Genomic DNA, 72,089 nt, shown 5'->3' with positions numbered 1-72,089 from the left:
ACCGACATTAATCGCACGGTTTTCCTTGATCCTTTAGGTCGGTGGAGCATGATCCGCGAGATTGGCTGTGATTGGCCCCGAGGCTAGGGCGGGCACCCAAGGGGGGAGGGCGGGCGCCCTGCCCCCGAGCCCGTCCGGTCTCCCGTTCGTTCCCATGGCTTCTGGACTCTTCTAGATGTAGGATAATTGCGCGGCACGTTAATATCTCTATGTAAACCCGACGTGTGGGCCTTTCTTCCATAATTCTTGATAACCCCCTACAGAAATAGACAAACACCAAAACTCGTGGAATTCTGTCAGATAAAACCCTAAGTCTAGATGTTGGTTGCATTTGGATCCTTTTCTTTATTTATTTGCTGATTATATTTGATACTTAAGGACCGTCAACAATGTTGTCTCTCATTATCAGCGGGCTTTTCAAAGATAGCCGTCATCGGATCAAGAGCCAATTGAGCTATTTGGCCGGGAAAATCCAACTCCTCATCATCACTGAAGGGCGCAAGGAATTCCATCGGCAACATAAACACCATATTAACATCTGCCGATGGACTTTTTCCTTCTGGCTGCTGTTGATCTCTAGACTTGGCAGAATTATCTTCTCTACTCAGCTCTTCTCATTGCTCCCACTGTAGCCTTCTTTTTTGTGTCCTAGTTAACCCCTCTGGACACCATGGAGGGAGTTGTGGTTGTCTAACCGACTGGCGACGATTTTCCCTTGATTCCACTCGATAAGTATTAGCATCTCTGCAAAATATGAACTCATCGGGAACTCGTGCATCCGCCATCTCCTCAAGCTCCTCTTGGTTTTTGGGTAAATACCCGACGCACTCACCCAGCCTGTCATGCAAACTGAGTCTGCCCCCTATCCAATCATGAACTAAGGCCCTTCCCCTAATCGGTCCATCAAAACGTCGATCATTGTTCTGATACTGTCGATTTGGTCTATCATATCGATCATAACCATTACACTCAGGGCAGTCTCTAACAGTGGGTAGCTTGATATTTTGCTCCCAACAGTGGATGAAGAACAAGCAGTTCCAGTGATCTTTGTGCCAATTCAACTCTTGTCGGCGTCTTTCTTCTTCCCGACGACGAGCCTCCTGTTGGCGCCGATACCGATCTTCATGCTGCTGCCAGGTTTCCTGATGCCTTCTATGACTGATCACAATGCTAGATCGAGGAGGCCTTCCTGAGCTAGTTCCCTCCTGGATCAAGCCCTTGCCTTTGGCGTCATCGGCGGTAATCTGATGCTGAGGATATACCGATGCACTTCTTTCAGCTACCTCTGATGTTAAGACTTTTGTCTTTCTCTTAGCATCCAACATATTTGTAGGGAAAGCATGTTGGTAAATCTTCATCGGCTTTTGAGCTTTGGAGCTATCGAACTTAATTCTACCAGACTCTATAGCCGATTGCAGCTGCTGCCTGAAAACCTTGCACTCATTTGTACTGTGAGATGTTGCATTATGCCACTTGCAGTACTTAATCTTCTTTAATTCCTCTGCCGATGGAATCACATGATTGGGTGACAACTTAATTTGCCCTTCCTGAAGTAGAAAGTCAAATATCCTATCGGCTTTGGTGATATCAAATGCAAACTTCTCTGCCAAGCCATCGGCAAGACATCGGCTTCTTATTCTTCACCCATTCTGCCAAGCCGATGACTGGTTCTTCATCAGAATCTGAACTTTTTGCCTCATCGAAAAATGACACCTTTTTGTTCCATGCTCTCTTAGGTTCAAAAGCTTTGATATCTTGGTCAGAAATCCTCTGCACTAAATGACTCAGACTTTCGAACTCCTGAGAAGCATACTTGTCTCTGATATGTGGCAACAATCCTTGGAAAGCCAAATCGGCTAGCTGCCGATCGTCTAGAACCAGACTATAACATTTATTCTTAACATCTCGCAACCTTTGCACGAAGCTTTCAACCGATTCATCATTGCGTTGCTTCTGCCTGACTAAATCGGTAATCTTCTTCTCATGAACTCCAGAAAAAAGTATTTATGGAACTGTTTTTCTAGATCGGCCCATGTGATTACTGAGTTTGGAGGTAATGAAATAAACCAAGTAAAGGCCGATCCAGACAAAGATGATGAGAATAAACGAACCCTTAACTCATCTCTATTAGCAGCTTCCCCGCACTGGATGATGAACCTGTTAACATGCTCCATAGTTGACGTGTCATCCTGTCTAGAGAACTTGGTAAAATCTGGCACCTTATACCTATTTGGAAGTGGGATCAAGTCATACGTAGGAGGATATGGTGTCCGATAAGAGTAAGTATTGACTTTGGGTTTTATTCCAAATTGATCTCTCATTACTTCCGCTATGTTATCGGCCCAATAAGCATCGGCATCTTGCCGATGAGCTGGTTGTGGATCTGGCATTTGCTGATAAGCTTCCACATGTCTCTGCGGTGCTCGATCTCTAGGGAACATCGGATTAACCATCGCCTATTGACCACCAACTTGCTGACCAAGATTCATCGGCTGGTTGATCAATCCTTGATTCTGAAATCCAGGCTGCATTGGTCCCTGTTGAAATCCCATAGCCTGATGATTCTGCTGAGGCATCTGTGGAAAGACAAACTGTCATGTCCATCCATTATTAACGTTCATCGGCGTAGGACCTGCCGATGACTGCTAATTGGGCATCATCATTGAATTGACATACCCTGACTGTGTCATAAACCTTTGCTGCGTTGGCATTGGATCTGCCGATACGTTAGGCATCTAGAACGTTGGAACTTGAGAATTCCCAGTGAAAGGTCTTGCAGTAGTAGTTGTAGAATACTGGGGATTCTGTGTCATCGGCGATACTGGGGGTGCCGATGCCATAGGAGCCTTGCCTGTCATATCAGCTGCTTGAGACGTCCCAGAGCTATTTGCTACAAACTCTGGGGGCATACCATATCCCCACCAATTAGGTGGAACTTGAGAGCCTTTAAACACAGATCCTGACATTGCCGATGCCAACAGATCTGTAGCAAGTTTAACTTGTTCCTCTGACGTTGATGGATTAGTCGTCATCGGTGTAGATTGCGCATTAGTCATCCCTAATGTGCTTGGAGGAGACATAACTTCTGTACCCGCAACGGCCGTAGTAGCCGATGGAGCCGTAACCGATGATGCTCCTGGCTGATGATAGGCTGGGCCCACATAAGATGGTGGTACTTGTCCTTCTTTGAAAGTTCTAGCCACAACATTGAAGACTGTATTGGACAGCACACTAGATTGATTGATTAGAGCACGGTTAATAGCACTGTCAACCATCTCTTGTAGTTTACCAGGATTGGCTTCAAAAGTGATTTGCCGAGGCATCGGCAATGCTTCCTTTTGGATCACCTCACCACTCCTGTTGATACTGAAGGATTTCAAGCATAGCTGCTTGTAGTCCTCCATAGCTTTTGCCATAGCTTGCTTCTGCTCATCTCTGAGGTTGGCTTCCGTCATGGTGATGACGTTCTCCAAGTCGAAATAGGTGTTCGACATGTTGATCTTGATATTGAATCTCAGTCCCACTGGGCGTGCCAAAAGATGTGTTGGTGCAAAAGTAGATCTGCAAACACAAAGGGCTAATACCCGATTTAACGTTAAGACGTGCCAGCCGATTTGACCTTACAATCGACAAAGGTGATAACTCGAATACTTTGGTCCCGACAACAGCGATGCGCCCGGATGTCACGGCCAAGAGGTATTCATGCGGAACTCAAGAACTCGCCGAGGTTGACTCGATGAATTCCTAAGAACTCGTAAGTAAAAGAAAAAATGCAAGTTGACGAAGTCGTCGAAAAAGTAGATGCTGGAATAGAAGTAAAAACTTGTGTTTGATTGATTGTGTATATTGATTACATTGCCGCAGGGTCTACATTTATAACCTGTCAAAAGAGTTACAACCAGACACGACTAGGACTCGAATTCCAAATTTAACGGAATCCGTATGCAAAGCAAACTCTAAAAACTATGGAAAACATTAATCTTCCACCAAAACCGATCGGCACACCATCACCATCTGATCATCGATTCCTGTGCCTCCTTTTGTATCCATCGGCAAATCACCTTCCGTAGCCATCGGCAACCATCAACATTAGTCATCGACATAAATCCACCACCGCTCTTAGACTTAGCTTCACTCTGTTGTTTCGTCATCGGTATCGACCTTCATCGGCAACTCTCCTGTCAACCACTTCATTCGCCTGCCGATCTACGCCACATTAACTCTCAAATACGCATCCAGAGATACGTGTCCAAAAATGGTGTCAACAGTCGTTTCATTCTGGAATTCTCAAAAATATCCAAGCCTATGACTTACCTACTTCAGAAAGATGAGAAGTTCGTGTGGACGCCTGAATGCGAAGAGGCATTCCACAAACTGAGGACATTGCCGACATCAGCTCCTGTCCAAGCTCAACCCGATATCGAGAAGCCTTTCGATGTCTTTTGTGACGCGTCTGGTGTCGGTCTGGGCTGCGTGTTGATGCAAGAAGGTCATGTTATCGCTTATGCCTCGCGCCAACTACAAAATCATGAGGTCAATTTCCCTACTCATGACTTAGAATTGGCTGCGGTTGTTCATGCTTTGAAGATCTGAAGGCACTATTTGCTGGGTAATCTGTGCAATAGCTACACTGATCATAAGAGTCTCAAGTACATCTTCACTCAACCTGAATTTAACATGCAACAGCGAAGGTGGCTTGAGTTGATTAAAGATTATAATCTTCAAGTGCACTACCATCCGGGCAAGGCAAACGTGGTTGCGGATGCCTTGAGTCGGAAAGCGCAGTGTCATTCAGTTCAGATGGAAGATCCATCGTTGTCACGTCTTATGCACCCGCTAGTGCTCCACTAGTTTGCTCTGGAGAGTTCTCTTCGCAATCGAGTCATCGAATTGCAGCAAACGGATGTAGGCATCCACCATATAAAGAGGAAAATGAAAGAAGAAGAAGAAACCAAGCATTTCCGGGTTGATGAGAATGGAATTTTGTGGTTCAAGGATCGGCTTGTGGTGCCAAAGGACCGTGAGCTCCGAAATCAGATTCTATCCGAAGCTCATTCGTCCAAGTTGTCTATCCATCCTGGTAGTAGCAAGATGTATCAGGATCTGAAACCTCTGTTTTGGTGGACCAAGATGAAAAAGGAGATTGCTGCTTTTGTTGCTCGTTGTGATAACTATTGTCGTGTCAAGGCAGTTCACATGAAAGTAGGCTTGCTTCAACCCTTGTCAATTCCTGGGTGGAAATGGGAAGAAGTTAGTATGGATTTTATCTCTGGGCTCCCAACTTACGTTAAGGGTTATGACTCTATCTGGGTGATTGTAGATCGCTTGACCAAGGTTGCTCGTTTTATTCCAGTTCGAACTGATTATCGTCCACATCAGTACGCAGAGTTGTACTTCGAGCTCATTGTCTGTCAGTATGGTGTGCCAAGGACTATCATGTTAGATCGTGGACCACAATTCACTGCTCGTTTTTTGGAGTGTCTACATGAGCAAATTGGTACTCACTTGGTTCGTAGTTCTGCGTATCATCCTCAAACGGCCGGCCAAATTGAACGTGTTAACCAAATACTAGAAGACATGTTGAGGGCATGTGCTCTCTCTTCAAAAGGTTCTTGGGTAAAGTGGTTACCATTAGCTGAGTTCTCTTATAAGAACAGTTACCAAAAGAGCATCAAGATGGCTCCGTTTGAAGCCCTGTATGGTCGAAAAGTGTCGAACCCCGTTGAATTGGGTGGAACCCGGGGAACGAAGGTATTATGGCATCGATTTCATGAACTAAGCGGAGCAGCAAGTTCGTACCATCCAACAACATCTAGAAGCTGCTCAGGCTCATCAAAAAAGTTATGCTGATAAGAGAAGGAAGCTGATTAAGTTTGTAGTCGGTGACCATGTGTATCTCAAGGTGTCTCCGATGAAAGGTGTACAAAGATTCGGAGTCAAGTCAAAGCTTGCACCTCGTTATGTGGGGCCTTATCGGATTCTCGAGAGAAAAGGGAACGTAGCTTACAAGGTTCAACTACGAGTAAAAACCTGTAGCAATTTTTCCTGTCTTTCACGTATCGCAATTGAAGAAATGCCTTCGTGTTCCGGAAGAACGAGTGGAAGTTCGGGATATCAAGTTGAAATCCGACTTGGTGTATGAGGAGAAACCTGTAGCGGTTGTTGACCGCAAGGAGCGGGTGACTCGTAATCGTGTGGTTAAGTTCTACAAGGTGTTGTGGATTAACCACGGGGAGGAAGATGCCACTTGGGAAACAGAGGACTATTTAAAAGAAGTTTATAAAACTTTCTTTGAAAATCAGTAAGCTTTCAAATCTCGGGACGAGATTTTTGTAAGGGGAGAGGGCTGTAACACCCCAGTGTTATGGTTGCATTCTTTCACATGCATAACATGAGCATCATCATCTTCATAAGCATATCATGATCATCATTTACCTTGGGTCATGTCATCTTATGCAAAAGTGTGATTTAACTTGCCTAAATATGCTTCCTATGCTTATGTGTGCTTGTACCATGCTCATGTTTGTGTTCTATGCTTTGGTAAATAGTTCATCTATGCTTAACTCAATTTTTGGAACAATGTTCATGTTGGTCACATCTCCAAATTAAGTACCTAAGTCATACTTTCACTTATAGGCCCTAAAAACCTCTTTTGCTTAGGCTTTTAAAAAGTGGATCATAAAATATTTGCATGTCAAAACATCCTAAAGCAACGTTGTAGAAAATTTTATAAGGAACAAAAGTTGTTTCATGGACATCTCATGAAAATGATCACATCATGCTCAAAAAGTGCTTGCAAGGCAGTTTTGGGTGCTGTTTTGGCACTTAGCCAAATTTTGCTAAGTCCTGGCGCCACCAGTTTACTTGATCGGTTTTGGGAGCTCCATATCTCTTTATCCAGGTCGATTTGGCTCTTGCTCCAGTTGACAATCTTGTAGAACTCCTAATTCGCCACGGTTTGGGAGTTATTCATCGTCGAAGTGGCTCTATCAGTTGTGCATCGCAATGTCTGAATGGACGCTGAGCTCGTCGACGTGGCCGACCGGCGTCAGCACAACGATGACATTTGGTGCCCGTACGCCATCCCTGGCTCAGCTCGTCAGCTCCGGATGCGTGCATGACCTCCACGGCGACGCCTCCGAGCGAGTGGACGCGTCCATTTCCTCTGTCTCGTCTCTCTCGCGCCAAAAGCTCGGCCGCAGCGGAGTCGCCGTCGCGAGCTCACTCCGGCGAGCTCGAGCATGCTCCACACTGCATCGCCGCCCACCAAAACTTGCCCACAGCTCCACCGTGACAGCTCTCCAACTTCCACCCTCAAGCTCGCCGTGAAATCCTCCGTTGAGCCAACATTTCCAACCTTCCCCAAATCGGGTCGTCGTGACCGTTTTCTCCAGCGAGCCCAATGCTGAGCTCCTCGGAGCATCTCATCTTCTCTGGTTGGGTTCTAGAGGTAGCTTAAGACCTTAGCTAGCATCTGCGCCACATGGGGGACACTCTACCGCACTCGCCATCGCCGGACACGACGCGCAGCGCCGCCGTGTTTCCGCCGGACTTCGGTCCTCTCGTTGCCAGCCCTTTCCACACCGTTTCAAGCCTAGTCACCTACCTAGAAAGCCTCGCCGTAGTTCACTGGTGCTGTAGAAAACCATAGGTCACGCTCTACCGGCCTGAGAGCTCCGACGTATCGCCGAGCATCTCCGCCGAGCCGCCATGGTCGACGGCGAGCCCCTTCCGGTGGCTCCGCCGTGGGGAAAAGGGGGTCAACCGGTTCGTAAGTGTCTGGGGATCACGTTGGTGCCCTTGGTTTGGCCGGAGACCTCGCCGTCGCGGAGAAATCGCCGGTGAACGTCGCCTCGGTCGAGAGGAAGAAGAACCTGACATGCGGGTCCCGCTGTCAGTGACATAACGGCTCCCTCCTCTCTTTTATTTAAAATCCAGATTTCTTGCAATCTTGAAAAAATCATATTTCCAGTTTCTGAGCTCAAATTTTGTGATGATCCATGAGATGGCTAGTTTTTAATAAAAATATAATATGTGCCATGTTTTCTGTGAAAAATAATTGTTATGAATTAATCTTGTTATTTATGTGTAAATTCATATCTTTTGATATACTGCTCCAATTGCTTTGAAATTTTTATGCTATGCTCTAAGTCGTATTAGAATACTCTGATAAATATTTCATGATTTTTGGAGTGTTGTATCTCTAATATGTAATTTATGTTAATACAATGGCTTGATTTCATATTTAAATCATAATAAATGTTTGATGCTTATGCTGGTGTTCTCCTTTGGTGTCAAGCTTGTTTATAGTAATAGTAACATGTAGATAATCTGAAATCTGTTGTTTGACACTATCTAAGCCATGTTTCTTAATTTATAAAATAAGCACGTTGTTACATGTTAATTACTTATCTTAAGTTTAGCATGTGCAGTTGCTCTGAAACTTTTATGCTAATGTCCAGATACCATGCTTGTGCTTCTGTAATTTTTGTAGATTTTTCTGAGCACTCTTACTGCTATCTTGTAAATATGTCCTTTTATGGAATTAAATTAATAAATGCCTTGTTATTGTATGTTTAGTGGTCAACATGTGATATTCTGGTAAACTTAGGTTATGCTTGTGCATATAAGGCACTTGGTTGACACTAAATATGTTTTTACTGTGGCATCAAATAATTAATTAAAGGTTTATAGCTGTTCTGGACAGCAAGGGAGTAATCTGACCTTTGCTTGATGATACCTTGGTTTTCTGAAAGACTTGTCTAAATAAAAGATGTTGTAAACTTTATAAACAAGTTGCAGTTTAAATTTGGGATAATTTGGTCTAGTAGTTTAAAAGTTATGGCTCTTCCAATTTGAGTTCCAGAACTAGGTGCTCTCTGTTTTTCTGGGACAGAACCTGAAACTTTGTTTAGTTGACCTGTTTAACTTGTGAATCTTACTATGATATCTAAAAATGAAATGTAAACAATTTCATAAGCTTTCGAGAATGTCCTCATTCATGTTTGTTGGATCTGTATAGTATTTGTTATGAATTGTTCCTTGAGCTGCTTTGTTAATTAGTTGTTGTTGTTTAATGGTTTAACCTGAGGATTCTTGCTAAGTTAGTTAGTCATCTTTTGGGAGCTTGTCATGGGAGTCATTCCGTAAATGAGTGTCCAGTGAAGTTCTAATCATGTTACCAAGCCTTCATCCTCATTTAGTATGCACACATTTCTTACTCATCGTGCATGCAATAAGTGCACCGGAAGCGGCAGCCTCGTTCGAGCTCAATCAGGTGAACCACGAAGGCCAGGAGATCAATCAGGAAGTGGAGGTCCAGCCAGTAGAACAAGGGGAGCCCGAAGAGGAGGTCGAGTTCCCTATTCACGAGCCAGCTTCGTTCGTGAAAGGCGAGCCCCAGAGCATCTTAAGTCTCCCACTTTAATTTCGAAAGTATACTTGATTATGTTATATCTATTGATGTATTACGTATAGGAGTTGTGATAAAGCCCTTGCTGCATTATACTCTTTCCTTGTCCAGATATCTTACCACTACCTGGTTGTAGAGTTAGGATCGAGTAGCAGCTTAGCCATGCTTTAATCGATAGAAGTCGGGTGATATCCTGTCACCTGCGCGAAATAGGGTTGTGTCGGATCACGATGGACTATAAGTGCTATAGTGGGAAAGAACCTGATTAAAATGACTTAAGCCGGGCGCAATTTTGCAAGATTGTAGTAACTCTGTGTGTGGCAGCTAAGGACCGATCGTTGTACGTCCTCTTGTCATGTTGAACGCATGGCTGACACTTAGTTGGCCGGATAACTCATTCCCACCGTGAAGCCTAGTAGTATGACTCAGGCCGGAAGACCGGCAAGTATAAAGTGCGCGCTACCGGAGGAAGTGCGGTGTGCGGGAGGCCATTGGTGTAAGACCAAAGGCAGGTGATTTAAAAGTCCTGACCTCCCTAGCAGAGTGGCAACCCTGGGAGTGCGGTGCTGATCGGAGCCGCGATTCCTGAGTCGTACCAAAGGTGACCCGCTTGCTCTCCGACGGGGTTGCTTAGGTGAGTGCTAGGAATAACCCTCCAGCTGGATAGGAATCGATTCGAATCGCCGTCTCTCCCGGATAGTGAGAACTTGACAGAGCAGCGGCAAACGTAGCATTCACTAAGTACAATGGTTCTTGATAATGATGTTGATGATAGCAAGGAAGATCATATGATAAACTTGATATGGTTATTATTGCTTGTAATAATCAAGTGAAGTGTTTAGTCCAGGTGCTAATCTAGTGGTAGGCTAATGATGATTAATATGATGTCATACAAATGATGTAGTATCCACTTAAGCTTTTGGCAAATGATGAGTCAAGCCAGCTACACTTTATACTCAGCCTTGCATGATCCTTGGTGTCTTTGTGTTTTACTAGACGGGTAAGTCTAGCTGAGTACATCCTCGTACTCAGGGTTTATTCCCACCTGTTGCAGATGATGTCTTTTATGATGGCTTCTGCAAGACCTGTCTCCATCCCGCTGGGGATGAGGACTAAACCGTTGGGCACGGTTCTCTAACAACTTCGTACCCCGATGCTTTTGGTGGATGAGATGAGACTCTGGCAGTAACAAAAACTTGTGAAATGTGTGGTTGTGAACTATCTTGCTTCCGCTACTTTGAACTTATGTTGTAATAATTAAGCAACTCCGATGTGGTGCCGCTTCATCGGCAATGTATGAACTATGTAACAATCGCTGTGTTGTGTTGAACTATTATGATCTTGGTTTGTTGCAAGTTGGTTTGAAGTCCTTCGTGATTTCAGTTGACTACCGGGATTATATGGGCTCAAGTCTGGAAACTTGATTGCTAGTTGATCGTTTCTACACTTGAACTCTTATAATTTGGTTGGTTTTGTGATAGAAATGGCTAAACATTGAATATGGGCATCATCCCAACCAAGGAGGTGGGCCATTGAATTTACTTCTGTGGTTACAAAATTTTGTGCACGCTTAAATCTGCTCAATAACTTTGATAGATACATAATTACTCCTAGAGTTGTCTTGCACAAAAGATTTTCAATTCAGGGCCAATATCTTAAGGGAGGAGCAAATAACTCAGTGTTTTTAAAAGTTTATAATACCCATGAAACAATTTTGTTGCCCTGTGAAGAACTAAAAATATATAGTGGCAACCCATTACTTCCTATGTGCAAAAGACATATGAGGCATGCAGGACCAACCACACGTGCAAGAGCACAAGCTGCAGGTGATGATGATGACAGTGACTATAAGGGAAGTTTTAGTGGGATGCAGACGTCCCATTTGGGACGCAGGTCTGGTGCCCACAGTGGTCGTATGTCTTTTTCTTCTTTGCAGGATTCATAGCCCCGTGCTCAACGCATTGACATGGCCATGCTGACCCAACAAATTGGGGTGCTGCACATTGGACATGAGGCCATGCAACACACTGCAACTCAAACCCAGCAAGCCCTCCTAGATCTTCAAGTCCAACACAACATAGGCTGGAACAGGATGTATGCACACCATCAGAGGCCACTACCACCAAATATTCCATTCATCCCTATGCCACCACAACGGCAGCAAGACCCATCTCCACAGTATCCTCCACCATATCCTCAGCAGCCTCATATCCTCCACCATATCCTCAGCAGCCTCATATCCTCCACCATATCCTCAGCAGCCTCATATCCTCCACCATATCCATATAACTATCCACCATATCAGTGAGGTGGCATGAGAAGAGACAAGCTTGGGGGAGATCCTCTCCCCCACCAAGGTTAGTATTCTGGCTCTTTTAAATTTATTTCAATTTCAGTTGTATGCTTCGTGCAAAAAAATAAAATAATAAAATAATAAATAATAAAATAAAAATAATAAAAATAAATAAAAATAAATAAATAAAATTTGACATGCATGCCATCTTTCTCTTGGAAATGATGAATTGTTGCTTTGTTAATATTTCTCTAGTATCTAGCACTCAACTTAGTATTTTTCTAAGTATGGATCACTTGGCTCACATAAGACAACCATGAACCTGATTTCTTTCTGTGGGTTGCAAGTGCTAAAACTACGTATAAGTTGTTGTGAGATATGAGATAGTAAGACAAGAGCTGCTATATTTTTATTCTAAGCTTGCATGATTATCAGAGAATTTATTTGGAAAATATCTACAAACAATGGTTCCTCAATGATTATAAAATTCCTACCAATGCCAAATATTTATGCTCCATAGATATATACATACTTTAGCCATAGCTGCTTGCAATTGTTGGGGTTTTGTCAAGGATTGAACTTAACTTAGATTGGACTCATATGTTTAGACTGAGACACACTTTGCACTCACCAAATAAAGCCAATTCTTACACTGAGGATTGCGTGCAACATGCACCCTTCCATCCACCAAAAAAATTGCTCTTCTCCTATACTAGGAGGAAGCAAATTTTTGCTAGGAAAATACTCCATCCATTTTTTAAATTGATCTTTCTCTCAGTATCCTTTTTAGAGAGACATGGCCAAAAAAGGGGGCGCACCCTTGTCAAAAGTCCCCAAATGTTTGGTATAAGGAAAAGTTGGTATCCATGTCTCAAAATATTCTAAGAGAGAAAGATCATGCAATAAAAGGAGTATAGTTTAGTGATAGGATCCATTCCACACACTTGCACGTCTCAGTCTAGCATATGCCTTTGATCTTAACTTAGTTTGGTTTTTGATTTATCCCCATACAAGAAGCAAGTATGTCCACCTTCCACACCTACTGAAACTCCACATAAAGCCTTAGCTATAGGTTGTGAGAAAAGCAATGCCTTTGGTAAGGTACATTATCCACTTGAGAGATTGAGAGAAATCAATTGAGGAACCTAGTTTTCTTGTGAAAAAATTGAAAAAAAAAACCTCTGGTATGAAACTCGCTAAGAATAAGAAAGTGGTGCTCTATATCTAACTGTTCTATCTCTCAACTGCCTGAGACAAAGGAAAAGCTAAAAGCCCCACAAAGAACTAAGGTAAATGGGTAAGTCTTCATAGCTAAATTTTCCATACTTATGAGAAATAATTTGTTGCGTACATGGTACTCTTGAAATGTTGACATTGCAGCAACTCCTGATCCACCGAGACTAAGTTTAGTTATTTGCTCAGGAAGAGCAAAGGTTAAGCTTGGGGGATCTTGTTGATGGTGGATAAGCTATAAAATCCACACATGAAAACACTGTCAACAGGCCAGAAATAGTGGAAGAATGGCATAGCATAGGCATCTTTTATCACTAAGAGGTTCCACTTATGCTCTAAGTATTTGGATGTAGGAACACTTACATTTGGGAGAAAATGAGCCCCTAGACCCACCAAGGCACGGTCGATCGACCTACACTTGGGGTGGTCCATGTGCTGGCTCAATTCCAGGATCCTAAGACAACACATCCAAGTCCATCTCGACCCTCAGATCACATTTGTGTTTATGTTCAAGGGTGAAAGATGGAGGTACAAGGATCCATAGACCCACCAGAAGAACTAGACCAGAAATGCACACATGTTGCACTCTATGACAGATGGGGACAACAATGGAGCAAGGCTGGTGGGCCCACCCCACCAAACCTTGGTCGACCGACCGGGCCATGGTGGGACCCACCTGTCAGCTTCACTCCACCGACCTCTATGACTTTCTAGAAGGCTCACGGTGGCCCCACATCACAAAGTACCAGGTCGACCGACCTGTGATGTGGACCAACTCAAGGTTGGTTATACTCCACCGACTTTGGCAACATGTGCAGATGATCTTGGACGTCCATCTAAGGCGGTTCTAATGACGGTTTATCCAAGGGTGGAAAAGTGGGAAGCACATGGATCGCTGATGTGGCACCCCCTCTACTCCCCCTATAAATAGAGGCTGCATCCACCCTCTTAAAGGGTGTGTTTTCAAGTTAGCTCTAGCTTTCTAGTTGTAAGTGTTCGTGTTAGTCTAGTGTGGGAGTTAGAGTTGAGTCGAGCGAAGCTCAGAGTCTCCGGAGTCGTCTTCTGGAGAGTCTGGTATTCCTCTTTACCTTTTCTCTTGTAAGACTTTGAGTATTTAATATAATTACATTTCCTTTACTTTTCTAAGTATTTACTTTCAGTATTTACTTAATGCAATATTCTATTGTAGTGTCATAATCTATCTTGTAGTAGTCATATACTAGCTATGTTAGTCTTAAGTGCTTGGGTTGTTTTCTCTGCCGGTAACACGGTGCTTGGACTAGGTCGTATACTTAGTTTGAGTAGTAGGAATTAGCATAAGCGTGGTGCTTAGGCTAAAGCCTGCCCTTGAATACCACCATATCAAACGTGATAGCGGGCGGCGGCGAAGCGTGACAAGCCTCTGCTTCCCAGTAGGTTCTATTCACATCGGGTATGGTCTGTAGGCCATAAGAAACGAGTTCGCTTGGATAGGAGTTTCGTCCTCCTATTGCAGTCGACTTCCAGCAAACAAGCAGTTAAGTTTAGCGACGTTAGTGTGTGTCCGCTACTAGATTAGATTGGTCCATAGGAGTAAAGTTAGAGTCATAGGAGTCTTTTCTCACTCGTTGTCCTCCCACCTAGCTACACTACACTAGTTATCTTAGAGTTATCCAGAACCACATCAACCTTCCTCTACGTTTTTGTTACCTCACTACCTTGGTTGATCCTAGCTAAAATAGGATTTCCCTTCCTTGCTACTCCTCTAGCACGCTTTCCCTTGAACGAACTATAAATTACGACACCACGGATACTCACCACGGTTGAAGTGCTACATCAGTATCTGTGTGCTTGCAGAGTGTAACACCCAAAAAAATTTATTTCTTTAAAACAGATGAATTGAATTTAAATGAATTATTTTGTGAGCATTTTCAATATAGGAAAATAAATAAATTTTGGGAAATAAAAAAATTAATATAAGTTTAGAATAATATTTTTGCTGCATACATGCTGGAGCATTTCTTTTGTGATGATTGTTTGTAAAACAAAATGTTTTATTTATTTTCTTTTTACTACTCAAAATTTCATTTGAAAATTTGGTATAAAAAATAAAAGGAAGCTGGAATCTCCCCCTTCTCTTTTCCCCTTTCGGCCTTTTTGGCCCAAAACCCCAGCGCCCCCTCCCCTCTTCCTAGGCCGTGGCCCAGCCGGCTCCCTCCTTCCCCCCCTCTCTCTCTCCCGCCGACAGGTGGGGCCACCTTGTCAGCACCATCCCCTTCCTCTCCCCTAACCGCTCTCTCTCTCTCTCTCTTGCCTAGGAGCCGAAACCGCCGGCGCACTTCCCCCGCTCCCACGTTCTCTTCCTTCCCCGTGCCTCGACTGTTTTGAAGAGTGCCCGCGCCCGAGCCGCTCTCCCCCACCCCTAGTTCGTTTTTCTCTTGTCTCTGTTGCCGCAAGTTGCTCGCAGAAGAACGTCGGGACGCCGCGATCCTCCACGCGCAGTCCGACTGAGCCAAGCCTTCCCCGCCCCGTTCTTCGCACTGGTGAGCTTCTCCTCCCCTCCCGCTCTCTCCCCATCCTTTTCCCGAGCAAAACAGAGCTTCCCAGCGATCTGGCTGCGCTCAGCGGAGGATTTCTTCGCCGCCGGCCATGGCGCGGGTCACTCGGGCTCTTCCCCGGCCACGCAAAGGATGGAATCGAGTTCCCCTCGCCCTCCTCTCTCTCCCTGTACCATCGGTTTTGAAAACCGAGGTCTGTAGCGCCCGGTCGCCCGTCTCCGGCGAGCTCAGGACGGCCGGCCATGGAGCCCCGCCGCCTCCTTCTTCTTCTTCTCCGGCCAGCGCGCCACTCTCCCCCCTCTCTCTCATCTGTGCCTCTAATCCCGGCCGTCAATCTTGATTCCAACGGCCCTAGATGCACCGTACCCCTTCGGGGGCGAATTTTGCTAAAGAGACCCCCATCTTCTTGTTAATTAACCCGCAGTCCTCGGCGAGGGAGAAAATCCAGGAATTTTTGTATTTATTTAAATTTGTTTAAATCATGCTTTATTTACAAGTTTGCCACTACATTGTTTTGGTCATAAAATATTCATTTTAGCTCCGATTTGACCCGTCCAAATTGCATTAGATTCGTAATTAAATTCTCTACATGTTTGTACCACTGTTACTGCAGTTTGCAACTTTTTATTTTTAGGGTTAGGTTTAATTAATTAAATGCCTATAAGAAATCGCCGTAAATTCGTAACTTGATCGTTTTAGCTCCGATTTTCGTGATCTTCGTATCTATGTGTTCATAGCGAAACGTAGGTTCTGTTTTTAAATATTTTGTTTTGTTATTGATCTGTTGGTGTACTTTTCTAATTAAAGAATTGTTTGCTTGTATGATTGAACCTGGATGTGTGTTGTTGTGTGGTGCCGAATCGTGAGCAGACGGTGACGTGACCGTGGGTGATCCGTTTTATTGCGAGGAGCAGCAGGACCAGCAGCAGCTTCCCTTCACCGAAGGCAAGTATAACATGGGTTTTCCTTGTATACCTACTCACTTAATTAATTACGCGTCTGCATGTGTCTAATTATGATAACCCTAAGGACATCCTAGCTACCTGACTATATATTTATGACACCTATAGGTAGATTGCATGTGGGTAGCTTTGCTAGTGCTCTAATTAATTGGAACTACACTATACTTCTGACTTTATTGAATATGATGGCAAATGATTGGGAAAAGGGCTATGGTGCAATTAACTTCGGTCAGGTTGCCCTAGACCCTCCGTAAGGACTTCTCTGTAAGCCACTATCCGGGACTTACAGTGCAACCGTGATGGTTATATGGCTCTAACTTTAGCTCAGTAGTAGGATCTCATCTAGCTGGTTAGAGGTTACTTGAAAGGGCGCAAGAGGGGCTTGCCACTTTGGGTATAGAACTGCTTCTGTTCCTATGTGTATAGCCGTGATGGAAATGTGCCATAGGAAAGGGGGGTCCTCTATATCTGCCTGTCGAGGGAACCTCGCGGCCCTAACTGGTTAGACGAGGCCTATGGAAGGCTTCATAGTGTTCCCTGCCCGCTCACCTTGGCAGTGTTAGTGGTCTTGCAAACCCCGGGCATATGGGTAACACGACTTACGGGAAAAGTGCACACCTCTGCGCAGAGTTTGATCAAACTGGTATACTAGCCGTGCTCTCGGACATGAGCGGCCTTGGACCCTTACGGAATAGTTGGGTGTGGATGGTTATGGGGAAATGACTTATGGAAAATATGACACATTGATCGTGAAGATTAATGTGGTTTAACCGTGATGGTGATGGTGTTAGCCGTGAAGGTTAACGGTGTTATTATCATGTACTCATTTGGGCTAATCGGGAGCTTAAGCATAATTTATGATTAAATAGGATTAAAACATTGACCAATTAAAATGCTAACTGCAGTAGCCAGTGTCTGACCTTTTTGAGCCGCATAAAATCCTATGTTATGCTTGTGGAGTACGAGATGTGCTCACGCTTGTCTCTATATTTCTTTTTGGACAAAATCCCGGATGGGTAACAGATGACAGTTATTACGAAGAATTCTCGGAGGACTTCTAGGTTGGCGATCCACCAGTCGGTCGTCCCTGTGTTGGAACTACCAAGCTTTAGCTAGATGTGTGTTTTAATTCCGCTTGTTGCAGACTTTGATGTTCGTGTTGTATTAAACGTTATGTAAGACACTTGTGACGATACACTTGTAATTTGTCGACTTGTGTGCGCGACTATTCCTGGGGCGCACATGAGGTTTATTGTACTCAAATTTATCCTTAAATTTGGGTGTGACACAGATTTACCCCTGGTACATCTTGCATCATCGCTAGAGTTTAGCGTTGCTTAGCATTTCTGCAGCCGTTGCTCAGGGTAGCCTGACTGCCTATCCTAGTAACAGCTCAGGCTTGCATTTAAGCAGCGCTGGTTAGGTGCCACCATTTCTAGATACTTGTCACATCTTACTCTAGCCGGTGTACGTTAAGATTGGCCAACATGGAACCATGGTTAATTGATTAAAATATGATTATGGTAAATGGAACATAGGGCTATGGTACAAATGATTGTTGGTCATGTTGTCCTAGACCCTTAGTAAGGACTTATCTGTCGGCAAAAGCTGGGACTTACAGTGCAACCGGGAGAGTCATATGGCTCTGACTTTAGCTCAGTAATAGGATCTTTTCTAACTCGTTAGAGATTACCTGAAAGGGTGTAAGAGAGGCTTGCCACTTTGGGTGTAGTGCTGTCCCTGTTTCTATGAGTATAGTCGCGATGGAAATGTGCCATAGAAAAGGAGGTTTTCTACATCTGCCTGCCGAGGAAACCTTGCGGCCCTAACTGGTTAGAATAGGCCTATGGAAGGCTACATAGTGTACCCTGCCCGCTCACCTTGGTAGTGTTTGGGGGTCGACGGACCTCGGGCATATGGGCAACACGACTCACGGTGAAAGTGCACAACCTCTGCAGAGTGTATAACTGTTATAACAGTCGTGCTCACGGTCATGAGCAACCTAGAAAACTCACATAATAACTAGAACTAATGATTTGTGGTACACGATGATGTATAATTATGTCAAAATGTGACTTAATGACTTACTATGGTTCTGACAACTGATTATATGGGTCATTTGGGAGCTTAAGCGTAACTTAATAATAATTAATATTAAAATGTTGACCTACTAAAATGCTGATGCAGTAAATCTAGTCTAGCCTATTTGAGCCTCATAAATCCTCATGCTATGCTTGTGGAGTACGAGAAGTACTCACGCTTGTTATATATATTTTTTTTGGATAAAAATCTCGGATGGGTAACAAATGGTGGTAGCTATGAGAACTACCCGGAGGACTATTAGGCTTGTGTTTCACTAGTTGACCTTCCCTGTGTGAGGGCCAAGAGAGTTATTTTAGATTTATATTACTTTTATCTTCCGCTGTTGTACCCGACTTTGTGTTGTACGTAATGGCTACGTGTGATGTAAACACTGTGATGATTATATTTAATTTGTGATTTATGTGTGTGATTGATCTCTGGGCACACATAAGTTTATGCATTCAATTTCTTTCTTGAAATTACGTGTGACAGTAAGATAAGCTTTGCCTAATTTCTATTTTTATTATTAAATAAATATACGTCTAAGCTATATATTATTGTAAATATTAACTATCTAATATCATAGATGTCATGGTTATCAATAAAATAAATTATGGACCTTAAATTTTATAGATGTTATGGTTATCAATAAAATAAATTATGGACTTTAAATTTTATAAAAATAATAAATATAAATAGATATGTAACATTATGTCATCATTTTCTATGGTCATTTGATGTTTTTCTCTCGTCGTAACGCACGGGTACTGAGTTTTAAAAACCAAAATATTATGAAAATTTAAACTTTTACCGGGGTCGATATCATGATTGGATTGGTAGCAATCAAGCACCACCACCACCCGTCCTCGACGGTCGTGCCTCTATTGTTGGTCCTTGGTCCTTGTTGCGACCCGTGGCTACTGATCCCTAGTCATTGTTGCTATATGCTACTCCCCCGTCCTAAAAAAAAGTGTCGTTTTAGAATTTCAAACATCTTATTTGATCATCCGTCTTATTCAAAAATTTTTATATAAATATTATATATTTTGTTAAGACCTATTTTACCATTAGAGATACTTTACTAATGATTTATTTATTTTATAATTTACATAAAATTTTTGAATAAGACGAACGGACAAACACGATTTCTAAAAGTCAAAAACGTCACTCTTTTTGGGACGGAGGTAGTACATGTGTAGCACTACTTTATTTTTACCACAATGAGGAAGAATAATCTTTTCTATGCTGCCTTCTGTCAAAAAACAACACTATACTGCCGTACCACCAGTGGCTATAGAGATCTAGGAGCGTGATGAGCCAACTCATGCAACTAGCTAGAACGCACGCCTCATCACTATCTAGTATAGCTAATCATATGTATGACTAATTTAACCGATTTAAGGATCATAATTAATGAGTAACTTTTTGACAAGTGAACAATTCCTAGCTAGTGCCATGTATTCATTCTCTCTATTGCAGATCGATCACATCAAGAAGCAGGCAATCAAAAACTGATCGATGAGCGCATGCAAACTAAGGCTCTGTTTAGTTTCCACACAAAAACTTTTCACCCCGTCAAATCAAATATATAGACGTATACATAGAGTATTAAATATAGATTAAAAAACTAACTAATTACACAGTTTACATATATTTTACAAGACGAATCTTTTAAATCTAATTAGTTCATGATTGGATACTAAGAACATCTTCAAGAGATTAGCCAAAAAGACTAGCCAAATTTACTGATTTAGCTACTCTCTAAAATAGATTTGACAAAAAAATATTAGAGTACTCCAACAGAGTCTGTAAAGGATGGCTACTGAGGTAGACTATCCAAAAATAGAGAGCGATTGGATATAGAGCTACTAAATTGCTATAATTACAAATATACTACAGTACCTTAAAAACTTTTGCCAACTAAACAACAAGGTCTAAGGGCACTCGAATACAGACTCTATCATATAGTCTAAAATTATTTATTACCTCGAACAACGTAGACTTAGAGTCTAAATAAGACTTGAAGTCTTATTTTTTTACCTCTTTCTTCAATAAATATGTTGTCACATCAGCAAAATACTATAAATAATATATAATTAATTATCTTAAACTCTGTGATAAAGTCTTACACTAAACTAAACACACCGTCGGTACTCTCTCTTCTTTTGTAGATTTGGAAAAGTCCCCCCGAAAAGTGGGAGAGTTCCAATGCCTAGCTACAATACGTCCTTTAATTTTTTTTTTGCCACAAATTAATTAATTAACTTAAAGTTGTAGACGAATTTTCTATATCTAGAGCAGCACCATTCAATTTTTGCAATGCTGCAGGTAGGCTTTTGGCTTTTGAATTAGGCGTAATGCATGGGGATCCGGCCTTGTCTTAGCTTCAATGGAAAGGAAACACGACGGCGCCGGCCGCCGTATAGTATAATCTATTTGCTAGTGCTGCTGCCTTTCCGAAAGCTTAGTTCGTTTGGTGTGCATGCCCAGCGCTGCCCGGCCGGCCTCATGAGCAGCTTGCATCTGTAACTTATCTCTCACTCGCTCACCCATAAAATACTACTAGTACGCTATTACCATAATTTTTGCTTATAGTGTTAGCTTAGCTTGTTTATATTAGTTATATATTCATCACTCTATTTTTTATTAATTACGACCACACTACCTAGATATCTAACTACTTACTTATATATATAGGATAAAAGTAAAACATACACACAAGCCAAATGCAGGCCCAGTGCCCCAGTAATTATGGGATTCTCACATGCTTCGGTAAAGCTTGTCTTTCACTTGCTCGGTTACTCTTAAAAATGAGTAGCTCGACAAAATTTGAACTAGGCGACGGCAAAAAATATATACTTGGGATCGGAGCACACTAACGATATGATCGGCCGGAGTACGACTAGCTAGCTATATATATATATATATATATATATATATATATATATATATATATATATACATCATGTGCACGTATATATAGGCGTTGTTCCTCAATAATGAAACTCATCTTTTCTTTTCTTTTCTTTTTATTTTTTTCTTTTTCTTTTTGAACAAAGAAAATTATGAGTACGGCTTGTAGTACGTGCTCCTTCTGCCAAACCTAGCTAATAAAGGCCTGCCCGCAGCCTTCAAACCTGACCAAATTTAGGAGACACAATATGAAAAATTGGGCACTTAAGTCAAATCTAAACCCTACCAACCGGCAGGAACATATAATCCCCATCCTTAACTTGCTAGAGCTGCTAAACGGCATGTGGATACCGGCTTTCAACACAAGCATGTTTGAACTTGAACTTCGGTCGATATTATATATTCAATATAACGCTGAGAAAAAAAACTAGCTGTCGCACATATATAGTCGCTCATTTGGAAGTTAAAACGGGCCACGAATTTCTAAGCAGAAATGAAATACCAAGCATTTGCAACAATATTGCATTCAAATGATTTTAGCTACATACGTAGCATTTACATCGAAATTACTCCTTCCATCCTAAAAAGAAATCAATCACTTCTCAAGAAGTAAAACAAATACAAAATTAATCAAAATTATAGGAAGTGATACTAATATTTATAATGCCAAATAAGTATCATTATATTAATTATGAAATACATTTTATAGTTAATCTATTTGAGAATATATATCAATATTATTTTATATAAACTTGATCAAGTTTAAGAATGTTTGACTTGTCCTGAACTTAGAATTGCATTTTTCTGGATGGAGGAGTTTGTTTGACCAAGCTTAATACAAACTATGAGTACATGTTCACATGGACTAGATCAAACAACATACATCATGAACTAGACATTGCGCAAAGATGCATCCTTGAGTGTGAACGAAGTCCTTCCTATCCTCCGAGCCTTCAAAGTGTCAAAGTCAAGCTTACCCCTACTAACTAAACACCACTAGAACATGCAGGCTATGATAAGCACCAAGAGCGTATATTGGAAAATAAACGAAAGGGATATGGTGATCCTAGAATATTTGGTTGTGGTTTAAGTTTACTATTTTAGCACAAGCAAGAAGCAAAAGTAACATAATAATCACCTTTCTGAGGTTATCTACGACCTCACAACTGGGTTCAAGGCTTCTCCAAGACCTCGGTGTAGCTCATTGCCTCCTCTCAACACAACCTTTAGCCTCTCAAAGGCTTCATCTCCAAACCATGATCTTAGCCAACATCCATCCTAGCATCCTCACATGTACACCACAGCGCTCACTAGGCAGTGAGGACAACTCCCTCTTTTCGTCACCTCAACGGCCTCAAAGCCAGACTTGAACCAGCCATGGGGAGGAAAGCACATGACTCTCTCACTATAGTTGTGAATATTGAGTTGCATGCACCAACCAGTTCAACCCAAAAGCTTAAGGTGATGGGGAGAGGTGGGCAATTCACTTATATTCTAACACTCCCTCTCACGTGGAGGCTCCCTCAGGCCTCAGACGTGGAATAGAAGTGAGCAACAATTATTTTTATTTAATTGCGCTAACCAGGATTCGAACTCGAGACCTCTGACTTTGATACTGTATTGAGTTGCATGCACCAACCAGTTCAACCCAAAAGCTTAAGCTGATGGGGAGAGGTGGGCAATTCACTTATATTCCAACAGTGAAGTAGCAACACATGAATATTGATCCATAGCTAGGAATGTGTACACCTATACCCACAAGATCGATATCAACTAAAAGTGTAATAAAGTGTTCATTTGGAAGTAGTCTTAACAATTAGCTTCACTTGGTTATATATTCTAGAGTACACACACGGCTTGCTCTACTTGGCTATAAAAAATGTTGGATAATATAAGATTGCAAATAATGAATGAAGTTGCTATACTATATAATATCGAACTGTGGCAAACTACTGTTGATGAGTTGGAGATAGAGAGAGAGAGAGAGAGAGAGAGAGAGAGAGAGAGAGAGAGAGAGAATGCTTGGAATCAATACTACGCTGGGAAAGGAATTAAGGACGATGGCATGCATGACGCAATGCAGCATTAGCTATGTAGGTGGCTATCTTTCCAGCAGATCAAGGGTATGGTAGTGGTTCAGATGGAATAGCCCATATTCTCTGAATTTAGTATTGTTCCTTCACCCGTGTCCGTGTTGCTAAGATGCCTAATAATTTCCTTTTGATGCAAAAGACCGAATGCGTCCATAACGTACCAAAGTCTAGCTAGTGAGTCTCTGCGTGAAATCTAAAATGCCAAATAGACAAGCAAGTTGCGTTTGGATTGGAGATATATAGATATAGATATATATCCTTCATTCCTTCCGACCCCTCTTCCACTTCCGGCAGAACATCATGCGTGTGGTGTATGTATATATATATATATAGCAAATTAATTCTATCTCCAAACTCATTAGTGTACGGTGCTGCCGCCTTAGCCATTTTTTAACGTTGATGCCACATCAGCTAGCTAAGAGATATGAATTAAGAGAGGCCGCGCGTCTTATAGAATTATGGAACTATTTCAAGACGTACGATTGGATCGGCCGGAGACGACGACCGTACGTGTACCAGCGCAGCGGGTCGATCGGCCGCGGCGAACGCGCCCGATCCTCTAGTTTCAAGGCATTCAAACTGCTTGAGTTTTGTATAATAATTGGCAAACATATATATATGCATGCTGACGATGGAAGACCAAGATCCTATACACATTATATTCGCAGTAATATATACTTTATGAGTTTTTAGGAAACTTCCATGTGAAGTTCGCGCACCGGCGTATGAGAACAAAAGCTAAGGCCGGGCATGCACGTATGGGCCGGCCTGGCCAGGTTTATACTTCTACTGCTAGGTCTGACCAGTACGCGTATATATGTGTGTATCTTGTGTGCCAAACAGTGGATATATATAGTATGTGTCAGTGTGGTAAATGATTGCATGCATGCAAACACAGGCCGGCTAGGGACCCACTATATATCACCGACACAAGCAAGCGCTTAACATATATGCTATGCAGAGGTGCAGGATCCAACGCTAAAAGTGCAGCACGTACCACACCGCCAATGCAAAGATCAGTACACGCTAGCTTATTAGCTTACGCGTGCATGCATGCTACTACTCCGTCCTAGCTAGCTATACCGCGTGCAGCGTGCTCTCCTAATAATGATCGACCTAGCAGTGCAATGCAATGTGTTTTTTTTTTACATATACTCTCTCTATATAGAATTTAGATGTTATTTACGACAGTCACACGGTCTCAAAAACACAATTTTGACCTCTTATTTTTATAAAAAATATTTAGAAAAAATAATATATGTATACTTTTATAAAAGTATTTTTCAAGACAAATCTATTCATCAATTTTCATATTTGCAAAATTCAATAATTTAAAAGTTATTGATGATTTATATTTTCAATATTTGATCCAAACCTTATCTAAACTGACATCTAAATTTTACATAGAGAAAGTATATCAATTTTTTTTTTCCTCCGATCGGGGCGTAGAGTAGTGGAGTGGAGTGGCTTTCCTGCCAGCTTCGTTCCGCGCGCTGGGAATGCATGAGCAAGGAAGAAATCAGAGATCGATAAAAAGTCACCGAGCCAGCAATGCAAGTCAAGAATACTATGCGCCGTCCATGCGTAGAGGCTTCACCAGTGCTAGCTGCCCATGCATGGAACCGCACATGTTCCTTTGAGTAGTCCATACCGTCCATTGACAACTTGGTATATATATATCATCTAGTCATCTAGTTTATTTCAATATATGTTTGGTTAAACAATATACTTTTTATCAATAGAAGCTATACTAGCAAATATGCCCGTGCGTTGCAACGGGAGAAAAACATCAAATGGTCATAAAAAGTGATGACATAATGTTACATATCTATTTATATTTATCTTTTTTATAAAAATTAAAGTCTATAATTTATTTTATTGATAACCATGACATCTATGGTATGAGATAGTTAATATTTACAATATTATGTAGCTTGGAGACATATTTATTTAATAATAAAAAAAGTATTATATTAAAACATGAGAAGTTTGTTGCTAGCTTTATTTTTTTATTTAGATTAGGATTCCTATAAAATATGATATATCAGTTAAATGTATGTAGATTATAAACATATGGGCTTAAATATGATATAACAACACATCGTGCAAAGGTAGTGGAGGCATCTTTTTTATATTTGTACATACTTAAATTGATGCTAAACTATTTAGCAAGCATAAATTTAGGTAAATTAGTAAATCAGTGAGATATGTAGGAATGGTGCTAAAACTTTTACCACAAATCAAGCATCGCATTAAATAGGCTACCATAAAATTTTTATAATAATTGGAGCAAGGTAACTACAATTTCAATTTTACACTAAAAAGCATAGGCAATCATCTTCAACAAAAAATATACTAAAATTTGTGATATTTTTCTTTACTACATGGATCTGCATATGTGGACCTTAACAAATTTTGTTTTGTAATTTTTAGATTTTTCTATGAATTTCTACGCATTTATTAATTTTTAGTCGATATAAAGAATAAAAGAAAAGTAAATTAATAGGATAAACACTTTGCACCTATTTTTTGTTTACTGTATGGATCTACATATGTGGAGCTGAATAAAATTTGTTTTGTAATTTTTAGATTTTCTATGAATTACTACGTATTTATTAATTTTCAGCCCAATTAAAGAATAAAAGAAAAGAAAATTAATAGAATATAAGAGATTTTGCATTGGAAACCCTGGAAAAAATTATTTTCTTTTTACTTTTCTACGAGCGGACGGGCGAAAGGTAAAAAATTTTTTGCATTGGGAACCCTAGAAAATATTCTATTTTCTTTTTCTCTCTTACAAGCTTTAAACGGACCGAGAGACCGATTCTGTGCTGAATTTGCATATTTGAATCTGGGAATTGTAGTAAATACTATGGAAATTGAGGTCACTCCTACTCTAGAGGAAGAGATATTGAAAGGACAGTTGGAAGATGAGAAACTAAAGGAGATAGCACAGAATGTGGTACTAGGCAAAGCACCAGGATTCAGAATAGATGACAATGGTGTATTGTGGTTTGGAAAAAGGATATGTGTTCCTGAAGTGAAGGCTATTCGTGATACGATTCTGAGAGAGGCTCATGAGTCAGCATATTCCATTCACCCTGGTAGCACTAAGATGTATCTAGATCTGAAGCAGAAGTACTGGTGGTATGGTTTAAAGAGGGATGTGGCTGAATATGTTGCTTTGTGTGATACTTGTCAGCGAGTGAAAGCTGAACATTAGAGGCCAGCTGGACTGTTGCAACCAATGAAGATTCCAGAATGGAAGTGGGAAGAAGTGGGTATGGATTTTATAGTGGGGTTACCACGTACACAAAGAGGGTATGACTCAATCTGGGTGATAGTGGATCGTTTAACCAAAGTTGCTCATTTCATACCTGTCAAAACTTCATATAGTGGAGACCGACTGGCAGAGTTATACATGGAAAGAATTGTTTGTTTGCATGGAGTACCTAAGAAGATTGTGTCAGATAGGGGTACTCAATTCACATCTCACTTTTGGAAAGCAGTGCATGATTCATTGGGAACAAAGTTGAATTTCAGCACAGCATATCATCCACAGACAGATGGGCAGACTGAGAGAATCAATCAGATATTGGAGGATATGTTGAGAGCTTGTGCTTTGCAGTATGGGACTAGTTGGGACAAGAGTTTGACATATGCAGAATTCTCCTATAACAATAGCTATCAGCAAAGTCTTAAGATGGCACCGTTCGAGGCACTGTATGGTCGGAAGTACAGAACACCTTTGTTTTGGAATCAGACAGGAGAAACTCAGGTGTTTGGGACAGATGTGCTTAGACATGCAGAACAACAAGTGCGGACTATTCGGGATAACTTGAGAATTGCTCAGTCTCGTCAGAAAAGCTATGCAGACACACGTAGGAGAGAGCTGGTTTTTCAAGCAGGTGATTATGTCTACCTGAAAGTGTCACCAATGAGGAGTGTGAAGAGGTTTAATATGAAGGAAAAGTTAGCTCCAAGGTATGTTGGTCCATTTAAAGTATTAGAAAGGCGTGGAGAAGTAGCATATCAGTTGGAATTGCCTGAAAGTTTAGCGGGTGTGCACGATGTGTTCCATGTGTCACAACTTAAGAAGTGTTTGCGTGTACCTGAGGAGCAAATACCCTTGGAAGAGCTTTCTGTTAAAGGTGATCTCACTTATGAAGAATATCCGGTCAGAATATTGGAGACAGCTGAGAGAGTCACCAGAAGTCGGGTCATCAGGATGTGCAAAGTGCAGTGGAATCGGTACTCGGAAGCATAGGCAACTTGGGAAAGAGAGGATGATCTGAGGAAATCATACTCATACCTGTTTGAGTAAGCACCTTTCAATCTCGAGGACGAGATTCTTTTAAGGGGGTAGAGTTTGTAACACCCGAAATGTGAATTTCAATTAATAGGAAATTAATTTGATTTGTTTAAGAATTTTTTGTGAGCATTGAATCTAGCAAAATGAATAATTTTGTGAGAATTAAAATTCATCATAGGTTTAGCAACCTTGATTGTGCATTCATGCTGGAGCATCTTTATTTACTTGTGCTGCTGGTTTTTGTTGGAATTTATTTGCTCTCAAAATTCGATTTAAAAAGGCTTTGGAAAATTTAGAAAAAAAAAGAGAAAAAAAATAAAATCAGCTCGGCCTGGTGGCCTGCTGGCCGAGAGGCCAACCAGCCCAATCCCCACCCCCTATTTCGCTGACAGCTTGGGCCCGCGCGTCAGCTTCCTCTTCTCCACCTTCCTGCTTCCTGTTCGTAGCCGAATAGGAAACCGCCCACTGAATCCGTTCTAAAATCTCGGGATTTCCTTGCTCTTATCGCGAATCGAGACCCTATAAAGTACCCTACGATGCCCCGCGTTGTTCTTTTGCGTCTAAATTGCGAAACCGAGCCCTAGCCGCCGTCTTTCTCAGTTTGGAAATCTCGCCGAGGTCGGGGACGAACTGCCGCACGCCGCGAGCTCCGCTCCTTGCCCTTCGGTCCCAACCGAGCACCTCCTTGAACTCGCGGTGAGCTCCTCTACCCCGTGGTGTTTTCCTTTCGCGAAACGGTGCTCGGAATCGAGAAGCCTGTCGTCGCCGGCGAGGTGCGGAAGTGGCCGGTTGAAAAATGCACTTTCTCCTATTTACAAGATTGTCACTAATTTTGTTTTGCTCATAAAATATTCATTATAACTCCGTTTTTGTCCATTCAAGTTTCGTTAGATTCGTATTTCCGAGCTTTACAAGTTAGAATTATTAGTTTACTGTTTTGAAACTTTTTAATTCTGCAGTAGCATTTAATTAATTATTTCTCTATAGGAAATCTTAGAAAATTTATATCTTTCACGTTTTAATTCCGATTTTCGTGAACTTTACGTTTGTGTGATCGTAGCACTGCGTAGAATATTTTCATGAGCTTTTATATTTATTTTACCACTGTTTGGTGTAATGTTCTAATTATATCTTGTTTGCTTTGTGTATGATTGTCTCCATTGGATTGCGTGTTGTTGATTGATGATTGGGATTAGACGGTGAGCCGTATGTTGGTGACCAAGACCAAGCTTTTGAGGACCAGCAGGTTCAGGAGAGCTTTGAGCAAGGCAAGTATAACTTGGGATCATCCTTGTTACCTATTTACTATTAACTACACATATATATCATCTGCATGCTATCACCTTGTCGACCTTAGCAAAATCATAGATGATTGTTTCCTATATTCCTTGCTACTTACTTGATATGCATTTGTTGTAGATGTGCTAGTGCTTGATATAATCCATGATCTTGTAAGATGATTAATAGCTATGCAATGAACATAAAAGAATCACAAATAACTGTATGAGATCTTGTCTATAAGTGATCACCGGGACAACAGTGCAACCATGAGGGCTATAATGGCTCTGGCTTTAGCTCAGTATGAAGTACTTTTCTAGCTTGTTAGAGGTTACCCGAAAGGGCGGAGGGGCTGAACCGTTTTGGTATAGTGCGAGCCCCTGTCCCTATGTGTATAGGCTGCGCGTCATTGTGCTATTCGGAAGGGGGGTATCTATATCTGCGCGCAAAGGAAACCTTGCGGCCCTAACTTGTTAGACGAACTTTTGAAAGGCTTCATAGTGATCCCTGCCGACCTCCCTAGGAAGGGGGTTAAGAGATTAGCTACCTCGGGCGAAAGGGTAAATCATGACTCATGGGTAAAGATGTACAACCTCTGCAGAGTGCAAAACTGGTATACTAGCCGTGCTCACGGTTATGAGCGGTCTTGGGGGTTCTTGCTGCGCCGACGATGAGCTTATTAAGTTGTTATGTTCATTTGATTATCGTTTATGCTATGAATTAATTATGCTTACACTTGATCATGGGATTAATGGATTATTTATGCTACCTTGACTATTGCTATTTAATTATGAATATGCTATCTACTAGTAAAAGCTAAATGCAGTCAAACCAGTGTCAGCTATTTAAGCCTCATGAACCCCTGGTTATACTTGTTGAGTACGATATGTGCTCACTCTTGCAATTTCCCAACACCTCAGGATATGATAATGAAGATGACTGGAATGAGGATTACCGTTATGAGTACTAGGTTTGGAGTCAACCAGTCAACAGTGTCCCTGTGTGGAGCTTCCGTCGAGAGCGTTGTTTACTTTATGCTATCATTTTTGTATGAGACTATGTGATATTTTATAATCCGCTATGTAATAAACACTGCAATGGTACATTTGAGATTTGTCTACTTATGTGTGCGACTGTTCCTGGGGCACATATGAGTCTTTTATGCATCCTATTTTGTTCTTAAAATATGGGTGTGACAGTATGCATGCATACTTAACATACATATCACTCTAGATGGTCTAGTATGATCATATACTTTGTCTATATACATTTCGTTCGGTCATATACACCTTAAATCTAGAGATATATAGATGAGAGTAACTACACGCGCGTGTAAAATAAATGCGAGGGAAATTCCTTTGTACACGTACGTGTAGTTACTCTCATCTTCAATAAACTACATTGTGTATGTATTCATACTTGTTTATTGGTTTGAGTATGTTTATATACTCTAGATCTTACCACGCGAAAATTTTTCAAAAAAAAATATATTTTAAATATATTACTAAAATGCCACTACTATATTATATACAATAAGTATAACCATATACTCTATGTATGCATACATACTTAACATACATATCACTCTAGATGGTCTAGTATGATCATATACTTTATGTATATACATTTTGTTCGGTCATATATACCTTAAATCTAGAGATATATAGATGAGAGTAACTACACGCGCGTATAAAATAAACGCGTCATATATATATATATATATATATAGAACTATTACTCTGTAGCTGGCTTCAAAATAACTTATTTTGTAGCCACTTTGAGTTACAATAATTACTATATTAATTTACAAGATTATAGTAACTCCTTACTAAGTGGTTTACTATCACATTACGGTAAATATCTTCATGTGTTATAGTAACCCAACTTTCGTAAATATGTATACATATTATATATTATCGTAAGTTAGTATATAAAATTATCGTAAATGGAGGTGGCTACAGAATAACATATTTTGTAGCTAGCGACAGAGTATACTCTCCCTATATATATATATATATATATATATATATATATATATATATATATATATATATATATATATATATATATATATATATATATATCATCTAGTCATCTAGTTTATTTCAATATATGTTTGGTTAAACAATATACTTTTTATCAATAGAAGCTATACTAGCAAATATGCCCGTGCGTTGCAACGGGAGAAAAACATCAAATGGTCATAAAAAGTGATGACATAATGTTACATATCTATTTATATTTATCTTTTTTATAAAAATTAAAGTCTATAATTTATTTTATTGATAACCATGACATCTATGGTATGAGATAGTTAATATTTACAATATTATGTAGCTTGGAGACATATTTATTTAATAATAAAAAAAAAGTATTATATTAAAACATGAGAAGTTTGTTGCTAGCTTTATTTTTTTATTTAGATTAGGATTCCTATAAAATATGATATATCAGTTAAATGTATGTAGATTATAAACATATGGGCTTAAATATGATATAACAACACATCGTGCAAAGGTAGTGGAGGCATCTTTTTTATATTTGTACATACTTAAATTGATGCTAAACTATTTAGCAAGCATAAATTTAGGTAAATTAGTAAATCAGTGAGATATGTAGGAATGGTGCTAAAACTTTTACCACAAATCAAGCATCGCATTAAATAGGCTACCATAAAATTTTTATAATAATTGGAGCAAGGTAACTACAATTTCAATTTTACACTAAAAAGCATAGGCAATCATCTTCAACAAAAAATATACTAAAATTTGTGATATTTTTCTTTACTACATGGATCTGCATATGTGGACCTTAACAAATTTTGTTTTGTAATTTTTAGATTTTTCTATGAATTTCTACGCATTTATTAATTTTTAGTCGATATAAAGAATAAAAGAAAAGTAAATTAATAGGATAAACACTTTGCACCTATTTTTTGTTTACTGTATGGATCTACATATGTGGAGCTGAATAAAATTTGTTTTGTAATTTTTAGATTTTCTATGAATTACTACGTATTTATTAATTTTCAGCCCAATTAAAGAATAAAAGAAAAGAAAATTAATAGAATATAAGAGATTTTGCATTGGAAACCCTGAAAAAAATTATTTTCTTTTTACTTTTCTACGAGCGGACGGGCGAAAGGTAAAAGATTTTTTGCATTGGGAACCCTAGAAAATATTCTATTTTTTTTTCTCTCTTACAAGCTTTAAACGGACCGAGAGACCGATTCCGGGCTGGCTAGATGGGGCGGAAGAAAATTTTGGCAGACTGAAATTTTCACAATTTATTAGTAGATATAGATATATACGCATATACATATAGGCTAGCTCGAGCACAGTTGGTGATACATGCATGGGTATTGGTAGGCAGGCAGGCAGCACTAAATAAAAGTTTGAACCACTAATCTAGAAACGACTAGGTTGAACCCGGATAATCAATCCCAAATCAAGCAACCGGGCGCCATGAATGTTACACACACACATCAGTTGGTGAGGCAGGGGCTAGCTAGGTCGAACACGTACGTACGGCAGCAGCGTGCATTTAGCACCCGGCCACTGCACAGGATCGGATCGGATGGCGCGGCGGAGCCAGCAGCAGTTGCCATACAACGTACCTACGGTACGAGTAGTAGGATCGGAAGTACGTACGTGCTAGCTCGATCCCGGCCCACCGGTACGGCTGTCAATTGCATATCCAATCGATCTCTTATTGGTTGCTAAAGCTAGTCTCAATGCATGTTTTATTAGAGTATCATATATAATATTAAATAGAGTGTCACATAAGTAAAATTGCTGACTTGGTAGGATCGTTAAATGAAAGAGTTTCATCAGATGAGTGAGAAATTTCATCTCCATAAAACTTATGACTCGTTATCTAGTTTATAGTGTTGCTAACTATGTCATAAAACTATACATTCGACTGGCCTAAATGTTAGTAATTTTAATCCGGCTGTGTCCTGTTAGGTAGCGCTGTAGTACTAGCTTGCTAGCTATATAGCTCGCTATCACTCATGGTCCTTGATGCAGAGCATGCATGTTTTATTTCCCACGATTCCATTCCTACACGTACACGGATCGGACCGGAAAGAGGCCGGAAAAATTAAAAGTCACGCGCATGCATGCTTTGCTATACTAGTACTACTATAAGCTCCACGACCACGACCGATATATTGCATTGCAGCAGCTTCAGAGTGCCGTTGTAGCAGAGCCCAAGATTAATCGAGCGAACCTGATTCGGCTGCCGCCCGCCTGCTGCATTGGCATTGGCATAAAACTAATCCCCACCCCACCCACAGTGGCCATCCATCCGCATGCATGTCAACTTCCTCCCCGTCGCCCTCCCTTGGTTGGTTCCATCCAGCAGCGCCACCCCCACCCCCACCCCCTCCCCTATTTAAACCCCATGAGTGCAACCCCTCCTCCTACACAACCCATTGCATCTCCCTCCTCCCTCCCTCTCACTCTCTTTGTTTCGCCGCCCATCCGTCTCTCTCATCTCATCTCATACATACTCCAATACTCCATCAATCCATCCATCACACACCACCAGTGATCGATCACTCGACCCATAATCGATGGCGGCAGCAGCAGCAGCAGCAGCAGACGCATCATCAGCAGAAGCGCCGCCGTCGCCGCCGGCGGCGAGCCGGGTGGTGTGGGTGAACGGGCCGATCGTGGTGGGCGCGGGGCCAGCGGGTCTCTCAGTGGCGGCGTGCCTGCGCGCGCGCGGGGTTCCCTGCGTCGTGCTTGACCGCGCCGACTGCATCGCGTCGCTGTGGCAGCGCCGCACCTACGACCGGCTCCGCCTCCACCTGCCTCGCCACTTCTGCGAGCTCCCTGGCTTGCCGTTCCCCGACAACTACCCGGAGTACCCCACCAAGCGCCAGTTCGTCGACTACCTCAACGCCTACGCGGAGCAAGCGGGCGTCCAGCCGAGGTTCAACCAGGCCGTCACGTCGGCGCGCTACGACGCCGCCGCGGGGTTCTGGAGGGTGCGCGCCGACGACGTCGTCCTCGCCGAGGACGCCGCCGCCGTCGCCGCCGGCGCTACGACGACGGAGTACATCGGCCGCTGGCTCGTCGTCGCCACGGGCGAGAACGCCGAGCGCATCGTCCCGGAGTTTGAGGGCGCCGAGGACTTCGCCGGGCCTGTGTCACACGTCTCCGAGTACAAGTCCGGCGAGGCCTACCGCGGCAAGCGCGTCCTCGTCGTCGGCTGCGGCAACTCCGGCATGGAGGTCTGCCTCGACCTCTGCGACCACAATGCCCTCCCATCCATGGTCGTCAGGGACGCGGTGAGCACGACGAACGACGCACCACTACTCCTCCGTCCATGATCGATCGAACACATGAATTCTCTTTTTTTGCTGACTCGATCGATTCCTTTGTCGCCAAGAAGGTGCACGTCCTGCCGCGGGAGATGTTCGGCGTCGCCACCTTCTCCGTCGCCGTCTTCCTCCTCCGCTTCCTGCCGCTCTGGCTGGTGGACGCCATCCTCGTCCTCCTCGCGCGCCTCTTCCTCGGCGACCTCGACAAGCTCGGCATCCGCCGCCCTGCGGGGGGTCCGCTCGAGCTCAAGAACACCAGGGGAAGGACCCCCGTGCTGGACATCGGCGCGCTCGCAAGGATCCGCTCCGGACACATACAGATCGTGCCGGGGATCAAGAGGTTGTTCCGCGGCGGCGCCGAGCTCGTCGACGGCCGCCGCGTCGCTGCCGACGCCGTCATACTGGCCACCGGATACCAGAGCAACGTCCCTCAGTGGCTCAAGGTACTACAACATGTTGTTTGTTTGTTGGACACCTTGTTAACTAACTTCTTGCATGTCACATCCATAGTATTAGTGCGTGGGTGGCTCACCTTTATTTTCATCCATTCACAATAATCAATCAATATATGAAAACCTCAACTCAATTAAAGGGTTTTGATTGAAGAAAAGGAAATTTATGCTGCTAGCAACTAAGTGACTTTATAAACCATTTTTAGGCCAACTTGATAACCTAAGAGAGGTGTAGTGTATTGTATTTGTACCGAAAAGGAGGGGTTTCGCTCGCTCTAAAAAGGCTGGATAATGATGCCTAACAAAGGAGGGATTTGTTAATTTCTAATGCCAATTTGACAGTTCTAAAGCCGTTAGGTAGTACTAAAAGTGCCATCCTCCATTCCTCTAAATACTTTTTCTTGTTGTTGTTATACTATATCATAAAGTTTTTCTTTTAAAAAAAAAACAGAACTTGTACTGTCATATATCTAATTGGGCTCTCCATCTTGTGCTGCTCATCAGGGATGTGATTTCTTCACCCAAGAAGGGTACCCAAGGGTGCCGTTCCCACACGGCTGGAAGGGGGAGTCAGGGCTCTACTCTGTTGGCTTCACCAGGAGAGGCCTCTCCGGCGTCTCCTCCGACGCTGTCAAGGTTGCGCAGGACATCGCCGTGGAATGGGAGAAGCAAACCTCCACAATATGATGATGATGACGACGACGACGATAATGATGATGATGATGGATGCCCATCAACTTACCGATTGATGACCTCTCATGCATGCATGGACCTGCGAACTTCAGATATCTCGTCATCAAGCATGCTTGTCCAGCAAAAGTGCAAAACTTGACATGAATTTGGCCAAGAGTTGTCCAAGCACAAACAGATTCAGAGACAGATCATCTTGGAGCAGACAAGTTCAGGGAAACCATCCACAATAAACCAAGAAACAGAGGAGAAGCACAGCAGCGGATCCAGACTCCGGAGGTTCCGAAAACTGGAGAGCGAGAACCTCATGGTCATGGTCATGGATGCTTGGGCAATCGCAACAAGGCCGGATTGAGCGCGTCATGTGTAGAGCCCAGATTTTGCTGTACCCTTGGGCCCTTATATATGTACAGAGTGTTGTTATTATTATGTAGTAAAGTTGTGTATAGTAGTAGTACCTCTAGTGGTTGGTAGAATGTTAGCGTTGACATGCATGTGTACCATCTTGATGTTTATGTATGGAGTTGACAATGAGAATGACCTATTCTATTTAATTTTGTTTTTAAACATTACAGTAACAGCTCCAAGTTTAAGTTGTGCTGCTTTTCTATTCTATTTGGACCATGTTTCCATACTACAGTATTTGCAAACAGGAAAAAGAAACACACAGATTATTCAAGGTAGTCTTCCTAACAATAGAACTCCTAAGTCACTTTAAAAATGTCGAAACAGATTTGACACTGTTAGGATTTCATACGAATACAGCTTCTGTAAAGTATCTCGCAGGGATTGAAGCGTACTGGTCCGAAGTACACAAGTCTGTCTCTGTCCTGCCACAAAAGTTCATCAAAAGTTTTACTGCAATATGCAATAAAGCAGGATAGCAAAAAATATCATATTTTGAGCATCCAGCAGCTAGCAACATGTCATTATCTAAAAAAGGCAGCAGCATACACGTAACAAGTTAACGTGATTTCTGTCACGCACCTAACTATTCATTCATATATTGCGTTTGTGTGTTTCGTCGCATATGTCGACTCATTGAAAATTGTTACTAAAGTTCACTTTGGAAGAAAAGAGAGAGCATTGAGCTATAGAGCATAAGTTCCTGAAAGAATTTCATATGATTTTTTTTGCGTACGGTAAGAACCTATGTTTCTCCATTGCAAATGGGGACCTATATGCTGTTTTTGGTTTTACTGAAAGGAGTGGCAGGAGTTCTGCTATCCATTATTTAAAAAAAAGGGAAAAAAGGGCATACAAAGTACAACGCCCGGTCCCAAATGGTGGACTCATTGACATATATGCCGGCCGTTCTAATGATGCCTGAACTTTAACTTTGTTGTAGTGAAAGAACAGCATCATCGCCCTGGAATCCATGGATTACCTTTACATTACCTGGGGCTGCAGGGAATGAATGAGGTTCAAAACTATTCATCATTTGTGGTGGAAAGTCTAGTAAACAACATCAGGTCTCATCTATGACAGTAATAGTAATACCAATCCTGAGCAAATTGTTGAAAGACCAAATTAATGAAGAAGAGTATGTGTATTTTTGCCAAAAAAAAAGAGAATCAAATAGACCAATAACATAGATCCACCGTCTCAGCTATATAGTGCAAAAGGCTCGGGCTAGAGCTACTCAGCCTTAGCTCGCTTCAACAACCATGAGCTTGAAGACCTTTCTGAAACGAACCATGTAGACTGGGTAGTACAACAAAGTAATAAGGTAGCTCTCGTTGGGAAGTCAAGGTGGAACGGGACGGGACGGGCACAGAACGACTCTAATTTTTATTTATTAGTGGACATAGGATGGAATTGACCTATTTTTTATTTGGTTGAAGGGATACATAGAAATGGAATGGATGATGAATTTAACACCGTTAGCTATTGTTTAGTGGACCTCACTTGCTAGTTTCCTCTCTCTCTCCTTCTTCCCTGCTTTGAGCCCCAACTGCCAATTTCATTTATCTTCTTCCTCCTCTCTGCTAAACACCGTGGGAGCCCTCGCCTAAGAGTTATTATGCCAATGAGCTCATGCCCTTCACGCCCGCGCCGGTGAGCTCGCGCCCTCGCCGCCGCCTCCACCACGCGTGCACAGGAGCAGCACCCCCAACGCCCGTGAGAGAAGTCGCTGTCACGGCCCCCACGCCCGCGTAGGTAGGCCGTCCTACTGCCAGAGATGAGGAAGAATAATGTCGTCATGGGAGATAGGATCCGTGCGGAGACGGCTCGGTGGAGAACCAAGACGGCGTCGAGGTGGGATGACCTTGTCCATTGTTTTTTCTAGGACAGGGTCGCCCCCAAATCTTCGAATATTCCACGGATATGCTCTAGGTGGGATATCCTAGTTTCTTGTGACTCTTAACCAAACACTCAAAAAATGGGTTCATTCAATCCCCATCCCACCCAATCCCTCGATCCAAACATTACCTAAAGCCAATCTCAGTGGGAATTTCATAGTGTTGTTTTTCCAGGATTGTTATGCCATCTGAAATAAAATGAAACTTGAATAAAACACCCACTTTCAATGAAGAGTTTCATTCTATAGTTTTATAAGTATTTAATTTCAAAACTCATAGAGAGTTGGTAATCATATCAAGAGAGTTTATTTCTTCTCTCTTCTTAAATACACTACTATGTCATAAAAAAACTTATGTGGTAACCTATTTAATGTAAATAAAAATCGCATGAAACTCCCACTGAGACTGAACTAAGAGAAACCCCAAGGGGCACGAAAAAAAATTTGCAATGATAACTAAATCAAAAAACTGAGCTTGAACACTGCGGTTAAGAGCTAATAATTTTAGTAATTGCTAGCTCCACACTTTATGTGACCATGTTTTTCCCAAATCATGTTAAAGCCAAGCTTCAGCACCTAGTTCTCACATTGATGGAGTCGAAGGAGCCTGATCGAGGAACGTACTCAGGGGCTCTTTTGGATACACCTATTCCGCATGTGGATAGAATCCCCGTCCATCCAAATTAGACTTTGTTTGGATGTAGTCGGATTTACATCAATCTACATGTGTTGAGGTGGATTTGAGTGGAACTTGAACTAAATTTCACCCCAATTCACACCAACGCATATGGATTGAAATGAATCCGATAACATCCAAACAAGGCCTTAAGGAGTTCCTGATCAGTATGATGCATTGTTTCACATTTTTTTGTGACTATATGGTTGGCCAACCTTTTTTTTGGAAAGTATTGTTTGAAAGTATATTTACCCACTCTTTTGTGGCTAAACAAGTTTAACTTAACAGATAAATTTTTATTTGAAATGTAGCTGCCAAGTTTTTTGGAGCAAACCTGAACATAACATAATAAATCTTCGTTCAAAAAAAAACATAACGTAATAAATCTCCAAAGATAAATTCTAGCTTACAGGGTTTGATCACTGTGTAGCACTTAATAAACGGGCTAATAGTCAGCCATTTTTGCGATGATGGCAAGCCACCATTGTACGTTTAAATAAGATAGGGGGTAAATAGGCCAACGTACCAAGGGAAATAAAAGCTAGCTGCTGGCATCCCTAAGCTTGTAACGATTCCTATTTGGGCATGTTGTTGCATCGAAACGTGCACTAAACGTGTGCGAAACTGAGTCTGTACACAGTACAAAGCTCGTCGAGGCTACGGTGCAGAGCAGAGCAGAGGAGGATCGGAGGCGCCATGCTCCCTATCAGTGGCATTATGGCAGTAGACCCTTGCAGGACGCCTACAGGAAAGCGATGTGTCCGGAGCATCGGCACAGGCACAAGGCGTGCAGAGGCGCGCTCCTCCCACTCCCATCTCTCGGCGTGTCGTTTTCGGTGGCCTGGCCTGGCCACGGGAAGGATCGCCGGATTCTAGCGTCGTTTTCCGAAACATCAACACGCCTTAGCTGTGTGTGGCAATTCAATTCGGCGACTCCCATCCGGGGAGCTTTCCATTCAGCGGCCGGCCGGATACCTATGTCGACCACACCACATACATGCGCTGCCAAGGGGTCGATTACCCGGTGTCGCTGTTCAGAACAGTCAGACCGCCGTGAGATTGAATTTCCTTCGTCAATGTTCCACCAAGTTGGATTTGCCCCCCTATTCTCACCACAAGTGGCGAAGCTAGACCAAAATTTTAAGTGGACCAATCCTAGAGCAACTTGGCAGATTGATCGATTATTGAGCAATGGCCAGGAACAAAGAGAGTGCACCCTAATGTGTTAGGCTAATGGGCGCGAAGTTGGGTCATGGCTTAGCTTATCGAAATGTATCCGCTCGACCTTCTTTCTCATGATGTCACGCGACGCTGCATTAGCGTCACTCCAGGCATCACTTGAGCACCTAGGGCGCATTTGGTTGTCTACAGCAGCGCTCGGACACTATTTTTGGACACGTACCCAGGATCGGTAGAATGTAGATCGGCAAAAAAGGGTAATAGTGACTGGTCTGCAGGAGAGTTGCCGATAAGAATGGTTGCCGATGAGGAGATAGCTGAATGTGGCTAAGTCCGTGGGTGGTGATGCCGATGGCCAGTATTGATCGTTGCCGATGGGGAGTCTGCCGATGACGTGGAAGGAAGACTTGGAGGTTGCCACTTGGTCCGTGGTGGTGTCCCAGCTTGTCACGGCAGCCACTTGGTCCGTGGTGGTGTCCCAGCTTGTCACGGCAGGATAGTTTTATGTTTTCCTTAGTTGTTTAAATTGTTTTGTACACGGATTCTGTTTAAATTTGGAATTCGAATTCTAGTCGTGTCTGGTTGTAGCTCTTTGAGCAGGGTATAAATATAGACCCTAGGGCCTTGTAATCGGGACATCTATCAATCAATCAATCAAACACACGTTTTTACTCATATTCCAGCATCTACTTTTCGACGACTTCGTCATATTTTCCTTTTTACTACGAGTTCTTAGGAGTTCGTCGACTTAAGCTCGGCGTATTCTCAAGTTCCGCGTGAATACCTCTTGGCCGTGGCATCCGGGCGCATCGCTGTTGTCGGGACCAAAGTATTCGAGTTATCACCTTTGCCGATAGTAAGGTCAAATCGGCTGGCACGCCTTAACGTTTGAATCGGGTATTAGCCCTTTGTGTTTGCAGATTAGCTTTTGCATCAACACATCTTTTGTCACGCTCGGTGGGACCAGATTCAAGATCAAGATTGACATGTCGACTACTGAATTCGATCAAGAGAACGTCATCCCTGTGACGGAAGCCAATCTCAAGGATGAGTAGAAGCAAGCTATTGCAAAGGCTATGGAGGATTACAAGCAGCAATGTTTGAAGTCCTTCAGCATCAACAGGAGCGGCGAAGTAATCCAGAAGGAAGCACTGCCGATGCCTCGGCAGGTCACTTTCGACGCTAATCCTGGTAAACTTCAAGACATGGTTGATAATGCTATTAACCGTGCCTTGATCAATCAAGCTGGTGTGTTGTCCAATACGGTTTTCAATGCCGTGGCTAGAACTTTCAAAGAAGGACAATTGCCACCAAATTATACGGGCCCTACCTATCATCAGCCAGGATCGCCAGTGGTTACGGCTCCATCGGCTGCTACGGCTGCTGCAGGCACAGAAACTACTACGCCCCCAAGCACGCTAGGAGTTTCTAATGCGCAATCCATGCCGATGCCGTCCAATCCATCAACATCAGATGAGTCGATCAAGCTTACTACAGATCTATTGGCATCGGCAATGTCGGGATCTATCCCTCCTAATTGGTGGAGTTTCGGTATGCCCCCGGAATACTCGCTGAGGGCACCTGGCACATCTCAGGTAGCTGACGTGAGAGGCAAGACTCTTATGGCATCGGCACCCCCAAATATGTCAATGAATCAGAGTCCCCAGTATACTACAACCATTACTGCAAAGCCTTACACTGGGAATTCTCAAGCTCCAACGTTCCAGATGCCTAACGCGTCGGCAGATTCAATGCTGACGCAACAGAGGTTTACGACTCAGCCAGGGTATGTCAATTCAATGATGATACCCAATTATCAGTCATCGGCAGGGCCTATGCCGATGAACGCTAATAATGGATGGCTTGGGCAGCAAGTCTTTCCACAAACGCCCCAACAGAGTCATCAGGTCTACCCTGGGTTCCAGAATCAGGGATTGCCCAGCCAGTCAATGAATCTTGGGCAGCTGATCAGCGGACAGTAGATCGGCGGACAACAGATTGGCTGACAACAGTTTGGCGGTCAGCAGATCGGTGGTCAGCAAGTTGGTGGCCAATTGACCAACCCGATGTTCCATGCAGATCGTGCACCGCACAGACACGTGGAAGCTTACCAGCAGGTGCCGGATCCGCAGCCGCCTCATCGGCAAGATGTCGATGCTTATTGGGTCGATAAGATTGCTGAAGTAATGAGAGACCAATTTGGGATAAAACCCAAATTCAACACTTACTCTTATCGGACGCCGTATCCTCCCGCGTATGATTTAATCTCGCTTCCAAATCGGTATAAAGTGCCAGATTTTACTAAGTTTTCAGGGCAGGATGATACATCAACCATGGAGCATGTCAACAGGTTCATCATCCAATGTGGAGAAGCTGCTAACAGGGACGAGTTAAGGGTTCGCCTGTTCTCGTCGTCATTGTCTGGATCGGCTTTCACCTGGTTCATATCATTACCTCCCAACTTAGTGATTACTTGGGCCGATCTAGAGAAACAATTCCATAAGTACTTCTTTTCTGGGGTCCATGAGAAGAAGATCACCGATTTGGTCAAATTAAAGCAACGCAATGATGAATCGGTTGAAGATTTTGTGCAGAGAATACGGGAAGTCAAGAACAAATGCTATAGCCTGGTTCTGGATGATCGGCAGCTTGCCGATTTGGCTTTCGAGGGTTTGTTGCCACACATCAGGGACAAATATGCATCTCAGGAGTTCAAAAGTTTAAGTCATTTGGTGTAGAGAATTTCTGATCAAGATATCAAGCCTTTTGAGCCCAAGAGAGCATGGAATAAAAAGGTATCGTTTGTGGATGAAGCGGCAAGCTCGGACTCTGATGAAGAACCAGTCATCGGCTTAGCAGAATGGGTGAAGAATAAGAAGCCGATGTCTTGCCCTTTTGGGCATAAAGAGCCTGAGAAGTTCGCATTCGACATCACCAAAGCCGATAGGATATTTGACTTTCTACTTCAGGAAGGTCAGATCAAGTTGTCATCCAATCATGTGATCCCATCGGCTAAAGAATTGAAGAAGATGAAGTACTGTAAATGGCACAATGCAACTTCTCACAGCACCAATGAGTGCAAAGTTTTTAGGCAACAGCTGCAATCGGCTATAGAATCCGGGAGGATCAAATTTGATAGCTCCAAAGCTCAGAAGCCGATGAAGATTGATCAACATCCTTTCCCAACAAACATGCTGGATGCTAAGGGAAAGGCCAAGGTCTTAACATCGGAAGCAGCGGAAAGAAGTGCATCAGTGGATCCTCAGCATCAGATCACTACTGCCGATGCCAAGGGAAAAGGCTTAATCCAGGAGGGAACTAACTCAGGAAGGCCTCCCCGATCCGGTATTGTAATAACTCACAGAAGGCCTCGGGAGACTTGGCAGCAGCGTGAGGATCGGTATCGGCGCCAGCAAGAAGAGTATCATCGGGAAGAAGAAAGACGCCGACAAAAGTGGAACCGGCATAGGGATCACTAGAATTGTCCGTTCTTCATCCATTGTTGGGAGGAAAATATCAAGCTTTCTACTGTCAGAGATTGTCCTGAGTGCAACGGTTATGATCGGTATGACAGATCCGATCGGCGCTATCATAATGATGATCGGCGATTCAATAGACCGATTAAGGGGAGAGCGTTCGTTCATGATCGGCTGGGGGGCAGGCTCGGCGATCGTGTTGAATATTTTCCCTGAAACCCGGAAGAACTTGAAGAGATGGCTAATGCACGGGTTCCCGATGAGTTCATCTTCTGTAGGGATGCCAATACTTATTGGATGGAGTCAAGGGAAAATCATCGCCCATCGGTAAGGCGGCAGCAACATCCTCCATGGTGTCCAGAGGGGTTGACTAGGACGTAGAAGAGAAGGTTACAACGCGAGAGGCGAGAAGAGTTAAGCAAGGGCGAGAACTCTGGCCAGTCTGGGGATCAGCAACAATCAGATCCTAAGGGAAAAAGGTCCATCGGCAGGTGTCAACATGGTATTTATGTTGCCGATGGAATTCCTTGCGCCGTCCAGCGATGATGAGTTGGAGTTTTTCGACCAAATAGCTCAGCTGGCCCTGGATCCGATGACGGCTATCTTTGAAAAGCCTGCCGATGATGAAAGACAACATCTTAAGGCTCTGTATGTCAAGGGAAGAGTGGATGGTCAGCCAATGACCAATATTTTGATTGATGGTAGAGCTGCTATCAATATTATGCCATACGCAGTGTATCGGAAGCTTGGGAAAGGAGATCAGGACTTGACCAAGACCGATATGATGCTCAAAGATTTTGAAGGGAACGTGTCTCCAGTTAAGGGGGCAATATGCGTTGAGTTGACCATCGGCAGCAAGACCTTGCCGACGACCTTCTTCGTGATCAGTGGAAAGGGTGCTTATAACTTACTATTGGGAAGAGATTGGATTCATGCCAATTGTTGCATCCCGTCTACAATGCACCAATGCTTGGTCCAGTGGGTAGGTGACAAGATTGAGATTGTCCCGGGAGATTCTTCATATGTCATTGCATCGGCAGAGGCAGACACCTATGAAAGAACTAGGTGTATTTCGGAAGAAGTTTGGGAAAAAGATTTTCTGAAGGTTGCCGATTATGAAATTTCACCGATCCAAGCAGTTGGTTTTGATGAAGGTTTTTAATGGATAGGTTCGCCGACGATGGAAAATTAGGCCAGGGATTCACATCGGCCGATGATTTGGTAGAAGTAGATATAGGTAGTGGTGATAAGCCTAGGCCTACTTTCATTAGTGCTAAATTAAATTCTGAGTGTAAGCAACAGTTAACTAATTTGTTAAAGGAATATAAAGATTGTTTTGCTTGGGATTATACTGAGATGCCTGGTTTGGACCGATTAATTGTTGAACATCGGTTGCCTATCAAGTCTGGATTTTGGCCACATCAGCAGCCAGCTCGCCGATGTAATCCTAATATTCTTCCTGATATCAAGGCTGAAATAACCAAACTGATTGAAGCTAAATTTATTCGACAGTGTCAGTATGCCAAGTGGATTTCCAATGTGGTTCCAGTCTACAAGAAAAATGGAAAGCTTCGGGTCTGCATTGATTTCAGAAATCTTAACAAGGCTACACCGATGGATGGCTACCCGATGCCAGTTGCCGATCTGCTAGTTGATGCTACGGCTGGGCATCGGATTATCAGCTTTATGGATGGCAATGCAGGATACAATCAAATATTCATGGCTGAAGAAGATATTCCGAAGACCGCATTCAGATGTCCTGGTCGTGTTGGGTTGTTTGAGTGGATAGTCATGACTTTTGGCTTGAAGAATGCAGGTGCTACCTATCAGAGGGCTATGAATTTTATATTTCATGAGTTCAGCGGCAAGCTGGTGGAAATCTATATTGATGATGTGGTGGTTAAATATGGAGATTTCACAAAGCATCTTGCCGATTTGCGAAAGGTGTTAGAATGCACAAGGAAACATGGTTTGAAAATGAATCCCAATAAGTGTGCATTTGGTGTATCGGCGGGAGAATTTCTTGGTTTCATGGTGCATCAAAGGGGGATTGAAATTAGTCGAAGATCCATTGATGCTATCAACAAAATAGTTGCCCCTACCAACAAGACTGAGCTCCAATCTTTGATCGGCAAGGTAAATTTTATCAGAAGGTTTATATCTAATTTGTCTGGTAAAATTCGTGCTTTCAGTCCTTTGCTTAAGTTGAAAGCCGATCAAGAGTTTGTTTAGGGGAAAGAGCAACAGTTGGCCCTGGATGAAATCAAGAATTATTTGGTAAATCCTCCAGTTCTGATTCCACCTCAGCCAGGGAAACCCTTCAGATTGTATTTATCTACCGATGGGATGGTCATCGGTTCGGCTTTAATTCAAGAATTTGAAGGGAAGGAACGTGTGATTTACTATTTAAGCAGGAGGTTGATTGATGCTGAGACCAGGAATTCGGCTATTGAGAAACTGTGCTTATGCTTGTACTTCTCCTGTATTAAGCTAAGGCATTATTTGCTATCGGCCGAATGCACTGTTATTTGCAAAGATGATGTGGTCCGATACATGCTGTCTATGCCGATCATGAGTGGCAGGATCGGTAAGTGGATTTTGGCACTGTCAGAATTTGATTTGCGTTACGAATCGGTTAAAGCGGTTAAAGGACAGATTATGGCCGATTTTGTAACTCAGCATTGTGGTACAGTGGAGACTTTAGAAATTGTACCTTGGACGCTCTTCTTTGATGGATCCACATGTGACCGGGGGGCAGGAATCGGCATAGTATTAATTTCCCCTCTGGGGAGGAAGTATGAGTTTTCCTTGCCGATTGTTGCCACGTCCACAAATAATCAAGCTGAGTATCGAGCTTTGATAAAGGGTCTGGAATTGCTGAGGGAAGTTCATGCTGACGCCGTGGAAATCTTCGGGGATTCTATGCTAGTTATAAATCAATTGGCTGGAAGCTATGAATGCCGAAGTGAGGTCTTGATAACTTATTATGAGAGGAGTATGCAACTGTTGAAGGAATTCAAGGATTTCCGGTTAGAGCATGTTCCTCGATTGCATAATGAAGAGGCCAATCGGTTGGCTCAGCATGCCTCAGGATATCAGCCTATGATTAATGCAATATCGGCAATCGATGCCGATGATTGGAGAAAAGAAATCATTGATTATTTGAAGGATCCATTCAAGAAGGTTGAGAGACGAATTCGGTTTCAAGCTACCAAGTATGTGCTCCTCGAAGATGAATTATATTATCGAACAATTGATGGGGTTCTTCTCAAGTGCTTAGGTGATGATGAGGCTAAGAGTTTGATAGGGAAAATCCATGAGGGTGTGTGTGGAGCGCATCAGTCGGCGTTTAAGATGAAGTGGATAATCAAAAGAAATGGGTATTATTGGCCAACTATACTTGAGGATTGCTTTAAGTATTTCAAAGGGTGTCAAGGATGTCAGAAGTTTGGCAATGTTCAAAGGGCACCCGCATCGGCCATGAATCCTATCATCAAGCCTTGGCCGTTCCGAGGATGGGCAATTGATTTGATCGGCCAGATTTATCCACCATTTAGCAAAGGACATAAGTTTATTTTGGTTGCCACCGATTATTTCACCAAATGGGTTGAAGCTATTTCTTTGAAGAAAGTTACATCGGCCAATATGATCGATTTTGTGAAAGAGCATATCATTTACCGATTTGGAATTCCTCAAACAATTACTACCGATCAGGGTACTATGTTCACATCAGGGGAGTTTGATGAATTTGCAATCGGTATGGGGATTAAAGTATTAAATTCTTCTCCTTACTATGCTCAAGTTAATGGACAGACCGAAGCGTCTAATAAAGGAATTATCAAGCTTATTAAGCGGAAGGTTGAAGAAAACCCTAAGAGGTGGCACACGTTGCTAAACGAGGCTTTATGGTCATACCGGATGGCTTGTCATGGGTCGACTAAAGTTTCACCGTATCAGTTGGTATATGGGCATGATGCAGTGCTGCCTTGGGAAGTCAAGACTGGGTCTAGGCGACTATCTTTTCAAGATCAATTGGCTGCCGATGATTATGCTACTTTGATGACAGACGAGTTAGATGATCTAGCAGGGCATCGGCTAAGGGCTTTGATGAGTATAGAAGAGAATAAGAAGAGAGTTGCCAGATGGCATGATAAGAAAGTAAAGGCTAAAGAGTTTGCCGATGGAGATTTAGTATGGAAGCTAATCTTACCGATTGGGACTAAAATTTCAAAATTTGGGAAGTGGTCTCCCAATTGGGAGGGTTCCTATCGGATAAGTCGATATGCTCCTGGTAATGCCTATATTTTACAAACTCTCGAAGGGGTTGAATTTCCCAGAGCATTAAATGGCAAATATCTGAAGAAGTACTACCCAAGCATATGGGTCGATGCATAAGAGTTTAAGTGCCGATAACACTCCTATCGGCTGGATCAAAATGTGTCTGGGGCCGGACTTGATGTTTTAAAAGGTGTCGATAACAGTCCTATCAGCTAGACTAAATATCAGGAAGTTTGGAAAGCAGAAAGAAGCAAGTATGTTGCCGATGAAGAATTCACATGTTCAGCAACGCCTGGATCGCTGATATAGCACGCAGGCGGATCTGGTTGGCTGCTTCTATCTCTTTGATGTCTTCATCGGCAGAGCCTTCCACTGGCTTCAACTTCTTCTTCAACTGCAGCGCTTTACGGCCATGGATATTTCGCTCTTGCTCAAGGAGTTTGATCGCCTCAGGCAGCTCTTGTTGAGCCTGGGACAAGGCTTCTTCCATTTGCTTTAGCTCTGCCAACAAGGCTTCTCTTTTTGCTGACAGATCAGAGATCATGTGCTTCAATGCATCTCCTGAGGACTTCAAGGTGCCGATGTTCTTATGCTTCTCATCGGTAAGAAGCTTTTCTTTCATCATCTCCTCAGAAAGCTGAGTCTGAGCAGCTCTGTCGGCAAGACGTTGGGCAGCCCTCTGGTACTGCAGCTGACGGCTCTCTAGATGTGCGGCTTGAAAGAGAACTTCTTCAGCATCGGCGGGGATTTGGCCTCTAAGGGTCTTGAACAAAGCTTTGGCCGAATCAGAATCATCGACTAGTTGGGCTGTGTCTTGATAGAGGAGGGCCGACAATTCTTCCAATTTTGCCCTAATTTCTGCCGATGTAATGCCAACTGCCCGAGAGGAACTTGCTTCTTCACCTTCATCTTCGGAGATGTCGATGGCGAAAGAGAACAAACTATCGGGAGAGTCTTGCTCCTGAAAAAGAAATAAAATGAGTTATTTTGTGGTCAGGTATTGATAAATGATACAGACAGGAGTTGGATAACTTACTTGTTTCAGGGCAATCTCTCGCCTCTGGCTGGAAGATGCCGATGGAATCACGGGTTGATCAGCCGGGGTTGCTGACGGGACTATGTCAGCTGGAAGGATGACAAGAGTAATTATAAGATAGGGAAAACAAGTTCATCGGCAATGCTTTTGTAAAAGTATGTTACCTTGAGGAGGTGCAGTGCTTGTCTGGATCGAGGAAACTACCGATGCTATGATTGAGCCTGCTGGATCGGTAGTCTGCTCGCCCATATCAGCCGATGTGTCTTTTGGCTGAGGTGCTTCTGGTTGGGGCTCTTCTGGCCGGGGTTCTTCCACTTGAGGTACTTCTTGCGGCTGAGGGGGAGATGGTACTTGCTGTGTCTGTGTTTCTGGAGAAGAGGGAGAAGTTCTACCTGAATTGGAGATACCGGGGGAGGAGGAGGCGTTGTTACTCTCTGGCGCTTTGTTTGTGCTCTGGTACTCTTGGCACCTTTTCTCTTCGGCTTACTGGACTAGGGGGCATCGGCACTTGTGCTTCTGGTCTTTGCCGATGCGCCGGTGTGCTGATATAGAAAGGGAAATTTATGAGTACAAGTGTAATAGATGTAAGACTGGAATCGGTATGAAAAAGGTTGAAAATATACCTTGAAGGCCTCTGCCAAAGCAGAGGCAGCTACCGATGGAGATGTCCTGGTCCTCTTGGAGGTGACCTTCTTGAGGCGTGCGCCTCGGTGCATGACGGCAGCCAAGGTGGGGGCGTTGTTGTCGATTGAAGAGATCGGACCTGATGGAAAAAGATCAATCGGCTTGCCACTCCTGCTGACCGATGGAGGGACGTTGTCAACCTGCAATATAATACAAAAGTGAGTTACCGATGGAAATAAAATTGAAACATTGGTTTGGAGATACTTACAGTATTACTGGGAACTTCGTACTGGGGATCGATCATGCCACGGTACGAGAGAGCCGATTTGCAGAACAAATGCTCCTTCCATTCCTCCCACCATTGTTTGTACGATTGAGTAATGAAGGCGGCTGGGATCCATTCTGATAAGTCTGCATCTGTATCGGCACTCGGTGGCAGTTGGGCTACTCGAATCCACTCGAGGAGGTTAGTGATGGCTTCCCTGGATTTTATCACATCGGCATAACAGAGTGCAATCGGCAGCTGTCCGAAAGCTAATTGACGGGCTAGTGCCGATGGGTTATAAAACTCATAGGTTTGGTTGGAGGTTTTCCCACTGCCGAAGAAGTTTACTGGTATAGCTCTAGGAGTGATCAGTGCCATCATCACTTCATGATCCTTGTTGAGAGCATCGTTGAACGGATGGAAGACCAAGGGAAACATAGTGTCTGGATCGTCATAGGGCAACCATGCTCGCTGTTCTCTGGTCAGACCTTCATACAGGGTTTGGAAGAATCGGCTGACCTGGTCTGCATTGCCCCCTGTACCAGGCAGAACTATGACAGCCTCGCCGAAGTTTAGAGGAGGGCGAGTTGCCGATTCTTCCTCATCCAGTTCATAATCTTCGGTTATATCCCTAGGGAAGCGCTGTGTGAAGAGGTCAAACTCGAGACGCTTGTGCATGTGGAGGCTAAGCCACATGTTGATAAACCACCAGGGACCCCCCAAGTTGCCGATGGACTGGCCGAGCAAGAGTTTCCTAGTTACTTGGTGGAGGAGGTGGTAAGCTGCCCCAAGCAGGTATCGGCCGAGGGAAAATCGGCCACCATTGGCTAATCTTTCTGCTGCTGCTAGATAGACGGAAGTTGGTCCTGCCGATCGACCACAAAATACAAACTTGTCCAACCACATGTTCAAGAAGCTGGTATATTCCTTTATGTTAACAGGACCTGTTCGTTTGTATTTCTGGATGTACCCTGACCAACCGCCGATGGAGCGAGTTTCTACCTTAGCACTGGGTTTCGTATCAAAAAAGTGGGTGCTATCGGCAGAAGATACATCTAGGCCGGTGAGCATAACCACATCGGCAAGTGTAGGAGAAGCAGGGCCGTGACCAAAGACAAAAGCATTAAGGGTGTCCGACCAGAAATAAGATGCAGCTATCAACAGTGACTCATTCCTATGCATATCGGCAATGGACAGCCTGATGCATTGGTCCAGTTTTCTTTCGCCCCATTGGACTTCATTTGAGTTGCTAACTCTCAGGAACCAATCCTTCCATCCCACGGTAGGACTGGGCCAAGAACGGAAGGTATCCTTCCACAGATCCAAAGAAAAATTTTTGGATCTAAGAGGGATTATGTTTGTTTCTGCATTAATAAGATCGGTGGGATCTGGATTCCCTAACGGACCAAGACATTGGAGGTGTGGCTGATCGGTAGGGATGACAATTTTATTGGACAGATCCTAATAGTTTTTAAGAACAAAGAAAGAAAAAGAAAAAATGTTCAGTAAAATAAAATTGCGGATGAACAGAGATGCGGTAAAAGCACAAGAGGTGGAATGAAGAACTAACCTCAGGAAGGGTGAAGTTGATGGCCATCTCCTCACAAAAGGATGATCGAAGGCTTCGAGGTTGGTGAAGAAGGGACTTTGTTGGAGTTCTTGGAGATCTCGAACAGCGCCGCCGCCAGGGAGGTGGAGTTGGAACTGTGGAATGATGCGATGGAGAAGGAGTACCCGAGAAGGAACTATTTATAGGACAAAATGGGCAAGGGTAAATCTGACTTATTACTTCGCCGTATCCGTGAAATCCGAGGATACTCATGGAGATATGGTAATTGTTCGCAGGGTAATCAAGGGATTGTGTAGGTGATTTGACAGGAAGCGGTCGTGATCTGGAGATATTTTACTGTGCGAGATTTCCTGGTCGGTCCATCGGCAGCGCCTTGTAACGGTAATATTGCCAATGGGCGGATAAAGTGGGGATATTTGTCTGGGAGGATAAGATGCTTTACTGAATAGGGCGTCCTGGTCAGTTCATCGGCAGGTCTCTGTAACGGTAACATTACCGATGGACGACTAAAGCGGAGATGTCCGTTTGGGAAGTTGAGGATTTCGAGGAATCTGCGGAGGAATCGAACCAAGGTTGTTCAGATTAAGGTTGTCGGTTACCAAATTGGGAGGATTAATTGCGGGAAGACATCATTACTGCAGAGAATTTCGGAGCATTAATGATTTCATACTCCGGAATTGGGGGGCATGTGTTGACACCATTTTTGGACACGTACCCAGGATCGGTAGAATGTAGATCAGCAAGAAAGGGTAATAGTGACTGGTCTGCAGGAGAGTTGCCGATAAGGATGATTGCCGATGAGGAGATAGGTGAATGTGGCTAAGTCCGTGGGTGGTGATGCCGATGGCCAGTATTGATCGTTGCCGATGGGGAGTTTGTCGATGACGTGGAAGGAAGACTTGGAGGTTGCTACTTGGTCCGTGGTGGTGTCCCAGCTTGTCACGGCAGGATAGTTTTATGTTTTCCTTAGTTGTTTAAATTGTTTTGTACACGGATTCTGTTTAAATTTGAAATTCGAATTCTAGTCGTGTCTGGTTGTAGCTCTTTGAGCAGGGTATAAATATAGACCCTAGGGCCTTGTAATCGGGACATCTATCTATCAATCAATCAAACACACGTTTTTACTCATATTCCAGCATCTACTTTTCGACGACTTCGTCATATTTTCCTTTTTACTACGAGTTCTTAGGAGTTCGTCGACTTAAGCTCGGCGTATTCTCAAGTTCCGCGTAAATACCTCTTGGCCGTGGCATCCTGGCGCATCGCTGTTGTCAGGACCAAAGTATTCGAGTTATCGCCTTTGCCGATAGTAAGGTCAAATCGGCTGGCACGCCTTAACGTTTGAATCGGGTATTAGCCCTTTGTGTTTGCAGATTAGCTTTTGCATCAACAACACCAATCGAACCTGGCCCATGCAATGCAAAAGTGAGCTCCAGAGCTCCAGGGCTGGCTCTGGTGGTGTGGGAACTTTTTACGTTCAAACTCTGACAGGCCCATGCGATGCAGAGCATGCATGCAAGTGTGCACATCTATGAGAGAAAAAATGACAGGATGGCTTGCATGCGCTTAACCAAACAAGAACCCAATGCAACCAGGCTACAGACACGCGGACAACCGACCAAAATGCGGTACATGTGTTTGGCATGGCTATCGGGATCCTGGCTCCTCTGGCACGAGCCTAGCTAACCCTATCATGAAACCAAACGCGCCCCTAATGATTCGTTGGGAGGAAGGAGGAAGAAGGGAAAGGTCATCCTCACAAGGGGGGTTGAGAGAAACTAACTCACCTCCTACTTTTTGGAGGGCTCCATCTGACACATATATTCTACGAAAACAATACCGACTTATGATAGGCACGAGGTACTATAGATATATACTCTCAATAGAACATTGGGGTAGACAAACAAATCTCTAGATGGTACCCCACCGGAAGCTTCGTATGCCCTTACCGATGTCTATGTGACTACCAACGACTACCACCAGCAAATAGGGATGCAACAGACCACCCATGAACCCGCATATAAACCTCTAGGCGACTGTGTTTGGTTTGTGGATGAGTAGTATGGGATGGCTCAATTCTAGTTTTTTGGGTTGGTATCGTTCTAGTTCTATGTGTTGGTTAGAGGAGTGGAGTCATCCTAGTTCTGTGTTTCGATGAAGGGACCATGAGAAGGTATACATGTTACTGTTTGTGATATGTTAGATTTCTGTTTAGGTAGGGCCCACATGTCATACACATTGTGTTCTTCTGTACTGGCCTAGTTCATCACCTCTCCAACCCATCCGCGCTACCATCCGCTGAGGCCACGCCCTCATCTATCACTACGTCGGCACCATCCGTCTGAGCAACAGCCTCATCCCTCGTCAACTTAGCCCCGGCCCTAGCCCATGTTGCATTGAAGCCGCCACCTCTCAGTCCCGCCGCCCATATCGTCACATCTGCCAACACAACGATTGCGAGGAAGAAAAGACGAACAGAAAAAGAAATAGCGGCAACAGAGCCAAACATGTATCTTAAATTTTTAGATCCGGGTTATCCCCGAACGAGAAAGTATTCTTGGTTGAGGATGACTTCGTCCCTGGTGTCTCTCAACCAAACAATGGGATGAAATGAGGTATCTCACCTCGTCCCTATCCCTCAAACCAAACATGTCCTTAATTAATGAGTTGCTTCTGACAACTCATAAAATTAAGTTTATTATATAGATTTGTGAGATAGCCTGCTTGCATCTGTTAAGAAAAATGAAATTTTAGGTACATGCTACTCGAAATGAGGAAATATTCTTGGTTGAGGATGACTTCGTCCCTAGTGTCTCTCAACAATACAATGGATGAAATTAGATATCCCACCTCGTCTCTATCCCCAAACCGAATACGTCCTTAATTAATGGGTTGTTCCTGACAACTATTAAAATTAAATTTGTATATAGATTTGTGAGCTAGCTTGCTTGCATCTATATCCGCAGAAGGTTCCTCGCCCACCCTCACGACAAGATTGCCAGCGCCTCCAATGTACTGTGCTCGGATTATCGAAACATATCGTCACGTGTACGTGTCCGTACACGGATAGGACTTGGTACATACTCCCTCCATTATATTGATGCGAGGTTTCCTCCGAGGTCGTACTGTATCAGGTTCATGATACCTCGTCTCCAATGATCCAACTCGTCACGTGAGCGCCCTACCTTGTGCCGGTAGCGTATATATGTACAGTGGCTCGTAGATCCTAAAACTAAATTTTCTAGTGATGTGCACAGTGCGCGTGTATATGGATCCTGGACCTGGACCTGGACCCCTCCGAATATGCCGTTGTGTGCTGTGGTGCAAAGGCGAGGAGAGATCCATGCATGCGTCCGCGTCCACGTCCACCTGGCTCAGCTGCATCCGACTTTCACTGTGGCACCCCATGTGGTCCAGTCCAGATGAAGAGAGAGAGCAGCATCATATTCATAATACATCATCATCAGTCTCACTCTCGCCTCACCTCTCCAACAGGGGTAAGGGCGGACTGTCAAGTAACTATTGCGAGGCGAACATTGCAGGTGCCTCAACAGCATCGGCGCCCAGATTTTCCAAGACATTCCTTTTCACTGATGCAAAGGTGGGTTAAGGTTGATGCACGCACCACTATGCGGCCTTAACTTCCCCGGCGTCGCCCACATGGAAAGCTAGGTGGTGTCGGCTCACCAATCTGCGTAGGGGCACTGTCGCCACGAGGCTACACCGTCTTGGACACCTGGCCGATGCCAATCTATCTCGAAATGTTACCATCTTGGGGGCCAGGTAGATAGGACGCGATGATGCGGGCAGAAACCGGTGGGGAATTCGGAACTCGTAACCAGCCGCCCCTGCATGATGCATTAGAGTGAGACATCAGACGATGGTGAGAGACTGAGCAGCTTAGGGACGATCGATTTGAATTGAACGCCGCCTTGGCGCGTAGTACAGTACAAACATTGTAAACAAGAAGAACCCATACGGGCGTGTGCGTGCTGCCAAACGCGTACGGACAGCAGCTAGCAGTAGCAGCAGGACGCGCAATGATGACGGACGGATCGACGGAAGAACGGAGCTCCCTCGCTGCCTGCCATCCGTCCCGTGGCAGCGGAGCGGAGCGAACAGGGAAGGGATGTCCGGACTCGCCCCCGTCCGTCACACCCCGAGGAGCCTCCCCCAGCGACCCCATGATCTTACTGGCCACGACAGCGACCGCCAGGAAACCCGATCCGTCCAGTCGCGCGGGGAATCATCAATACGAATCACCGTGGCCCCAGCGGCCCCGCGTCGCGCTCAGCACCAGGACGGGACAGCGACGGCGCCGACGCCCGCGCCCGCCAGCTCGCACTGCGCGTGCCACATGACCCCAACCTCCGACATGGCGCTCGCACGCCCGAGGAGAAGAGCGCCGCCGCAAGCCAGCCAGCCAGCAAGCAAGCGCACGCAAGAGAAGAGAAAGGTCGTCGGTTGGCCGGAGGACCAGACCGGCCGGCGAGGCGGCACGGGCACAGGCCGTGCGTCCATCCGGACGTCCGGACGCTTGATTGGCTATGAGGGCGCGCGTACCTTCGGATCCAACAGTGACAGTGGATCCCATCCACGTGAGAGCTTCATGGGCGAAGGGGAAGCCGCTTAATGGCGCGAGGTACAACAAAGTCTCCATGATTGGCTGGTTATCAGTGCCCTGTCAAGTCCAGCATCACCATTACTTCCCCGAGAGCAACGGGCGAGACCAGGCTACCACCACATGGCAGCATGGACCGATATGTAATGTAATGTAACCAGCAGATAGACTGTACTGTCTACTCTACTCCTATGTAACTCCTATGTAAATATGAGATTTTTCATCGACAACTACTACCAGCAGGTTGTAGATTATCATATCAATCAATAAAGAAAAAGAGGCCACCGCAAACAGCAAACCGCGTACCTGATACTGTAATGCACATGCAACACTCGAAACCAATCTTTGCCACCGCTGCCTTCTCAAGAATTACCTGTTTAAGACAGCAAATTCAGCAGTCAGACATTAAAAGAGCAAAATTCGAGCCAAAACTGAAGCGGGAATGAAACACAACAGACCAGCGGATGACACTGTGCATCCAGGACAGTTATGCGCGGTGCGGTTGGACCTTTCCAATCATATATTAAATGGCTAATCATCATGCCATTAACATGCCGCCATCTTTTAAATCAAGGGAACAGCCTACAGAAGAGATCTAGCAGCCCCTACACAGAGCATGCTAAGACCGGGGAACAATTATGACGCGGCACCAACAATGATCCCCGACGAAAGGCTACAGCGCCTCAAGCCGTTCCAGTCAGGAGCTTGCTTAAATCTGAGATGACACTCCTCTGCACGCATGTGATCGCGAGGACGGAACCAACAACATGGGAGCCGGGCGCGCAGTCCTTGCAACCATCACAAGATCTCAATCCGTGTGAGTCATGATATTCTCGAAAGGGTCACAAGACCAAACCTGCTGTCACCTCTGAAAGCGAACAAGCCTGGTCATCCAATAAGGAAAGGGCTGATGGAACCAGATGGCGAGGCTGTTCATGGCCAGAACCAGAGCAAAGAGTAACTCTTTACGGCGAACATTAGGAGGTACGTGAGATACCAACTGGAACATGATGATAGATTCGCTCCGAAGATAACATGGTGATCTGACTTCTTGTTTCCGCTCCTGTGATCTGTTTGTTCATTGAATTTCCCTGAAATCAGAGCCAGACACGTCCGTGAGAGCATTGCTATGGGAATCAAACAACATCATGGCCAAAAGAACTAACCAATGGGGAACAAGCAATAATAATTGTATTACTAGGCATAAATGGGAAGATAAAAAAGTCACTCCATGATGTCATAGCAATGCAGGATACATAGTTTGTTTTCCTAAGTGTTATAAAAGATGCACGCCCAAAAGTAACCTCCATTTATCAGAAATGTATAGTTTGATCTCCACATTGTATGTGAAGGCTAGCTGCTCTAGTGTCAATAAAAACTATGTATTGCATTGTTTTCCTTCCTGGAGCAAACAGAACAGGGAAAGCTAACACAACAGAAGCATGTCCTTCAAATGATTACTATTTTGATATCATCTGAAAATGACACACACTAAAGACAGTTGCAAAATGCCAAAATGAAACAGTTTTTACCAAGAGAATGCTCTATACAGAACTCTAAAAGTGCCCTTTACAAATTATGATCCTAGAGGCTAGTATGCTTAAACTAAAAATAAAGCAAAGGGTCAAATCCAGCACATGTATCAGAGCTTTAAAATATTTAAGTCCAAGCAAGTGGTTTTTTTTTTGGGACACCAAAGCAAAGCGTTAGACTGTTAACAACCTCTATTCTGGACACAGTATGGGTCATATGGGTGCATAGTGCATAACAAAATATGCTGAATGGCTGGTTATCATTTGCCCATCACATCTTACATAATGCTAGATGTGTGATGGCAACTGAGATACAAATAAATGGACAGGTCGTAATATTTCCATACAGCTCTGCTTAAGGACTTCTTTGAGACCATTGAACAAGGACTTGGACAAAAACATGCTACATATCCAGCAAAATTTATAAAACTAACAGGAAGGCATGTCGTATCATGTTCTAGTTACATTGCTCAAATGGCCTCCTGATTGTATGTCTTTTCCATGTGTACACTGCAAATGGCATCTGCAAACGGTTGCGGAACATGCATCTGAGCACAAACTCATCAACAAACAGCACAACAGAAGAAAAATGAACCATGTAGAAGTAACATTTGTGATCCATGCACTTTATATATAAATAACTGCACCGTCAAATACTCATCCTACATGTGTGAATGGGGAGATGTAGAAGTTACATGATCATGATCAAGCATGCGGAACATGCATCTGAGCACAAACTCATCAACAAACAGCACAACAGAAGAAAAATTGAACCATGTAGAAGTAACTTCAGTACATGTATTTGTGATCCATGCACTTTATATATAATAACTGCACCGCCAAATACTCATCCTACATGTGTGAACGGGGAAATGTGGAAGTTACATGATCATGATCAAGCAGTTGGGGGCCAAACAAGTCGAGAAAATTTTTTTAGTGACAAATTATATGAAGTTATGAACCATATCAATTCCCAGAAATTTCCTATCCTTCACAAGCACTGGTGGCAATCTAACTAGCCCTTTAGCCAAACCTGGGATCGATGCATGACAAATAGCATTTCTTAGACCAGAACAATAATCAGAGAATTATAATTTATAACTGACTGACAAAGATGTAAATCTCAACAACATGTTACATAAAGATACCTACTTAGAAATAGGTTATACAATTATATTTCTTTATTCATGTATCTCATATTTGAATCATTGAGTATCAGGCTATCAGCAATTGAACACAGACCACAATCAACAGCAAAGCCTTTTAATCCCAACCAAGTTGGAGTAGAAGAACACAAGCTTTAAATGCAAGAAACAAACAATTGCATCAGTAGCGATTAACCCTAAGATGTGATACTTAATGTTTCTACAGCTATGCTATCAAGATTGCTGAATAAACATAGACATAGGCCCAAGTTTCAATCAAAGGACAAAAACCTTGACCCCATATAACAACCATATACTCCTCCAGAGACTTCACCACATGAGGTAGACATGTTATTGCATTGAACAAATCAAAAGTTAGTTAATACAAATACATCACTTCTAATCATGGACTGAGCACTGCATTTCTCGCTCCATCACTTCAAGAATCTAGACTGCACTTTGCTGAAACTCTTATAACTACAAAAGGCACTTTGCTGAAACTCTTATACCTACAAAAGGGCACTTTGCTGAAGCTCTCATACCTACAAAAGTCATGACCTATTACAGCACCTAAACTAGTTCAGCTACCGACAAGCCAAAAAAAAAAAAAAAAAAAACTGGGGAATGGCATCCCCAAGGCATTATAATTAAGAACCCTCAGCCACATAGCCTGAGTGTATAAATTAGGACTGACCACAAAAAAAAATGTAGTTTGCACAAACAAAAGAAGCAAAGAACATGCACCTTTGAGACAATGTTTCACATTCTTATAGTGCCACTTATGCAGATGCAGGAAGTAAAGGAACATGATAAGCATCGGATTTTTTGCCTTCTTGTTCTTGCAATTCTTTTATGGTTTCATTCAATCTGGTCTGACTGCAATTGTCCTGCTTCATGTAAATGGCCTAACCTAGATATGCAAATTCACAGCCAAGCAAATTTTGAACCAGGTTCATGAACCAGCCAAGTGTTATCCAAGCAAAGTCAAAAGTTGTAGTAGTAGGTTACAACTGACAAGGCCACACAAGCATGAAGCATTTATGATATGATAGACCTTTTGTGAATCCATGACCAAGACCTCTTACAAGCATCATCCAACAGTTGTGGACCTCTTACAAAGCATCAACCAACAGTTGTTCATTCAATTAAGCAACAAATTTCAGCCATATCCTCTACTGACTTGTGAAACAATGCAGCAAGTAATTTCAAACTGAACATATAAAACTGAGATATGGGCGCCAACCAGTCAGGACCCAGGAACAGGAGATGGACCTTGATGCAAAGTTATCATGAGCCTTTATATAAGATAAAATCGCTGAATATCAAGTTGGCTTCATGCATCCTCAAGTTGCAGCTTGATTGTTCACACAAATTGTTCAACTAGGAACAGATCTTCATCATTTTCTACTACTCTAGCTCATTGTAAGACCTAACAAATATGTTAAAGTCAATCAGTAACCTTATGATCAACCCACATCCAAATTTAATAAGCCAATCATATTGTGGGACTGTTACTTCAGCATATTTACAAAATAAGCAGTCAAACACTTTTTTCCTGTTGCTCTTGTTATCAGTATGAGTGTCAAAGAAAAAGGAGAATAGGACACACATTAGACATATTGCAACAAACAAAGAAACTAAATGATGCTTGGTAATCTGTGAGGATGCTAACACAGAAAAATGATAAAGACTAGCTCAACAGAAAAAGAACATAACTATAACATTGTTACAAATGTCTCAAAATTTAATCCTATTGTAAAACAGCCTGCAGGTAGAAGATAAACTTGTCAGCTTGGGGAAACCCTCTGTAAGCTTAAACTTCCTTGTTCTACCATACATGTACAATTTAGCCTCATGGATGGAGGAAAACACCAAATTCTGAAGCAATTAAAAATTTTCTATACCTCAAATAACGTAGAAGCAAAATTTACCTGGAAAAGATGAGATTGCAGACAATTTTGACATCATGGTAAAAGGCAGTTCTTGTTTAAAGGCTCCAACAGTAGATGTGTCATAATCTACTCATCTATCAATATACAAGTATTGCAGCTTTGTTGTTGCAGCTTCAATACACCTTCCAGTAATTTGTGCAATATGATGTGATTGCTCCCAGGGCATAGCCATCTGATGTGTACACTTGAGATCAGAAGCGCCGAAAACCTATCTGTAAGTCGCTCGAAGAAGTATTGTTAACCTATGTTGGATTTACCCAACTACAACCAGTTCTTTTCTTCAATGATCCCTGGTTGATTGTATCCCTAACTTGTTCAACAATATTCCACCTTTCTGAAGAGGCGTTTAGGTTAGATACTGCAACAAGATTTGATGGTTTCCCTTGTTCCAATCTAAGAAGAGACCTGGAAGCCAGATCTTGGATTTCTTTGTTGCCGTACTTGACAGAGGCATCCAGAAGTGCTCCCCAGACACTAGGGCCTGGCTCCACACTCATTGACTTCACAAAATCAAAGGCACGGTAAACATGCCCAGATCGGCCAAGTAAATCAACCATGCAGGCACACATCTCCTCAGTTGGATGAACCCCATGATCGTTTACCATGGAGCTGTATGTATCAAGGCCCTTCAACACCAAACCTGAACGGCAACAGGCTGAAAGAACACCAAGTCCAATTATACTGTCAGGTTTAACCCCAGAGGAAAGCATCTGGTCGAACAAAGCAACTGCTTCGACACCCATACCATGAATGCCATAACCCAAAATCATTGCACCCCATGAGATCACATCTTTGCACCAACTGGTATCATCAAAGACCCGCCTTGCATAATGCAAGGCCCCACACTTTGCGTATGTATCAATCAAAGCATTGTTCAGCGGCACCTCAGCATGCATCATCATTCTCACCACAAAACCATGCACCTGCTTCGCCTCTGCCAAGCCCGAGAGGGCCTCAATGGCTGAGAGCACAGTAATCAACGCGATCCTGTTTGGTGGAATGGCGTCGACCAGCCACATCGCCCGGAAACAATCCACGGCATCCTCAAACATACCATTCTCCATGTACCCTCCCACCATGGCAGTCCAGGAAACCACGTTCCTCCGTTCCATCCTGTTGAAAACCGTTCGTGCAGAGTCCGGGTGGCCAACCCTGCAGTACATGGACACAAGGCCGCTGCTAACATGGAAATCATCCTCCCGGCACATCCCATCCCTGACAGCGTAGCAATGCAGCTCCCTGCCCCATCGTGCAGAAGTGCACACGGGCAGCACGGCTGAGACAGTGAACCGGTCTGGCGCGCACTCGTCGGCGACCATCCGCCGCACGATGCCCCACACGTCATCAGGCGAGTGCGAGTGCGAGATAAGGGTGTTGTAGGAGGACGCGGTGCGCGCGGGCATTTCGTCGAACAGGCGGCGCGCGAGGCCCGGACAGGGGACGGGTGGACGTAGGTAGAGACGGAGCAGAGAGTTGGCGAGGACGGGGTCGGCGTGGAGGAGGCCGAGGCGGAGGGCCAGGGCGTGGAGGACCTCGGAGGCCGAGGGGAGGGACGAGGTGAGCGCGGAGAGCGTGAAGGCGTCGGGGCGGCGGAGCGGGAGTAGGCGGCGGCGGAAGAGGTGGAGCGGGAGGTGCGCGTGGGAGGGGTCCACGGAGGCGGCGAGCGCGGAGAGGAGGGAGTTGAAGACGGGCAGCGGAACGCCGACCGGGTCCGCGAGCACCGCCGCCAGTCGGGACGCCACGGACGCCGGAAGCGGGCGCATGGTGACCACGGCAGGTGGCCACGGGCCACGGCCGTGGCGGTACGAGGCGGTTAGAATTTTTTGGCTGGGTTGGGCGAAGAGACGGCCCCGCGGCGCGGGGAATGGAAATGGGAAAAAAACAAAAGGCCGTTTTTTCAGTGACAAATTCCTCTCTAGCGCCCAGCCCGAGTAAGGTACACTCCAGTGGGCCTTGTGATGGGGAAGTTCGGAAACATAGGCCCAAAGGGGAGGGAACGAATAGGGAAATTCGGAAACTTAGGCCCACGGCATACACGATTCATCTTTATTATTGGATACGACGCACCCCAGTTTTAAATAGCGGAGGACAAAAAAGAAATAACCCAATCCAGTAATAAACTAATGTAGACACGAAACGAAGTCTTGAATTGCGGCATTCATCCCTGCCGACCAGTCGGACTCATCCTCCCACGAGCGCGAGCGCAGCCATTTATTTTCATCGTGCGTTGGCCTATCTATATTTCTGCGAGCTCGGGCTAGTAATCTTCAGAACGGACGTTCGCGTCAGAGATGAGATGTGCCGGGAGGTCCAAGGTATGTACGTTCCTTTATTCTATTTCTTTCTTTTTGAGGATTTCTTTTTCTTTTTTCTTTTTTTGTTCTCAATGTATTTTATTACTTTTTTATATTATCAATATTTATTTTATTGTTTATTCTGCATAATTATTTTTTTCATTTATTTATTTTTAGTTTCTTTTTTATTCTTTCTTCTATTCTATTTTTTTTCTCGTTTAACGACACCATATGGGACGTAGAAAGGTAACTATTATAATATGGTATCAATGGATTGGTAGTAAAATAGTTTTTCATTAAATTTATTTGGGAGTTGTAAATATCAATAATATTTAGGTTAAATTCAAGAAAGCTTAACTCAATCTAAATCTAAAATTGTAAGTACTCCTATCTTTTTATTTAAGGATGGAGATGGAGAGGTAGTAAGTGTATTCATGTTCTTTTTTCCAAAGATTATGGTCTGGTCTAATTGGGTTCTCGGCTTGATAGAATCCAAGCCAAGGACGCCATGTACATGCTACTTGGTGCTTTCGTTCATCTGAACTGTGTATGATCAAATTAGCATTATTAGCAATTAAACAACTCTGTTTTGTTTTTCATGGGCATCCACAAAGCTGCTTGCAATTTGTCGCATACCGTAAACCTGGACACCCCAAGTAAACAAATACAAAAGCCCAAAATAGCTGCACAAGGCCCACAAACCTTAAGAAGTGTCCCCCGAATGGGCCGCAACAACTCCCCTATGGCCCAGAACGGGCCCTAATGTAAGAAGGACTCCCTCCGACTCGCTCGAGCCCGAGCCAGAGGGTCGGAAGGTCTTTCCGCCTCACCCGAGCCTGGGGTCAGAAGATCTTTCCGCCTCGCCCGAGCCTGGGGGTCGGAAGATCTTTCTGCCTCGCCCGACCCTGGTCTCGGATAGATTCTCCGACTCGCTGTTGGGCATTCTTAACGTTATTACCAAAGGTAGACTTAGTTTTCTATTTCTGATAACGGCGCCAAAAATGCCGAACCTATCTCTCATGCCACTTAAGCCAAGCTGTCATCCCCAGCATGACATAAGAGACGCGGTATTAAAATATGCAATTGCTCTTCTGAATAAATAATGAATGGGATCTCCAAGCGCACAGATTAATACCGATATAGCATTTTAACCGGGAAGTATTCCAGGTATCGTTATTTATATTTTTACCACTGGGAAGAGATTACTAACACCAATGTTGATTTTGGAATGAAATATGGAAGTGAGTATCATCACATGTGTAATAGAGAGCATTCATCTATCTCATCAATACAGGGATAAATGTCATATAAAATATAGATAAAGTATGAATGGTGACAAGGATAACTAATCTGATCAGCATAACTAGCCACATATGATAATGATAAGCACCTCAACATATATTCTAGCAAGTCATTAGCATGGAATTAGGATGAACTACAAAAATATTTCCTAAGTTATTCTTAACTATAAAGTCAAGCATATCATAGTTAGTGCAATTATACTTGGCAATCATTGCGAGACAGGATTACGCCCATACATAGTGATATTATCAAGGAAGATGAGAAATATAGCAATCACTCCCCTGTAATAATGTTGCTCTGCCTGCCTTATACATGGGAGGGGGACTATATAAGTATCAACGAAGCTGTCACCACCGCGAACTACCCCGCGATCCGGCATATAGGGTACAATAGCAAATAAATACGGTATAGGCACCATGTCTACACAATACTTATCATTTACCCATGGACCCGATGGATAAACACTATACGATCCTAAACATTTATATAATTCCAATCTAACTAAGCCAAGTATATAACCATGATAAACTAAGAACGATATAATTGCAAATATAAACAAGTAGAGCAAAGTCATAATCAATATATTGAAATAGAGCAAAGTCATATTCATAATCTTGAAGAACAATGATGAACAAATGAAGAACAGTAGAGGAATTACCAAGAATCCTCTTGACAAATCCAAAAACCAATCAAAGATTGACTCCTTCTAGTTCTAATCCTATGTAGTTATGCTAATTAAACTAGAGATCTAGTTGATGTGGTGGATCTAGGGCTTGATCAGAGACTCTCCTCCTTGGATGAATGAATAAATTAGGGTTTGAGAATGAGGATGCCTCCTCTAAGGGCCAAGGGGCCTGCTTATATAGCCCTTCCAAATGAACGTGGGCCATCGGATCAAACCGACCTTAATCGCACGGTTTTCCTTAATCCTTTAGGTCGGTGGAGCATAATCCGCGAGGCGGGCGCTGATTGGCCGCCAGGGCAGGGCGGGCGCCCTACGGGGGAGGGTGGGCGCCCTACCCCCGGGCCCACTCGGCCTCCTGTTCGTTCTCGTGGCTTCTGGAGTCTTCTAGATGATAGAAAATTGCCGCACACGTTAATATCTCTATGTAAACCCGACGTGTGGTCCTTTCCTCCATATTTCCTGATAACCCCCTGCAGAAATAGACAAACACCAAAACTCGTGGAATTCTGTCAGATAAAACTCTAAGTTTGGGTGTTGGTTGCATTTGGATCTTTTTCTTTATTTATTTGATGATTAAATTTGGTGCTTAAGGACCGTCAACACTCGCCTGACCCCTGGTCTCGGCTTGGCTCTCCTATTCCCAGGCTTCCCGCGCACAGCTCCATGGACGGGACAAAATGCATGCCTTTACCCATACCGCGGCAGGGAAAGACGCTTGTTGTGCTACCTGCTCCTGTCACTGCAGCACCTGACGTCTGTCACTATGCGTACGACGGGTCAAGAGAGATGGGAGACATCAAATCTTAAGCATTGTGGCTATGATGGTTACTGCTATATCCAAGCGCTGGTCAAGGGAAGACGCCTCGGAGGAGAAGGCCATGACCTTGAATAGGACTTGATAAAGGCGTGAGCAGGATCAAACATCAAATCCACAGCGTCAGGGATGGCTTGGCATAATCAACAGAGAACACCACGCCGCGATTACAGCCCTGAGGATGGGGCATCCTACCGCTACAGTACCGAGACCACACCTCAACCTGTACACTAGTAGTAAACTATAACACAGCACATGTAAACCTTGACTCCCCTTATGACTATAAAAAGGAAGGTAGGGACAGGCAGCAGCAACACCTCATCACAACGACCACTCCACGGTTCACTCGAACACTCATACGCATAACACACCTACTGTCGAGACCCAGGTCACATTCCCTCTCTCGCAGCTTGCTTGTAACCCCTTGAAAGGTCCTAATATGGCTAGAGGGCGGTGAATAGCCTATTTAAAAATTCTACAAACTCACTAAAATAAAAGTTTAGTAAATAACAAAGCAAAGCTTTTTGCTCTAGCTCTAAAAGGAGTGTTTGCAAGCCACCTAACCAACAATTCTAGTTGCTATGATCACTAGGCACACAAGAACTAAGTCTCTACAAGTTATACTAGTGAGCTTAACTACACAAGGCAAGACTAGCAACTAAACTAGTTACACTACTTTACGATAAGTAAATGGAGAGGAAGAGATATTTATGCCGCCGTGTAGGGGATGAACCAATCACCAATATATGAACAATCAAGCACTGGGAGAATGCCAATCAAACATAATTGAGACACTCATTTTTCTCCCAAGGTTCACGTGCTTGTCGGCACGCTACGTCCCTATTGTGTTGACAAACACTTGGTGGTTCGGCAGCTAAGAGGTGTAGCATGAACCTCGTCCTCACTAGGACACCGCAAGAACCAACCCAAAAGTGAGGTAACTCAATGACACGAGCAAGCTACTAGAGTTACCTTTCGGCTCTCTACTGGGGAAGGTACAAAACACCACACAATCACTAGGAGATAGCCACGAACAATCACCAACTCATGCCAATGCTCCTCCACTACTCCAAGCCATCTAGGAGGCGGCAACAACTAAGAATAACAAGAAAACCACAGCCAAATCAACCCCCAAGTGCCACTAGATGCAATCACTCAAGAAAATGCACTTGGAATCACTCCTAATCTCACAAAGATGGTTAATCTATGGAGATGAGTGGAAGGTGTTTGCTTAGGCTCACAAGAATGTCAAGTAGTCAAGAATGCCAAGGGGGTGAGCTCCAAGACGGCCAACATGTATTTATAAGCCCCTCAAACAAATAGAGCCGTTGGCTCTTTCATTGGGCAGAACATGGAGTCACCGCCTCGCAAGCTTGGCAGGAGGGAGAGAGGAACCCAAACCCCTGCCTACCTTTCAAACTCCACCTCCTTCTTAAAGTGTGCCAACACCACCATGTGTGTACCAACAAGTGCAAGTGTGTTAGCATTTTCACAACCATTTTCTTCAAAGGAGTTAAGTTAGCTCACTAGGTTCTAAATGCATGCACATGAACAATGACACCTAGTGGCACTCAATAACCGCTTAGCCAAAGACTTCCTCTCTTTATAGTACGGCTATCTATCCTAAATGTGATCACACCCTCTATGGTGTCTTGATCACCAAAACTAAAACCCTAAGCAATACCTTTGTCTTGATCTCCATAGGGTTTTGTTTTTCTCTTTCTTCTTTTCCAAGTTGAGCACTTGATCATCTTGTGGTCATCACCATCATCACCATGATCATCACTTGCTCCATCACTTGGCATGTACCAACCTCATTAAGTCCACACACACTTAGTATAGATGTTAGTACTAGGGTTTCATCAATTATCCAAAACCAAACTAGGGCTTTCAATCTCTCCCTTTTTAGTAATTGATGACAACCCTTTTACAAAGATTTTCAATAAAAATTTCTTGGATTCATATTGCTTGCCCAAGCATTTTACCATGTGCAAAGGTTATGGACAAGTTTCATAAACCCAAATTGGTAGCAATTGCTCCCCCTACATATGTGCTAAGAGTTTGGTTTTTAAAGCTTGCACATATGCTTGAATAGGAAATATAGGAGTCAGTTTCTACCAAATGATGCTAAGGTGTAAAGAATAGACCTTTGAAGCGTGATACCAATCAGAGTTGCCAATATACATCATCCTTAGCACCATTAGTAACTAGACATTCACAAGACTAGAACACCCTGTGAGATCAACATTATAAATAAGGTTCTAGTACCACTTGTGAAACAACTAAAAGTCTAGTTACACTACCTATGCATGCTAGCTCTTCGATTCATCAATCAAACCTACACTAGCATACACCACACAAGCAAGGTATCAGAGAGAAAACTTCTAAAGATAATGCAAATGCAAGCAAACATATGTGATGCCCATTCAAATGCGACATATAAGTTTATGAGCTCGCTCCCCCTACTTGTGTGCTTCAAAATTTTAATTGATCCCTTATCTTTATACTTGTAATTTCTCTCCCCTTTTATCAAATATTTAGGAAATTCTCTCCCCCTTTGTCATCAAGGACCACAAAAGGTGAGCTCAAATTTTAGATAGGTTAGTGTAAAACCATGTGAAGTGAGATTATTTTCCCAAAATTTTTCCAATCTATATTACTTGCCTAAGATATTTAACTCGGTTTGATCCAAGGACAAGCTTTTTCACACCTCCAAATAAGGGTTATCTTGTACCATGTTGAGTTAAACACTTATAGCTCATATTCTAGATCAAACACTAGGATTGCAAGCCCAAAAACATGTCATATGCTATCACTAGATGAAGTCAAGCATTGAAGCAATAGTAGTACCATACAAGCATCAAATTCATTTGATTTTCATGAATGACCCTAAGACATGTAAGGAATGACTAGATGCACTAAACAAGTTCGTAGCAAAGAATGAATGACATGTCAATCAATTTTACCTTGCTTTGCTCGAAGGAGAGGCATGTCATATAGTGGGGGTGCATCAACATATTTGAGAAGTCAAGTATGTTTAATTCATTTCTTAGCTTGCAAAATCTCTTCTCATCAAGTGGCTTGGTGAATATATCAGCAAGTTGATCATCGGTGCCTATACTCTCAATGCAAATGTCTCCTTTTTCTTGGTGATCTCTTATGAAATGATGGCGGACATCTATATGCTTTGTTCTTGAGTGTTGAACCGGATTGTTAGTGAGCTTTATAGCACTTTCATTGTCACATAGCAATGGCATTTGCTTGAAGTTGATTCCAAAGCCTTTCAAGGTCGCCTTCATCCATATGATTTGTGCACAACATCTACCGACCGCAATGTACTCCGCTTTGGCTGTTGATAGTGCAACATTATTTTATTTCTTGGATGACCATGAGACAAGTGATCTTCCCAATAGTTGACATGTGCCTGATTTGCTTCTTCTCTCAACTTTGCATCCCGCATAGTCAGAATCGGAATATCCAATAAGTTCAAACTTTGCACCTTTGGGATACCACAAGCCAACATTTTGTGTATGCTTCAAGTACCTTAATATTCTCTTTGTTGCCTTCAAATGACTTTCTCTTGGTGAGGCTTGAAATCTTGCACACATGCATACACTAAACATGACATCCAGTCTTGATGCGGTCATATAGAGTAGGCTTCCAATACAACTTTTGATCCACCATATTTCCACTTGTATCACTATCTAGGCTTCCATTTGTTCCCATTGGAGTGATAATTGCCTTTGCATCATCCATTCCAAACTTCTTGAGCATGTCTTTTATGTACTTGCCTTGACTCACAAATATGACATTCTTCAATTGCTTGATTTGAAGACCAAGGAAGTAACTAAGCTCTCCAATCATTGACATCTCAAACTCATTAGCCATCATGTTCCCAAACTCCTCATAAAATTCTTGATTGGTTGATCCAAATATGATATCATCAACATAGATTTGCAACACAAACAAGTCTTTGTCAATCTTCTTGGTGAAGAGAGTAGTGTCAACCTTGCCCATCTTGAAACCTTTAGAGAGTAAGAAATCTCTCAATCTCTCATACCATGCTCTTGGTGCTTGCTTCAAACCATACAATGCCTTTCTTAGCTTGTAAACATGGTTAAGTTTCTTATCATCTTCAAAACTGAGAGGTTGCTCAACATAAACTTCTTCATTGATATAGTCATTTAGAAATACACTTTTCACATCCATTTGACATAACTTGATGTTATGTGCACAAGCATAAGCTAACAAGATCCTAATTGCCTCCAATCTTGCAACTAGGGCATATGTTTCACCAAAGTCAAGACCTTTAACTTGAGTATAGCCTTATGCTACTAATCTTGCTTTGTTCCTTACAACTATCCCATCTTGACCTTTCTTGTTGCGAAAGATTCATCTAGTACCAACGACATTATAATCACTAGGCCTCTCAACTAATTCCCATACTTGATTTTTTTTAAGTTGTTAAGCTCTTCATGCATAGCATTAGCCCAATCAACATCTCTCAAAGCTTCATATATCTTCTTTGGCTCGACGTGAGACACAAAGGAGAAATGCTCACAAAATGATGCTAGTCTTGATCTAGTTTGCACTCCTCTTTGAATATCACCTATGATATGATCCAATGGATGATCTCTTGCAATGTTAGTTGGTTAGAGTATTTGCACTTGATTGCTTGCACTTGGTTGATCATGAGATGATGTACTAGCTTGTTGATCTTGCACTTGAGTACCACTTGTACTAGCTTGATTTTGGTCATGAGAACCACTAGCTTGCATATTTGAGGTAGGAAGCACTTGATCTTTGTCATCTTCAATATCAATCACCTCTCTAGGCCTTAAATTACCAATATCCATGTTCTTCATTGCATTAGCCAATTGACTGCCTCTTAAATCATCTAGATTCTCACTTCCTCTTGAGAGCCATTGGTTTCATCAAACTCAACATCATGCACCTCTTCAAGAGTTCCATTAGCCAAATTCCAAACTCTATAAGCTTTGCTACTAGTGGAGTAACCAAGCAAGAAACCTTCATCACATTTCTTTTAAAATTTGCTCAACCTAGTGTTTTTCTTCAATATGTAGAATTTGCAACCAAAAACCTGAAAGTATGCAATATTAGGCTTTCTTCCATTCAATAGCTCATATGGAGTCTTCTCCATCATTGGGTGACAATAGAGTCGGTTGCTATAGTAGCAAGTTGTATTGATTGCTTTGGCCTAAAAAGAATGACTCACATTGTACTCACTCAACATTGATCTTGCCATGTCAATCAAGGTTCTATTCTTGCTCTCAATAAGACCATTTGATTTTGGAGTGTACTTAGCCGAGAATTGATGTCTAATGCCAAATTCATCACAAAGCTCATCAACTCTTGTATTCTTGAATTCACTTCTATTATCACTTCTCACTTTATTGATGGTTGTTTCAAACTCATTGTGTATTCACTTGACAAATGATTTGAAGGTTGCAAAGGCATCACTCTTGTCACTAAGAAAGAATACCCATGTGTATCTTGTGAAGTCATCCAGTATCACAAATACATATTTATTTCCACCAATGCTTGTGTATGTGGTTGGTCCAAATAAGTCCATGTGCAACAACTCAATGCCTTGCATGTACTCATGATTCTCTTCTTTGGATGAGTGTTGCCAACTTGTTTTCCAGCTTGACATGCACTACAAAGCTTATCTTTCTCAAATGTGACATCTTTTTAGCCTCTAACAAGATCATGCTTGACTAAATTATTTAATTGTTTCATTCCAACATGACCAAGCCTTCTATGCCATAACCAACCCATGCTAGATTTAGTGAGCAAGCATGTTGATAATTGAGCTTCACTAGTATTGAAATCAACCAAGTATAGATTCTCATATCTAAAGCATTTGAATATCAAGTTAGAGCCATATACACTTATGATCTCTACATCATCAACTCCAAATATGCATTTGAAACCAAGATCACAAAGTTGAGCTATGGATAGCAAGTTGAAGTTCAAGCTCTCTACTAGTAGCACATTGGAAATGCTCAAGTCATTGGATATAGCAATTTTACCGAGCCCTTTGACCTTGCCTTTGCCATTGTCACCAAATGTGATACTAGCAACACCATTGTCATAATTTGTATTGATTGAATTGAACATTCTTGCATCATCGGTCATGTGCTGTGTGCACCCACTATCAAGCACCCAATGCCTCCCTCCGGCTCTATAGTTTACCTAAAAACAAATCAATGTTTCTTAGATACCCATACTTATTTGGGTCCTTGGAGGTTAGTGACTAAGCTTTTTGGTACCCAAATGGCCTTCTTCTTTGGACCCACAATTGGTGTACCAACAAACTTAGCATGCACACCCTTCTCACCCTTGGTAAGCACATAACAAGAATCAAATGGAATGTAAGGGACATTAACAATTTTCTTGTTCTTGTTCATTTTAAGCTCTAGATGCCCAACTTGCTTGCATCTATTGCAATACCGACCATTGCTCTTCACAAAGCTAGGCTTGTGAGTTACAAAGGCTGCCTTGACTTTCTTAGGGGTATAGCCTAATCCCTCTTTGTTGAGATAAAACCTTTGGCTACCCAAGCACTTTAGCAAGCGGGCCTCACCACCATAGGCCTTGCCTAGGGCGTGAGTGAGCTCATCCACCTCTCTCTTGAGAGTCTAATTCTCAACCTTTAGTGAAGCATCAGAAGTGACACCAATACTAGAAGTGGAGGTAGAGTTGGATGTGGTGGATGAAGACCTACAAGA

At 43.1% G+C, this 72,089-nt stretch overlaps 2 protein-coding genes across 3 annotated transcripts; one reads left to right on the top strand and one right to left on the bottom strand.

Moving 5' to 3' along the window:
- On the top strand, positions 33,549 to 36,160 carry LOC8059733 (probable indole-3-pyruvate monooxygenase YUCCA5). 2 transcript variants are annotated; one of them, XM_002461860.2, is made up of 3 exons: positions 33,549 to 34,411; positions 34,516 to 34,887; positions 35,401 to 36,160. In XM_002461860.2, the coding sequence occupies exons 1-3, from the start codon at positions 33,692 to 33,694 to the stop codon at positions 35,581 to 35,583; spliced, it is 1,275 nt and encodes a 424-aa protein (XP_002461905.2). In that variant the 5' UTR covers positions 33,549 to 33,691; the 3' UTR covers positions 35,584 to 36,160. The 2 variants fall into 2 exon arrangements, with proteins under 2 accessions (XP_002461905.2, XP_021308125.1); XM_021452450.1 differs by having other exon boundaries at positions 34,513 to 34,887.
- Positions 56,111 to 62,060, bottom strand: LOC8059732 (pentatricopeptide repeat-containing protein At3g12770). The gene is made up of 3 exons (XM_002459731.2): positions 60,222 to 62,060; positions 57,611 to 59,719; positions 56,111 to 56,704 (listed from the first exon to the last, which is right to left on the bottom strand). The coding sequence occupies exon 1, from the start codon at positions 62,003 to 62,005 to the stop codon at positions 60,485 to 60,487; it is 1,521 nt and encodes a 506-aa protein (XP_002459776.1). The 5' UTR covers positions 62,006 to 62,060; the 3' UTR covers positions 56,111 to 56,704; positions 57,611 to 59,719; positions 60,222 to 60,484.

Source organism: Sorghum bicolor, chromosome 2, assembly GCF_000003195.3.
Source record: "Sorghum bicolor cultivar BTx623 chromosome 2, Sorghum_bicolor_NCBIv3, whole genome shotgun sequence".
Classification (NCBI taxonomy): Eukaryota; Viridiplantae; Streptophyta; class Magnoliopsida; order Poales; family Poaceae; genus Sorghum; species Sorghum bicolor.
The sequence above is the reverse complement of the archived record's forward strand: the minus strand, read 5'-3'. Positions and strand labels throughout refer to the sequence as shown.

Excerpts from the sequence above, each read along its gene's own strand:
- LOC8059733 (XM_021452450.1), top strand. The coding sequence starts at position 33,692 with ATGGCGGCAGCAGCAGCAGCAGCAGCAGACGCATCATCAGCAGAAGCG. Across the intron at positions 34,412-34,512 it reads CCATGGTCGTCAGGGACGCG|AAGGTGCACGTCCTGCCGCG; the intron begins GTGAGCACGACG and ends TTTGTCGCCAAG. Across the intron at positions 34,888-35,400 it reads ACGTCCCTCAGTGGCTCAAG|GGATGTGATTTCTTCACCCA; the intron begins GTACTACAACAT and ends GCTGCTCATCAG.
- LOC8059732 (XM_002459731.2), bottom strand. The coding sequence starts at position 62,005 with ATGCGCCCGCTTCCGGCGTCCGTGGCGTCCCGACTGGCGGCGGTGCTC.